Source organism: Brachycentrus maculatus, unplaced genomic scaffold, assembly GCF_059751285.1.
Source record: "Brachycentrus maculatus isolate JH-2025_06_01 unplaced genomic scaffold, ASM5975128v1 h1tg000201l, whole genome shotgun sequence".
NCBI lineage: Eukaryota > Metazoa > Arthropoda > Insecta > Trichoptera > Brachycentridae > Brachycentrus > Brachycentrus maculatus.
Window position 1 is genome coordinate 1,073,729 of NW_028280952.1, and position 72,089 is coordinate 1,145,817.

The 72,089-nt window shown below is 30.3% G+C and overlaps 2 protein-coding genes across 2 annotated transcripts in view; both read left to right on the forward strand.

Annotated features, from left to right (window-relative positions):
- The first annotated feature begins 794 nt into the window (after positions 1–794).
- On the forward strand, positions 795–43,231 carry LOC148307368 (atrial natriuretic peptide receptor 3-like). The gene is made up of 5 exons (XM_088263597.1): positions 795–944; positions 2,818–3,007; positions 33,686–33,869; positions 42,412–42,612; positions 42,970–43,231. The coding sequence occupies exons 1-5, from the start codon at positions 795–797 to the stop codon at positions 43,229–43,231; spliced, it is 987 nt and encodes a 328-aa protein (XP_088119723.1).
- A 28,585-nt stretch (positions 43,232–71,816) lies between these two features.
- Positions 71,817–72,089, forward strand: part of LOC148307369 (uncharacterized) — a 130,656-nt gene continuing 130,383 nt past the window's right edge. Inside the window, exon 1 of the mRNA XM_088263589.1 lies at positions 71,817–72,089. This exon is cut by the window's right edge and continues 51 nt beyond it. The gene's annotated coding sequence lies outside the window, so the exon portion shown is untranslated.

Genomic DNA, 72,089 nt, shown 5'->3' on the forward strand with positions numbered 1-72,089 from the left:
AAATCATTTTTAAATATCCGTTTATGTTGACTTGAGATTAGTATAACAATTCAGAATATTTTTGTCTTAAAAAAAAACAAATGTTTTATTTTCTTTGACGTTTTATAAAATTATGAAGCTACCTTCTTATTGACGAGATAAAATTTACTAAGTAAACTAAAATTCATTGATAATACATAAATAATACATAATACATTGATAAAACAAAAATCAATTTGAAATGAAGAAAAAGAGTAATGCCCATTTTTTAGCCGGTGTGGTGTTAATGTAAGTAAAAGTGTATTGATCAAATGATAAAACATGTCTACACTGCAATGAATAAACGGTAACAAAATGTAAACAACTTTCTTTAAACAGTAACACTGATTAATTAATCGTTGTGTGTATTCAAATTATAACTAAATTAAAAAAGTAAAGTTTTTAATACTTTAACAGCATTAGTGCAAGCAATGAAATGACATTTGACAATTAAAATACAAACAAACATTGTTAGTATGAATAAAGAAAACAGTAAAATAAGTGAAAAAATCAAAAAGTTCTTAAAAAATCGTCTGGTAAAAATCACAATAAAATACAAAAAAATACAAAAATCTTTATTTCATATTCATGATAAAAGTGACAATGAAATTTTATCATATGAAAGTGATTTAGATTGCATTAGACGCCCAAAAGATTTGACAAAGAAAAAAATAATACCACGAGCTGAAAAAATGCGTGTTACACGAAGTGCAGCGGTTGGGAACACTACGCTCAGTGTGCCGATTTTGTGTTGTGTGTTTTTATGCGTTCTGACTATGAACTGCCTGGAGGCGTCTGCAGGTTACTGCAGGGACCAAAACGAGGACAGGACATGTGAGGCTTTGTGCAATGCGACAGGATATTGTGAGATCAGAGCGGCGGTCATCCTGTCTAAAAACACCACCACGGAGGCGTCACTGAGCACAGTAAGTAAAAACAAAGTGATATTGATTTATTTTCTATCCACATTAACAAAACCGTTATCCGCACCTCAATGGTGCGTAAGGTACTGCTTTATATAAACGCAGTGTTATCTTGATCGTTTACACATGAAAGAAGGGTGATCAGCCCTCCGCTTCAGGTACCAGTCCAAGGTAATATTGAATAAATATTACAGTGAAAAAATCACTTATATTTATTTGACCCCCTGGGAATCGAACCCAGGAACGAACCTCCAGAACGGTAGCCGAGCGTGCTGACCATTACACTACGGAGGGGGACAAAATCATCGACTTATCAACATTACAATGTGAAAAATCCTCATTTTGAGATGTGTTATATGGAAGTGTTTCACGATTTGATACAGATATACAATATTCGGAAACGCTCAAAATATTGTACATCTGTATCAAATCGTGACACACTTCCATATAACACATCTCACCTTGTAATGTCGATAAGTCGATGATTTTATACTATGATTAATATACTTACTCAACTCAACTTAAGATGCTGTCGAGAACTCGCATATGAAACACACACATTCATTCATTTGCTAGATCTACACTAAATATTTTGTACTAATCTTTAAGTTTCTGTGGTTAACTATAATTGGCTTGTTTAATGTATATCTTTTAATTGTTTTGTTTTACATGTAATATGTTGCCGTTATTAACCCAAATAAAAAAATAAATAAATAAAGAAATTAGGTGTAAATTAAAGAATTTGTGTTTGAAAAACATCCGAAATTTGAGTATTATGGTTGCCTTATTATTTGAATCGTACATGTTACTAGTAGTCTTAAATAAATCTGTAGTTTCTCTGTAGAATACTATACATAACTACAACGTTACTTACTCCTCTTTAGAATTCAAACAAGTTTCCACTTATTTACCTTTGATTGTTATCCCGAGAACCTTTTTATTCGAACATTTCAAAAGACTCCTTTTAAGATAATCTTCTTTACATTTTCTTAACATTTTTTTTGTCCATTAACTTGTTTTGAGAAGAAAATTAACAATTTAATCAAACATCTTAACTTGAATTACATTTCGAACGCAAATTTCTGAGAGCTTTTTATGTATTCCCAAAGCTTAATTATTTAAATGGACGATATTCACGTCGAAAAAAAAGAACAATTCAATTAAACGAAATAAAGACTTAAACAAGGGTAATATTATGTTTTTACTGCTATACCGGAAATATATTTGTATATTTTATGAATAAAGGGGTATGATTGGATTACTTTTATTTTGTTACTTATATTTGTTACTTAAATATAATAATAAAACCCTTATCCGCACCCCAATGGTGCATAGGACACTGCGTCATATAAACGCAGTGTTATCTTGATCGTTTACACATGAAGGAAAGGTGATCAGCCCTCCGCTTCAGGTACCAGTCCAGGGTAATGTTAAATAAATATGACAGTGAAAACATCACTTATATTTATTTTACCCCCCTTGGGAATCGAACCCGGGACCTCCAGAACGGTAGCCGAGCGTGCTGACCATTACACTGCGGAGGCGGACGAAGGACGGTACTTAAATATTGATACCTTATATTATACATAAATAACAAATGTTTTATAATTGAAAAGTCCATATAAATATATTTTCTAATCATGGGTATATGATCATTATTACGCTAGCCAACAAAATGAAAAAATTGACAAAATAGAAATTAAACAAATGATTTTAATGTTTTTAATGTGCTAATTTTAAAAACGCCACCAGATCATTTGTATCAGCTCTTGTTTTTGAGATACAGGTTAATTGATGTTTTTTTCTGATACAGTCATAAGATGAATAAGACCAAATTACTTGAAACGAAACAAGAATTACATGTTTTGGTTTTCAGGTTATGCCCACCCTCTTATTGGCCGAAGAAGAAATCCGGAAGTTGAAATTGGTACCGGATAACTTGCACTTCAAATGGGTGCCCCAAGATGACAAGTGTGATGCATCGTACGCCCTCATTTCCGCTATAGACAGCTATGCGTATGACTGCGTTCACATCATACTCGGTCCGGTCTGCGAATATGCATTAGGTAAGATTTCTAACATCACATTTAGTCGCGCACATAAAATGTCGCCTATAATATTTATTGATAAGACATTAATTTCGTAAAATATCAATTAAAGGTCATATGTAAACTAATGGTAGTATTAATATATGACAGGCGTAGTTAGGTAGACGCTCAACCCCAAAACTGGCAACGCGGCTTGGATTTTCGTCATTCACAAAATTGATCAAATTATTTTTTTCAATTGGTCTGAATATCTGTAATGTATTTAACCATTAACCACCTTTATTTACCCTCAGATAATTCAGTAGTATATCGATTTTGGGGTTGTTGCTTCAAAAAAGATTAGTCCCACAGATATTCACAATATCTTAACAATTTTTTTCTATTTTGTAATAAAACGAAATGTTATGAACGTTTCAATAATTAAAGAAAACACTTGTTTTTTACCACTTGAGTTTTATTATAAACTACATGTTTCAGAAGTTAAACTTCCATCATTCAGGTCTGTATAATAACTAAAAAATTAAATATAAAATTGTTCTATAAATAAGGAGAGGGGAAAGTAAGAGGAAGGGGTTAGTCATGAACGTTTTGAAAATTAAAATGTTTATTACTTAAAAAAATATCGGATACTGGATTGTTTACCCTACGAATAACCTGGTCAAAATTATATTTGACCAGGTTTGAGAATGCCCTAACAAGGCGAAACAATTGTTACAATATTAATTTGCATTTTTACAAAAAAAAGTGTTTTTTTAACAATAAAATATAACTTCATTCTGACATCAAAAAAATATTTTTTAACATTATAGTATAATACATCGGTTGCAACGTTTGTGAGGTGGTTGATATTAAAATTAACGATTTATTTACCTTTTCCATTATATTTTTCAGTCTTAATATTTGCTTTGAAATAAATAAACGATAAAATAATTCTTGACAATAGATTATTATTCCAAATAACAACTTATTTTTATGTAATCTCCAAAAATCAAAACATGACTTTTTATTGAGATACGGGAATACTTAATACTACACCATTAAACAAATTTTGTTACATAATAAATAAGTAAGAAAGGCGGAAGCAAAAATTTAAATCGCTTTCTGAATGTTATTTTCTTAGTAAAAAATAAAAATGATGTTGAATAGGTTTCACATTTTCTGAAATTTAATTTGTGTACGGGAAAAATATTCGGTTTATATTCTTGAGACGCCACCGAACGAATATTATCATACGACACAGATTTCATTACCGTGCGCTTGAGTGATAAGGTTATGCGGTATTAAAAAAAAAAAAAAAACATTGTCTAAATTACAATTTTGGATTAAAAAAAATACGTTCCAAAAATAATTGTTTGAAAAAATTTAGTGGGACAAGTTCACAATTTATTTTAAGGAGATTTATTATTGATATAGAATGGTATGAATTATGTAGAGTCATATTTCCATATGCGAAGAAAATATATGAATTTTATGATAATATGTGTTAAGTATGTGTTACCGATATTGCTTCTAACTTCAGTGGAAAAATAAAGTTTCTAAGAAAATATATCAAAAGCTCGTTTTCTTGAAATTTATTGAATTTATGTATTTTTGATGCAAAGTATAATACGTCACACAACATTCTCTAACAGATTTTATGTTATAACGTCGAAAAATATATCTGGGGTTTATATATTGAAAATGTACATCCATAAGGATAAAATAATAAAAAAAATATCCAGCAACAAGCAATTTCAACAAAGCTACAAATATTTGTGAACCAAATATTTAATAACCCTTATAGATGTGTAAAAAATGAAAGATATAAAAAAAACAATTCTGATTATCTAAGTCAATTGAAAAAAAAACAAAAATCATTATTAAGTACAATAAATAAATATTTATGTTTCTCTTCAAGCACAACAGCTAAGAGTTTTGTCTCTTTTTTGGATAGGCACAGCGAAACAAGTATAAGATAAAAGTAAAAATGTTTAGTAAATGAATTAATTTATATATATATTTATAGAAATGAATTAAGTCCTAAGAATTTGTGATGGCCAGACTAACATATTCAACTTCATCTATGTTGAGATGTCAAATAATTGAAATTGTTCAGTGAATTAGCTACTGAAATATTTGTAATACCCTTCAATAATGCTGCAGAACTACGTTTTTCAAAATTATATAAAATAAACCAACATAATCTTTTTTTTTCTATGAACTTTTCGCAAAAATGTCAAATATTAATTAATTGCTTTAATTCAAATACCTAAGAGACTAATAAAATATCGCATTTATCGATGGTACAATTTTTTTAATTAAAACAAATAATTATTGAAGACCTTTATGGAGTAAAAAACGATTTTATTATGGTCAAGATAAACGGACACGTAAGGTTTTCTGCACCTTTGACAAGTCAATTCCGTTCAATGAGCTTTCGAATCTAGAGAATTTAGTTACAGAATGCCCCGGAAATGAGGTTGTATTCTGGCTTCCTGTTTTTCTACGGGGGCTGTTAGAAAGCTTTCCCTCAGATATCTCGCCTCCCTCAATCAGCAAAAATCTTGTACCTTTTCATCCCCATAATGAAAGTAATTTAAAAACTTGATAATTATCCTACAAAGTTTAATTTATTCCTCGTTTTTTCCGCAATTTTAGATTTTGATTAATTTTATAAAGGAATCGTTTTTATCTGAATAGAAGTACTTTAGTAATTCAACGAATGAAATTTATTCTATAGTATTAATTCTCAGTTGGGCGCTATACTTAATGCGATACCAATGCTCTTAATGGATAGTCATAATAATAATTTTTATAAAATTTATATAGCGCCATCTTCGTAAAATACCCTCAAGGGCACTTTATACTTTTTTCCGTGCTTTTGTTATACCTTCAGACAAATATTCAATATAAAAACAATTTATATTTACTTGTATCTACGTAAAAGGGATGAATAAATATTAAGTATGTTTTATAGGGATGGAAAGATTAATAAATATATTGAAAGGAGTGAATGCTGAAAACGTAGTGAACGATACACTGAACTCAGTAATAGGAAAACCTATCAGCGAAGCTAATCTGTCAGTGCACAACGGAGTCCTGGTTCCAACCCTTATGTATGAAAGTTAAGCATTGAGTTTGGCAAAAAAAGGACAAAAACAGACTGAATACAGTTGAAATGCGATCTTTTAGACAAGTGTGATAAAAAACTATTTATGATAGATGTTCAAATCGTGAAATAAGGAAAGAATGCAAGAGTGAGATAAGCATTATCAATAAAATTAGTGAAGGTATGTTTAGATGGTTTGGACATACGGAACGAATGAGTGAGTTAAGAACTATAAAATGAAATTATGAGGCGAATGTAATTGGAAATAGGAGAAGAAGAAAATCGAGGAAACTTCGTCATGATCAAGTATTTCGAATACATGAATGTGGTCAGGTCAGGTAATGGAATAACAGGCTGACATGTGTGAGGAGATACATCAATGTGGAAAAAGCGAAGATTGTTTGCAAAGACACGTTGGTGTGGAGCTCTATTCTCTCTGCCTACCCTTGTAGAGAAGCGGCATAAGTAAGTTGGAACGTTTTTTATACAGATAATCGGCGATTAGCGGTAGTGTATTGAGGTGTGATGGTTATTGTAATACGATTGTATTCTAAACAAATTCAGCAAATTCATAAATCACCGATTTCAAGCCCAGCGTAATGTATGTATATGTGTGCGCATAGAATGTTCAGAGAGATGTAAAAATAATATTTATTCAAGGTAACAAGGAATGGGAATTATATTTTTGGATGCATATACATGGTGGGTAGAAAATACTTCCTTAATTGAAATTAACATATCATGCATTTGATAAAAACTCTCATATAACACAAGAAACCAAAGCAAAGCATACAAATAACAATGAACACTCTCGGTGAGTGGTTATATACTAATATTATGAACATTTTTGTAAAAAATAAATATGTGAAAATGACCAACCACAAAGTAAATGCTTTAAATATGAATAATATTCAGAATACAATGGACACACTTTATGGAAACGTTCATAGAACTTGAAGATTCAAAACACAGAAATATATCAAACAAAATCTAAAACACATACCTTTTTAGGTCAAAAGAGCTTTTAATATTATCCAATACAGTTGTACAACCTGCTTCCATTACCCATAACTACGACTTTATTGTAACTATAACATTACATCTAGACTTTCAATTAAAATGACTTTGACTTAATAATACCAACATAGAAATAGATGAATATTCGCTTTTACTGAATTAAATAAAAAAAATTAAGTCATCTACACTACACACAGTTAAGTCGTTACCTATACGTATAGAATTTGACTAAAATGTTATAAAATTGTACAACCTGTTTCCATTATCCATAAATTCATTGAAAAGAAACTAAATATTAAAGAGCTATTCATAAATATATAATGGAGATGGGTAGATCTAAAAAATATCATTTCATTTGGCCATGTCGTCTTTAATTGCATATCATAAACAATTTACATTCATATAGTTTTTTTCTCAAGTATTGTGAAATGTGCCCTCGGCACGGGAAAAACTAACTAAGAGCAAATTATTTTTATTTATGAATATGATTCATATCTATATTAGTTAAACCACATTATAGGCGTATAAAATAAAATAAATAAATTATCAAATTTATAAATTGCAAATTTTGTATTTTTGTACTTTTTGTAGCAGGCAGTGAATAATCATTTTTAATTACTGAAATAAAAAATCGAATTAGCTTTTGTAAATAAGAATTCAGTTTTATATTTCTTTTTTATAATATTAGTGTAATACAAAGAACAGATATTTCTATTAACTGCTTTAAACGCAGCTAAAGCTTTGATAACTTTGCCAGCGAAAAAATAAAATCTTTTGTATACGAATCGGGGAAGCTCATGGCATTCAATCTTTCAGTATTGGCGTCAGAACTCAGGTAATGACGAAAAAAGATATTAAAAACTCGTACTTCTATATTTTGTAAGAAATAAATATATATATATGTATATATATGTATATATATATATATATATATATATATATATATATATATATATATATATATATATATATATATATATATATATATATATATATATATATATATATATATATATATATATATATATATATATATATATATATATATATATATATATATATATATATATATATATATACATATATAAATAGAAAAATAAGGTATATATAACAAATATGTACATCACAAATACGCAGACTACTTAAAAAAACATATTTCTTTATTCTATTGTATAGTAAGCGGGAAAGCGCGCCAGATTCCCAGTCGAGCAAAAGTATAATAGCATAGAATAAAACGTCACACCAACATATACTTTCACACAATCTTAGCCTCTTTCACATTCATGCATATCCTCATAATTACCCACCGATTATTTTGACTTCTGACCAAATTTAAATACTTGAAATACTTGATTATGACAATTTTTCCTTGGTCTTACTCTGCTTCTGTTACCATCAACATTCGCCTTTTAAATTTGTTTTACTTACTTCACTCTTCAACCATCTTAACAAAAATTATATACTTTATATACATTTACCAAAAATTTGATTTGAATAAAAAAGTTTTAATAAGTCTTTAATATTGTTCATATTTTCGTTTTTAAAAATCTTGATAACAGTTCCTTGTAGGATTTAATTGAAGTACTCTTATGTATTTAAGTACTTAGATGAGCACCCTTAATTTTATTTTGTGAATTTTCTTTTGTGTGTTTAGGGAAATTATTTTTATCGACTCTTTTTAATGTCCTATAACTTTGTAAGATCACGTGTACAAAATCCTTGATTGATAGAAAGTCGATGACTTGCCAAACCTAATTATATCCAAATCGCTGGTTCGAAAACCTCTCATGACCATTTTTATTTAAAGTAAGAATTTATATATTTATAAAATTAAAAAATGGTATTTGTTTACGGAATCACAGTAACTTAAAAACGTTTTGAATATGTCCAAATACTTGTTCAAAATCTCTGTTCAAGAGAGGCCATGAGCCCTGTTATAATACCCGGACTTATATTCTTCTTCATCTATGTGGAGATGTCAAAATCACACAAGCTGTTGCAAAATACTCAAAAAACCAAACCAAACAATGTGTGTTTTAAATAATTTGTATTTTTTATATGCGTGTGAAAGGATTGTTTTAACGTATACAAGTTGCATAGCTATGAGTTGATTATTTCATTGAAGTAAGTCTTTATCGGGACATTAAGTATGACTTTTATTTCATTAATAATTTGGCAGCTGATTTGTGGTATTATCCATTAATTTAAATTGTTTTTGTCCATTATTTAATATTTTGTTGTTATTATCCATTAATTTAAATTTAATTTTCACTTGGTAAATACCTCTCTATCTTAAAATGTATTGTGACATTTCGGTGCATTTTGCATCATTTTCTACACCGTATTTGAAAATTACGCAGAATGCATCAAAACACGTTTCAAACTAGATTTTAGATAAACGGTATTTACTATGTGAAATTAACATAAAATAAAGAAATTTTACAGCATGAATTTTTGTAAAAAAGTGGTTTTATAAAGTGAAATTTTAAATAAAAAAAATCAAAATCGAATTGTTGTACAATATTTGATAGTGCGTCACTCGCACCACTCCATCTGATAATTTCATATTTCATAAGTTTATCAGGATCGGGCGTCTTTATTGAAAAGGCTAATATAATATCACTATGCCTCAAAATGAAAAACCTTTAAAGCCCGAAATGTGTACATCAGTATTTCCAAGTAACTGAAATATATATGATAATTGAGGGTTTAAGAAGCTCCACGCCGTCCTACACATATGTTTGTATTGTGAATATACCCGGAAATTTATTGATTTAAATCTGCCTTTACTACCTATAATAATATTCAATATTAATTAAGGTACCTCGACCCTTGAAGGATCGTTTTACTAATTGGTTTCAATTAGGAATTTCTTTAAGATTCACTATAGTGGAATAGTACTAATAGCATTTACTTTATTAGTACAACATCAAATGTAGTTTACCCACATATTCACAAATACATACTTAGGTAAACTGCCTCCATATGTAGGTACAATTGTAATAAATATGTAATTGTACTTGTTTGATTATGTAATGTAATAGTTAGAACATACAGCTATCTAAGCTAGATAAATATTTATGTATTAATTTTAAATCAAACACAGATTTTTTGAGTCTACTAAGTTGTATTTTATTAACAAAAAACACATAAAAAAAAATTAAATTGTGACAATTGTTTCGCCTTGTTAGGGCATTATCCTTCCCAGAAAACAAATATAAGGGTACATACCTACATCCCCCATTAGCGACTGTTGTCTCCCATAAATTATTACTGCACATGTTAAAACTGTCACATAGAATTGTATAGCTACATAAGGACCGTAGTCCATTTGATCTTCACATTCGTTTGATAATGCCCTAACAAGGCGAAACAATTGTCACAATATAATTTTTTTTATGTGTTTTTTGTTAATAAAATACAACTTAGTAGACTCAAAAAATCTGTGTTTGATTTAAAATTAATACATAAATTAAAATGGAGTTCTACAAATTAAACGCCAAGTCAATAAATAAATAGATAAATATTAGTGATTTTTCACCGTAATAATAATTTTGCACCTTTATTATTTCTGTAAGCTTTTTGTGTTCTCATCTCATTGAGGAAAAACATTCAAACAAATTGTATTGCACTGTATTTCATTTATTGTTATATGTTTTTCATTGTTTGTGAACCATAAAAAAATAAAATAAAATAAAATATTTATTTCATATCATCCTGGCCTGGTACCTGAAGCCGCAGGATAAAAAACCATGTCTGTAAGTCTTCTTCCTGCTCTACAATTTTTGTGATGACTGTTTTGCTTCTTTCATGGTCAGTCTTCATCCGTCTCTATCTTTCTCTAGTCTGTTCAACTAGGCGTACCCGCCACAACGCATGTAGGAGATAATTTGGTCCTTATGAGTTAAGCGGGGTCGTCCTCTGAAGTCTGTGCCTTCGCACATGCCTTTATATTATGGCCTATTCATTTGGAACCCTGTTATGTTTCTTTATTTTTTCTTCTAACCCTTATCCACACCCAATGGTGCAAAGAGCACTTCATCGTTTTGACGCAGTGTTATCTCGATTGTTACTTACATAAATAGGCAAAATAATCAGTCCAGCGCTTCAGAGACCAGTCCAGGTTAATATTAAATAAACATTAGATTGTAAAATACTTTACCCCCCCTGGGAATCCAACCCGAGACCTCCAGCGCGGTAGCTAAACGCGGTTATATGATTTTGACTTCTTCTTCCGTGCGTGTCATGTCAGGTCCTTCTGACGTCGACTATCACTTGAGAGTAATTGTCGTTGTCATGGGCAGCTCTAAACAGCGCCTCGACGGTCCTAATCCCCGTCCAATCTCGTATATTTCGGAGCCTGGAGATCTGTCTCCTGCCTACACTTCATCGACCTTCTATTCCGCCTTTTATTTTCTCCTCTTAGCACATGCCTCCGATAGGACACGATTTTGACTGAATAAATAAAATACAATTTTTTATGATTTGTTGACTGTAGCATTCGGGAAAATTTATGTTTGCACAAATATCACAGTTTTTATGCTGTTTTCTCAATTCTATAATGTTGTGTTTAAAGCTTTGATGTTTAGATAAAATAAATATTAGTATCTTATGATAAACGAGTCGTAAACACATCGCTATAAATTTCCTTCAAAACATATTCGTGTATCTGCAGTACATATTTGAAGAAAAAACATTGGAAACGCGTTTTTTATATTAATTTAATAATATATAGAAATATTAAGATGTAGAAAGAAAAGTGAATGCTGGGAACAGAGTGAATGGTGCACTTAAATCAGTTTGAGCAAATAAAAACCTATCAGCGAAAGCTAAACCTGCAGCACACAACGGAGTCCTGGTTCATAATCTAATGCATGGAAGCGAAGCATGGAGTTGGCAAAAAAAGGATGTAAAAAAACTGAATGCAGATGAAATGCGATCCCTCAGACGAATGTGCGTCAAAACGATTTACGATAAAAGTTCGAATTGTGAAATAAGAAAATAGTGCAAGGGTAAGATAAAATTAAGAAAGGAGTGTTGAGATGGTTTAGACATGTAGAACAAATAACTGAGATAAGAGTGGTACAAAAAGTTGAGTATATGTAGTTTGAAATAATAGCAGAGGAAGACCGAGGAAAACTTGGCCAAAGACAAGGTGACATAATTTATTTTATTTTATTATTATTGAGCAAACGTGTTTCAAATTTTATCGTGCATAATTTTATCTTGTTGGATTTTCAGGATGATTTATTAAAAATGTAAACATCGAATATTTCTGGGTAGAAACGTCAATTAATAATGCATAATAGAGGTTTCTTTCATTCAGTGATGTGTGTACATATGAGTGGGATGAATGAATTCAAGCACTGTTTGAATTGTTGAACTTTGAACAACACATTCTGAAATTTTCGATACTTATATAATAAATAGATTACATTTACTTCGGACAATCATAGTTGAGAGTCTGTATCACGTAATTATATCAACTTACAAAAAAGTAGGGAAAAAGACTGCGTCACATGAGTTCAATGCAGTGCCCTTCGCACCATCGGGAATGAATCGAATATTTATTTACATTTTGACATCTTATCACAGATGAAGAAGAACATGAAATTCTGGGTATTTACGGGGGTTGTGACCTGTCATCGGCTGGTTAAGTGATTACTTTACATAGTGTAGCATTCACCATTCTACCCTCGATTGACAAACACACTTCTAATTTTTTTAGGACTTCTACATTATTATATATATCTCATTTCTTTCGTGTTTGAGTTCGAGGCAGCATCTATGGTTGGTTTCAGAAAGCATTTAATTAGCAGAGATTCTTTTATTCACATGTATGCAAGATCTTAACCTTATTATTTTACTATATTATTAGATTAAAACCAATATTTTTAGCTTTTCCTCTTTATTTTTATTTGACCAGCGACCGGGTTTCATCGCTACCGACATCATCAGACTGGTCTGATGATACCAGTGATACTAGTCTGATGATGTCGATAACGACTAAACCCGGTCGCTGGTCAAATAAAAATAAAGTGGAAAAGCTAAAAATATCGGTTTTAATCTAATAATATATTAAAAATGCAATTTCATAAGTGTCAGTGGATAATATAAATTTATTATTTTACATAATGGGAGACGCCTGAAAACATCATTTGCAATTTTTATGCAGTTTATAATTTGACTAGTTATTTCATTCACAACATTTTGGGTGTATTCAAGTTTTGACATCACAACTATGTTGAGATGTCGAAATGTATTTTTTTCCATTGTAGGGAAACCCAGAGTTTTTAACAAGAACTTGAACACACCCAAAATATTGTGAATTGTGAACAAATGTTCATTATTTTTTTGTGAAGGTTAGGTTAGGTTAGGTTAGGTTTTTTTCCATTGTAGTGAAACCCAGATTTTTTAACAAGAATTTGGACACACTTAAAATATTGTGAATTGTGAACAAATGTTCATTTTTTTTGTGAAGGTTAGGTTAGGTTAGGTTAGGTTTTTTTTCCATTGTAGGGAAACCCAGATTTTTTAACGAGAATTTGGACACACTTAAAATATTGTATATTGTGAACAAATGTTCATTATTTTTTTGTGAAGGTTACCCATCAATTTGAAGCTTGCAGGTAATTGGTATTTTGTTTATTAGTATCGAACGTGCCGATCAACTTGTATATTTTTTAAATACAAAGTTTTATAAATTTTTCAGGTGGTTTAAATTTCTAGAAATATTTATAAAGGAATAATAATTTTATGTAACCACTCACACCTTCCATATATAAAATTAATTAAACGATCTGCTTATCCAAAATAATCTATTTACTTTTCATTATCTATAAGAAGGGTCACGGTTGAACCCTTATTTTTTGTGAAATCTTATTTTCATTATTTGTGAAAAAGGGTATGTTTTTATTCAATGCAAAATTTAATATTTTTATAAATTAAATATTTAACAAAAAATCATAAAAGCTCAATGAAAATATTTTCATGATTTCAGAAAATAGCGTTATTTAATCCTGCACCCTTTAAGAGGAATTTGTCATGATTCACACGTACTAGAAAATTGTTAATTAATCTGTTGAAATAACGTGTATTTTTTTTACAGTAACAGATTTCATACAGTAAGAATAGTTAAAAACCAAATTAATCGCGATTTTTTTTTCTGAAATTTAATTACTTTCTTTAAAAATTAATCATATTTTTTTTTAACAACATTTTGAGTGTGTCCAAATACTTGTTCACAAAATCTGGATTATGTCCAATTACAGGAGCTATTTTCATATTATTTTTTGACATGTCGTCAAAGATGAAGAAGAATATGGAAGCCTATGACGGTCGTCAGCCCCGTAAATGCCCAGACTTCCATATTCTTCTTCATCTTTGATGAGATGTCAAAAAATAATATATATATTTTTAACTTTTTTTAAATTTTTATTTGACTATGGAAAACTTGGTATGATCCGATATGTTAACTATCAGGTATGTTAAACGGTCAAGTCAGATAAGAAATGAGCTGGTATGTTTATATGAAGAGATGTAGTATAAAGTAAATATGGTAAATGTGAATGAGAGAATAGAAGAAGGTCGGCCAAAAAATACTTGGTACGTTTAAATAACCTAACCTCAAAACCGGAAAGCATGTAAGACTAAATGTATGGATGTGAAAGAAACAAGCAGTGCATGTACTGACAAATCTAGACTGATAAGTGAGGCGTTTCATTCTCTCTACCTTTCCTGGCAGGGAAACGGCGTGATAGTAGTAGTAGTAAAAAAGGTTTAATTAAGGTGGAAAAATTAGACGTTTGTTGGATCGTAAACATATTTTTTTAAATAATAAGCTGTATATAAATATTTATTCTTACAAGGTAAACATAATATAATGTTAAATAAAACATGTTTTTTATAATCAAAATAGAATTCAAGTTATTGAAATTTGAAACATACTGTAGAAGTGAAATGTATGATATCAGAACCAATATTACCTGGAAGGCTAAGCCTACTTTGTAACATATAAACGGGGTATAGTGAACCAATTTCCATAAAATTTTCTTTGCAAAAATGGTGTCAAGATACTTACTTTATCGAATCATATTTGAAACACTCAAATTTACTTTGTGTAATACTTTAACAACTACCCCCAGGACAAAGTATCAAACTGTGTCACTTGTTTCAATTTGATTTGAATAACAGATTCGGATTTTATAAATTTGGATTAACAAAATTGCTACAAGGTAAAAGATAATAAATTTGATATTCTAGGATCAATACATAAAACTGAACAAATATTTACTATTTAATTTTATAAGGTGTATTTTTAAAATTATTTTCATGTAAGGGTTGGGGAAGATGTTTGATAGAACATAAAAATTTTGTTACATATTTCGAGAATTAATTATTAGACGTTCATTATTGAAGGATTGTAATTCTGACTAGTTAACCAAGTTGGGATGACTACCCGAGCATACGAAAATCTCCCAATCGGAAGTGTGCATACTGGTTCATTCGCATCACATCGCAGGTTTACTGAAAAAGTGAACGATCTCACAACAAATAAAGACTTTTCTGTTGGTTTTTGACATCTTAACATGAATGAAAGAAAGTATGTATGACTGGGGCTTACGACCTGTGATAAAAATCTATTTTTTTTGCAGCTTTTTTGCGTGTATTAATTTATTTATGTGTACATTGGCGGGTTTATGTTAGGAAGAGATGTATTCTCGATTATTTTTTCTGAATCGTATCCGCACAAAATGGTGCACAAGGCACTGCATCGTATTCGAGGAGTGTTTTCTTGATCGTTGATTTCATGTAGGCAAGTGATCAGTCCTGCGATTTGTGCCAGTCCTGAGTAATATTAAAAAAATATGAGAGTAAAAATTATTTATATTTATTTGGACTCACCCGGGAATCGAAATCGAGACTTTATTATTAGTATTACAAAAACATCATTGTAATACTGATAATAAATTTCAATAATACAAAAAGAGATTGGTAATACTAGTCGAAATTTGAAACTTATACATAAATTAGAAGGCAAATAGAGTTAGCAAAGAATTAAAAAAATAATAATTGTAGTATGAATGAATATTTTTTTCAACATTATATATTTAAAATTGTAAATTGATAAAACAAAGTAAATTGATAAAATCAAGTAAGGAGGTGAGAGGGTAATTACAACTTTTGTATGAAGTTTTGTTCAAGTGAAAAAGCATGAGGAGCAGTAGAAGTAATATTTTTTGATATTGCCTGAAGAACTATTGTAGAATATGTATATGTTTAAAAAGAACGATATTATATCTCAAGTTTGATACTGGTTATATCTAGAAAATATATAAAACTATTACCTTATCTGAACCAATTAATTTTGCCAAGAGCGTAAAATATAACTTTATGACGTTACAAATATCCAATCAAAAGGGAATCTTATCTTTTCATTCGCAGTAAAAATCCTTCCAATTTATATAGAAATCTTTCGTTAATCAGTTGAAAACATTGTCCATTCTGACGTCACTTTGAAGTAATCTTAATTGAGGTTAAATTTAGATAAATAGCTTCTTAGTTTAATATTTGATTCCATTTCAGATTATTACAATTGTATTAATATTCAACGAGTATTAAATTCAAAACATTTGTGAAAATACCAAAACAAAAGGATGTATTGAATTAAATACGATCCTTGACTGGTATTGTTGAAATACATTTTGTATAATTTCATGTTTCCTTTTCGTTTCCTTATCGATTTTTCAAGATAAAAAATACATAGCAGATTAAGGGTAACCTAAAAATTGTTTATTTAATTGTTTCGGCAATCACTTGGTGTATACCATTATTCATAAATATCTAAATTGGCATTGATCAGAAAAAATAGTCTCTTCCTTCTCCGAATTCAACCGACAGTTGAAAGAAAAGATTGGGAGAACCGTTTCTACTCTCTCCGTCGCATACGTCATAAATAGTTTACGCGCATGCATCGGGTGTACTGTGTTAATACGTAGCAAAGGAAACCAGTAGACGCTTGCATATTATACTGTACTCTAACTGAATAAGTCTTTGTTTTCAATAGTTTACAATTTCTACTCTTGAAGTTGAGAAAAGGACTAGACTAAATGCGTTGTTTTCAACTGATTGTGAGTTGTGATTTCATCATCAACTTCAACTCAGACGGATCCCAACCCTTGATAAGATTTTTTGATGAAATTGAAAAACAACAAAGACGAAATGAAATACTTAAAAAGGCCAGTCTATGGTATTCACTTAGGTAAACAACTAGGACACTATTATTTCGGCAGAGTGTAACTTGTGTACTTTTGAAGGTTAATGTCCATAGAAAAATATGACAAAGAAGCCAAATCACAGAAATGTATACATATCTCTAGTGACATTTATGAGTAAAACCGGCAAACTTCAACTAACACCCCTGGTATAGTCTGATCAGGCAATTCAATCGATGCAGTTTTCTCTCATTATTTAGAAAAAATGCTGTTTGAAAATATTTGTATCCTTTTAATATTATGTAAATTCTTTTTATATACATATACGTAAATAAACCTATTAATATTTTATATATTTCAGTATATAGAATAGGAATAAACATATACATATATCACTGACTTTCAAGCTTCGATGGAACAAAAATATAAATCTTTCTTAATTTGTACACTCTGAAAAATATTTTCATGAACTTAAATTTTCATCCTTCCGAATTGGTTGTTTTGATGAATATTGTAACTTTTCTAGTTAAATTTTAATCCAAATCAAAAGTTTGGAGCGAATTGATTTAGTTTGTATTAATTAGGAACCTCAAATGTAAATACGAAATTTTGAGTGATTTTATCTTTAAGTTTGAAACAGTTTTGATAAATACACCAGCTGTTTGATAGAGCTAGTCTGGCATTTATATTAGTTTATTTAATTTGTTTTTATTTTCTCAAATACTGTCCGCCTCTGTAGTGTAATGGTTAGCACACTAGGCTACCATGCTGGAGGTCCCCGGTTCAATTCCCAAGAGGGTCAAAATAAATATTAGTGATTTTTCAGTCTAATATTTATTGAATATGACCCTGGACTGGTACCTGAAGCGGAAGGCTGATCACCTTTCCTTCGTGTATTTAACGATCAAAATAACACTGCTTCCATACGTTGCAGTGCCCTATGCACCATTGGGGTGCGGATAAGGGTTATATTATTATTTATTATTATTCGATTTGTTTATATTTTCTCAAATATAGCCAAGGATAATATTTAATTTAATTTATTGAAATGAGATATTATAATGTAAGGTAGGTGAATATAATTTTATATGCAGAGTCCTGATTTTTTAATGGCATTTCTTCCAATAGAACGAAAGGTTTGTGAAGTAAATATAAATAATAAAAAGGGGGTATTTGAAACTAACTGCGCAGTATTTTCCTCAATATTTGTAGAAGCGAAACAAATGAGTTTTGTACGCATTTATATTATCTTTATAATTTGTCTACTGTACAAAAATATATTGGAACTGTACAACTGTATATAACTCAATCAGTTTTAATAATAAAGCTGAAGGATAATAAATTCAGTGTAACGATAGGTTTTCATTGATTTCTCGAATCGGGGGCTGAGGGTTTGTGTAGCTTAGGGGATAAAATACTGTGGTGGAGTGGGTTTGAATCCAGATATTTTGACTTAGAATCATAGTTTAATTTTTTTAGGACTACGTTTAATATTTTGTGAAAGATGTTTTTAGTTATTTAAATTATTCATGTGTTTTTTTTGTACTTTAAACTACTTATGTATATGCACTATGAATATTCAGAATCGTTGATTAAAAAAACTGATTGATTTTAATTTAAAGCATTGTATCCTAGTTCCAATCTCACGATTTTGTTATAACTTGCTTATTTATTGAAAAAATAAAATATCGTTACGAAAATAACACAAAAATGAAAACAAAGAAAAACAACATAAGGTCCAATTGAAGAATTCCTTTTGACTAATATTTTAAATAATAAAACAACAATTTAATAGTTTTTTCCACATTTATTTTATTTAAAAATTGACCCGATTTCTTTGTTTCCGAAATTATCAGACTAGTGACTGATCATCGGTCTGATGATGTAGGTAACTACGAAATACGGTGACTGGTCGAATAAAATTAAAAATGGAAGAAACTATATAGTTGTTTTGTTATACAAAATTTAGTTCCACTAAGAAATGTCAGTACAAAACATATATCTAATACAACATTTTGAGTGTGTCCAGATACTTGAGAACTCAATCATCGTGAGATTTATGATAAATTTATAAGTTCCAAAAAATATAGTACTGTGGTTAGTAGTTGGTTAATAATGGGTAGAATGGTGAATGTTACACGTGTGTAAAGTGATCACTTAACCAGCATATGACAGGTCATAAGTCTTGTAAATAAACGGACCTTTATATTATTTTTCATCTATGTTGAGATGCCAGAATGTTTATCTAACATTTTAACGTGCATATCTCTCACTCCTTTTAAGAACGTCAAAAATAAAATAAAATCGTCAGTTTTTAGTTGTGCATGTTTTCGGAATGTCCAGAGAATTTACTATATTCCAGCAAAAGCGGAATATTTTAAACTTAATATTTACCCGCTACAGGGCAGAAAGTGTTGATTTTGCATTTTGAAGAAAATGTATTGTTTAATAATTTTTTAAAATATACTTAATATTTTTCAAATGGAAAAAAATCAGGTTTTACCAAAAAAGATCTGTTGCATAATAAAAAGTTCAATAAGTGGCTTGATATTTTTAATACATTGTATTATATTTTTAAACTTTAAAAACGTTCTGAAAAATATTTTTATTTTATTTATGACGTTCTTGAAAGGAGTGAGCGATATGTGTATACAAAAAGGGATATAAATAATAGTGATATGGTAGAATTTAGAACACTATCATAGATAAAGTGTCCACTTGATACGTACCTAATCTTTAAAAATGTGTGATGGGAAAGTCTTGATTAAAGCTATTTACACAGAAAACAATTGTTTCCTGCAAATTTCGTATCCTTTGAATAAAATATTTCTGAACACGGGACCTGTTTACCTTTCAATCAGTTTATTTCCAGATAACATTCTATAAATAGTTAAAACGTTATCTATCTCAGCCATAATCAATACGGTTTGATAAAGCAATTTCAAAATTAACGCTCTAAAACAATTATGGCTCTACAATTATATCTACACTAGAATCTAATCATTTATTATTAATTCATTACAAACACTGTCAAAAACTATTTCCATCGAGATTTCGTTAATATCACAACATAGAAGAAGAAGTAGGTATGTTTACGAGGATATGGAAGTCTGGGTTTTTACAGGATGTGCGACTAAATGGTTCATTTAGGCGATGACATTGTGTAACATTCACCATTTTAAACATGATTGACAGCCCCATTTCCTATATTCTGAGACCTTCAATAATGAATGCGAGATTCTTTTTAGAACACTTACTAGGAAACGCCTGAAAACATAATCTGAACAAAAGTGGCGCTTTTATAAATTATTACTATTATGGGTGCGATTTTCATAGTGTTAAAATAATATTTAAAATTATAGAATTTTCATTCAAGGTTAATTAAATATTATCCTGGACTGGAACTTGAAGTGCACGATTGATCTTCTTGCCTTCATGCAAGTAAGAATCAAGATTACATTGCGTCAATGCAATGAAGTACCCTATGCACCATTGGCAAGTTGTAAGTCCTAAAGTAAAGGGTACAACTCTGAATTTTAAACAAAGATAATATTTTCATGGTAAAAATCTTAATTAAATTGAATCAGTTTGATCAAATAATGAAGTTTAATTTATTACGGGGTTTATAAACAATATTTAAATTTGGTTCACATTCTTTATACAGATATTGAAATTGTTCCACTTCCGATTTTTAAAACAAAAAACAAAGCGTTGTTTACTTCATTAATTACTTTTGAATCGATCGAAAAATTAATTAGATAAAAAGAAGATGATCTGTATTCGTTAGATTCGATATTTGGTATATTTTGATTAGTAAAAATATCCTCCATTAGTAAAAATATCCTCCGTTATTTCCTCTAATAACAAAGTTAAAGAGGATGATAAATTTATTACAAAAAAGGTTTTTATTGATTTTTAAAATGCATGTAATTTAATTTAATTTTAATTTTTTTTCCTGTAGCGTTAATTCATAAATATTTAATTCCTTAGGAAAGGAAAAATCGGTATTTATTTTTTTTACAGTTTTTAAAAAACTGTTTCTGCATACGTTTGACAAATTTAATATTCGTCAGGCCCTCTGGAACAGATTAAGGACGAATATAGATATTCTACCGTATAGAGCTTTAAGGAAATATAACGTTTGAGGAAAATTGAATACAAACAATGATGATTTGGCGATTTCAGCCGCAGGTGCTGATGTAAAAAGGGTTTATTTTATTTTTGTGTTTTTTTTTATTATTTCTTATTTTTTTATGATCTATCCTGACCTTATCTAATATTATACAAAAATATATCGTATCCCTTGCTTAACTTATTTAAAAAAAAAACATATCGAAATAATATTCAGACTATAGAAAATGGAGGTGGGTTGATCTGAAATGGATTTCGTCGTGCGGCCATGTCGTATTTTATTGCATGTCATAAACAATTTCCTTTCACGTCATTTTGAGTGTCCAAATTCTTGTTCACTCGGATCTTGCATAGAAGGGTCTCTGCTTTGTGAATTTTGTTTGATTCAATCTAAGATGGCTGTTGTGAACTGAATCATGCAACATCGTGAGATTGATCACATCATAATCATACATGAGAAAGTGACATTGTTTTACAAAAACGTGATCATTGACCGTTTGATGTCTTACTAGCTTAATATTGCCCTGGAAAAAATCCCAAAGGATTTTAAACTTGGAAGTATAATACATTGACTTGTCGAAAATGACTAACTGCATTGATGTTATTTTCTTGCCAGCAATAGTGACTTAAATGGCCCTCCTAAACATTTTACGTTTTGTTAGTTGGTCACTTTCTCGTGTACGATTACGATAAACGAGTATTTATGACTTCCAAATTTTGAGTAATATGGTTGTTGATTATGGGTAGAATGCTAATATTAGATGCTTGTTTATGTTCACTTAACCAACCTATGACAGATCGTAAGCCCTGTTAATACTTGGTATCTAAGCTTCATATGCTTTTTATCTTTTATAGAGCACTGAATCAGAGCGACGCGTGATGTAGTATAAACATGGTTTCTTCGACTTTTTTTCCATATAGCAACACTATCCTTCACCCGTGGCTTCTTTTCTTACTTCTTCAGTAACACATTAAATATGTGTAATTCCTATACTATTTTCATGAATATGAAGCGTAAACTGTTATTCGTTTAATTATGATCATGGCACTTTGTCAAATGGATAAAGTACCCTATGTATCAGTTGACTGTGGATAAGGGATAAAATAAAAAATGGGCATAGCGAACAGTAAATGTAGGTAATTCATTTAATAAAGCAAGTATTAATTTCACTTATTGGTTCTGAAATAACTTTGTGGTTATGTTTATCTATGCATTTTTAAACGTAAAGAAATAAAAAAAAAATACAACTTTATAATAACATTCAAAATTGGTACTTTTTTTCAACCTGTTTCAACAACACTTTGTCATTTTCAGGGAAAAATACGTACAATCTATGAAGTTGACAAAAAATTTAAATAATTGAAAACAATGTGTGACATTTGTTTATTTTATAAAGTTCACAAAGTGTCGGTAAAAAACGATACTAAAAATATCCATTCTTTGTTAAAATTTTACTTGGTAAATACTTCTATTTCTTGAGATCTTTTGTAACACACGTTTTGATGCATTTCATATCATCATAAAGTGTTTGAAAATGATACAGAATACATCTAAATACGTGTCTCAATAGATTTTAAGAAAAAGTGGCATTAACCAAGTATTTTTTCGTAAATGTGTCCGCCATTTGTCGAAGACTGCTGGGAAATGAGCCTTTAGTCTTGGCGTAAAAGGAATAACGTAACAAAATAGGTTAGTCCGTTGACGGCCATTTCTGTTTCATTTCCTTTAGGGCCGGTTTTATGCGCAGTGTCCCAGTACTCTTAATTCAGGTAAATGGGTTCAGTAAAAAGGACATAAAATAGATGCTGAAAGGTATAGCCTTAATGATGTTACATGAACGGATGAACTTTCTTTAATTAATCTGGTATACTAAATAGAGGACCGATATAACAACGCATAACACAATAACGATATGACAATGTATTTAATGCAAAATATGTTTTTAATCTTTAATTTGAGTTTTACTTAGTAAATACCACTATTTCTTAAAATCTACCATGACAGTGTTTCGATGCATTGCACATCATTTTCAAAAATCGTATGTGAAGATAATTCTACATTTTAAATTTGGGTCCTTGGGACGTTGAAGGTTGAAGAGGGGGTAGAAGTTGTTTTTTTTTTAAATTTTCATTTATATATTTAATTTTTATAATTATTTTTTATTTCTATTTTCTTATATCGTATTCATACAGTTGAAAGTGACCAAATGCATTTTTTACAAAAACGTCATCATTGACTATTTGATATATTTTTAGCTTAATATTGCCTTCAATAAAATCCCAAAGGATTTTAAACTTTAAAAGTATTACATATTGACGTGTTAAAAATGCCTTACTGCATTGATGTTTATTTTCTTGCCAAGCAAAAGTGACTTAAATGGCTCTCCTGAACATTTTACGTTTTGTTAGTTGGTCACATTCTCCTGTACGACTACGATATCTTTTTATCCCTTGCACAAAGTGCCCTTTGCACCATTGCTTACGTATGATGCCAGAAACAAAGAAAATACAATACATTACAATTATATTTATTGTTACGGTGGAATTTAATTTGTAGTAGTGAAGTGATTAAATTAAATTAAATGAAAATTCTTTTTTTACAAACAACATACCATGTTTTTTAAGTTTATGGCATATTTTATTTGGATACAAATTGAGAAACCTTATTGATATATCGTCCGTAGGGTGATGAATCCAGTGTTTGATATAATTGATAGTAATAAATTAGATATGTGCTGGTTTGTATTTATATTGATTTGTAAAATGTGAATGAGAGAACATTATGAGGACACCTAAAAAAGACTTGACCAAATCAATCAGAACCTAAAATCTGGTGGTATCAATAGTCTACGTAATCGGAGAACAAGTATGCCTAGATGTTTGAATGTGAAGGATATGAGTGTACGTCGAGACAGACGAGTGTAGCATTCCATCCTCTCTGCCTACCCCCACAGTAAAACGGCTTAGTAGTAAATATCTTTGTTAAGACTGAGAATTTCAAAGATATCTCAATTCTGATATTTTATAACTTGTGACGCGACCCTATTTGATAAACCAAACAGTCAAAGTTTTCGTGAATGTAATCACCTGAAAACACCCTCATCCTCACTTAAACCCACTCTCATCAACCCTTTCAGGCTAAATTATTCTATCTAGCCAATAAATTCCTTTTCGAAATTCACCGAGATAATGAACAATTAACTGTGCAAATATACCTAGATTCACTCTAGTATCTTCACTCCGTCCACTTTGCAGGACCATTATCGCACATAAGGGTATTAAATTAAATTACACCCTTATATCGGTTGAGTTCATCCCGCAAAATTGAGAACCTTTCATTACGAGTAATATCACGTCAATTCAGTAACCATTAGATCTTTAACTATCGGGTTGGCAGTGGAATACGTTCCATATAGGCATTTATTTCTTCCTCTTCTTCAGCTTTTATCACTCACTCGTGGGATAGAATATTTTTAAGACAGTTTAGCTAGTTATATTTATAAACCAAATATTGGCTCGACCAAAACTTATTCCATTACAATTACATTAAATTAAAAAACAGTATTTTCCAAAACACCCGTTTTAAAGGTAACAAGATTTTTACATCCATGAAAGTGATTTTGATAAAATAATAAAATACAATATGTATGAATCATAGGTACGAAAATAAAATTATCGCATTCATTTGTTATCGAAAGATTATATATTTATAGACGCTTCTATCAGCTTTTATTTGATTCAGACGAAACAAACCTCTATAATTGTTACACAATTTGATAATTACACACGTACGTATGTTAAAAATCAAAATTTGGTATCGCCATGTATCTTTTAAGATTGACATAAAATGATAAAATTTCTGTAATGAATTTATTATTACTCAAAGTTATCCTGCCATAATAATGGATTCAAGAGAAACGTAAATTAAGATATTTATTTATAACATGTGTCCAAATCCTTATTCATAAATCTGTGTTTCTCCACTCAGGAGTTTTTTCTACATATTGACATCTCAATATAAGAAGAAAAATATGGACGACTGGGTATTGAATTGAAATGTCAATTACATATCGCTCACTCCTTTCAAGAACGTCATAAATCAAAAAACTTGATTTTTCAGGAGAACGTTTTTAAAGTTTAAAAATATAACACAATGTATTAAAAATAAATATGAAGCCACTTACTAAACTTTTTACTATTCAACAGATCTTTTCAGATAAAACCTGAAGGTTTTTTCTCCATTTGAAAAATATTTATTGTATTTTTAAAAAATAATTCAACAATACCTTTTCATCAAAATGTAAAAACAACATTTTCTGCCCTGTAGCGGGTAAATATTAAGTTTAAAATGTGCTTCTTTTGCTGGGATATAATACATTTTCTGGGCATTCCGAAAACATGCCCAACTCAAAATTCACGATTTTTTATTTATGACGTTCTTGAAAGGAGTGAGCGATATCTAAAAATAGAACGTACATATTTCATGGTTCATGAGACATTGAGCATGTTAAAATCATTATTCACTAATTATGGGCTGCCTCATTTAGTAGTGTCAAATATGTATTTTCAATTATTTTTTTTTTATATGTGCATTAATATTTCTGCCAACTTATTTTTAAAAACCCGCATCCTTACAAAATGATGCATTGGCATAGCATCACATATAAGTAGTGTTATTTTAATATATACATGAGAGAAAGGTGATCAGATCCGCCCTTCAGACACCAGTCCAGGGTTATTTTAAATATTTTAAATATTTACACTATTTTTTTTATTTAATTTTATTTACGTAAATAACACAGGGAACAAAGGCCAACCAAAACAACCCACTCCACTTTTTTCAGCAAAGTGATTTTTTTAAATAATTTTAAATTAAGTTTTCCCTCAGATTTATTCCCCATTTATGTGTTTGTGATATTTTTAACACAATATTTAGAGTGGAAAACAAAGTCCTCATTACTTTTTAAATTACAAAGATGATCGTTGTTGACGTTTATGCCTCGATTCACCCAGATTTACGAAAATAGCCAACAAGGGTTTAAATTGAAAACAAATAATGACACCTTGACGTTATTTTTCGGCTTCAGTTTTTCGATTTTCAGTTTTACGAAATTTCAGTGGAAATATAAAGGTGAATAAATATTTATTATATTTTTTATGGGACTCGTGCAAATATATTATATTAATCAGTATTCACGATGGATTCATATCACCAAGTGATGTTATGTTTGATCATTTATATAGTTATTTTTTTTACTTTTCCTTGTATCCCATCCATAATAAGATTAAATAATAAAAACAATTTGAATTTTTTGTCCATTTGACATTAACTTTATGGAACAATGTGACTTTCAAAACAAAAAAATAAAACACTTGGATAATACAATTTTTAATTTTTTTTATTATTTTGAAATATAACAAAATTTTCTATAATACCAGAAAATTTTGTTATTCAACCTGTTGACGAAAACATATACAGTTCTCGGGATATTTATTTTAATAAACTTATAAAGTAGTCTTAAATAAGTTTTAAAATCACCTAAAATTTTGATAGTGATTTTAAAACAAAGTTACATTTTAATTGTAAAATGGAAAATCACAACGTGCTTCAAATATAAATTTTACTTGTACAAGAGTTTTATTTTAATATTTATTATATATTTTATACACTTTGCTTTCATGAGCTTAAAAAAGATTGATGGAAAAAATTAGATTTACGTATATATAATGAATTTCAGGCTCTTATTCTAATAAGAGATGCCTGAAATAGCCCAAGCTTTCTTCAAAGTTTATCTTTGAACTTTTTCTACTGATATTCATGATGTGTTTATATTTTTGGTAACATAAAAGGTCCGACAATGTATTCCGAAAAGCTGATCGAATGAACATATTTATAAACACGAGTATAAACATCTCAGGAAAATAAAACCACCCTTACTTTTCTAAAAGAGGTACCATTATACCGAAGCAAAGTGTAGGGAAAAGTGTGGAAGAAAATAGATAGAAATGAATATATGTATGTATGTAGATAAAACACATACAATTTTATTCGGCATAATAACTGAGAAGCCTTCTAACTCAAAAGAATAATAAATCAGTTTATTATTGATACCTCGATACCAAGAAATATTTTTTCGAGAAAACTATATGAATGTCAATGTATTTAGAGTTTGGTTTGGTTGGTTTGGGTAATAAAATTAAACATCAAGTCTTTTCTCTGCAGGGGTAGGTAAAACGGATAGAATGACATGAATTTGACTTTGTAAACATTTTCACCACTTCCACAATTATGCATGTCTTTATGCGTACCCGCCTTTTAGTCCTACTACTGGTGTGTTTTCATCCGAGCATTAGAAATTTTAATTTATTCATCTGATAAATCCCATTTCGACTGCACTAATTATACTTTCATCCTTCTTTTGCAACTATTTGAGTTGGTACCAGAACTGATGTGTACTGATAGTTATGTAAGATTACACTAATTAACGATGTTTATCGTTCCTTCTTCACTTATTTGTTCCACATATCCGAACCATCTCAAAACATCCTATTTAAATTTTAATCGACAGAGCTTATCTCAGCATTCTCAGAGCTTATCTCTGCATTTTTTCCTTATTTCACCATTAAAAAAATTGTCATCGATCGTGTAGCTGCATATTCATTTGAGTGATCGTATTTTAAATGCGATACACCGTATAAGTATAAAAAAGCTTTCAGCTCTTTAGCGTTACATAATTTTCAACTGATTATGGCAATAAGTCGTATGTATTTTGTCAAAGTGAATAATAATAAAAAAATGGTTAAGAAGCTAGGCACAATATCAGGAGGATGTAATTCAAATTTTTTAATGTCATTTCGGTAGAGCAACTATGTGACTTTGAATTGACTTTACAGAGATCATTATGAAGCCCTGGACTCCAGGGCTTCATAACGAACTATTGTATTTAGAGTCAATTCAAAATTATTTCCCAAACTATGGGTCGCGAGCCAATATTGAGTGGGCCCTGGCCACAGTATACACGAATTAATTTTGTTGTTGATAAATTTGTTCTTTCATTCAGCTATTTATGCCCCATTTTCTCTAAGACAGCTAAGGGGTGGGTTTCAAGATTGGAAATTTTTCTTATAAGGGTTGGAGCCCAGTAAAATTTCGGAACCTATGCCTTGGAATATATGTCATATTCTATACTTATAGTACCATGGCTAGCACTAGGACTAATGGAATAATGTTTCACATACCATATTCACATTCTACGTGTGTTTGGTATAACATTTTCATGTTGGTAAGCAATTTGTGTTGCAGTGAACCACAAATTGGTGGTATTTGAATGCAGAATGTAACAATTTCATGCTGTGTTGAGACAATAGAGTGCTAGAACGCAAAACAGAATTTCCGCTTCTGGTTTCAGTGAAATCACTCTTAAATTTTCACAGTAATATTCAGTTATAACATTTTATATGATTTTTTGTGATGATTAAAAGTTTATTATTACTTACTAGCGCTATTCTAGCTGACGGTTTTTATTGTCTCCTTAAAAAATAAACTAAAATATATAAATAATGACTAAACTAAACATACATTTATTTTACGACAGTTTTTCGTCTTGTATTATAGGTACTCAGTGAATTTGAAATTAGTGGTAAATATTTCACTTTATGTAAATATCTATCCATTTTTAATTTGGCTTCTCTAAGAAATATGCCACTATTCATAAAAATCTATTGTGACACGCGTTTCGATGCATTTTGCATCCTTTTAATTGTTTGAAAATTAAGCGGAAACCATCGAAATACGTGTCACAATTGATTTTAATGGATAGGGTACTTACCATGTGAAATTTCAATTAATAAAAACATATTTAACGTCATGAATTGACTCAGCAATCACTTAAACATAAAATACGGTAAAATATGTGAAAAAACAATAGTGTATCGCTGGAGATAATAACTTTGAAATATATATATTATCAAATGAAAAGGTAACTGTGGTATTTCTTATGTTATATTGGTAAAACTTCTCGAAAATTTATATCACGATTCGGGAATTATGAATTTAAGCTTGAAAAATCAAACAAACTCAGAGTTAAAGAGACAACAATCATACGAAGTAGGAAGTACAAGACAACAAAGTAAAAATCGTAAAAATTATTATTGCTTTCAGTCTTTAACTTCAGTACTTTGAAATATTAGAAATCCATAAAAATATAAATAATACCACTCGTAAATCTATAAGTACTTCAAAAACTTAGGAGAGGACGTTCAGCAGTCTGCATAAAAGGCTGATATGTTTGAGGAGATGCATCTTCTTCTTCTATGCGTGTCATGTCATCTGTGATTGATTGTACTTGTCTTGGCCAGCTCTAAATAGCATCTCAACGGTTCTGATCCCCTTGTAGTCATGTATATTCTGGAGCCAGGAGATCTGGTTTCTCTGCCCACACCGACCTTCTATTTTACCTTTTTTGATTAGGTACATAAGCTCGTATCTCTCCTCTAAGCACATATCCTAGATATGATACCTTCCGTACTTTGATATCAGTCAGCAACTGTCTTGCTACTCTTGCTCTTTGGAGCTTATTTTTTGACATCTCATCAAAGATGAAGAAGAATATGCAAGTCTGGGCTGACGACCGTCATGGGCTGGTTTAAGTGATCACTTTACACACGTGTAACATTCACCAATTCTACCCATTATTTACAACCACGCTACTCAAATTCTCGGAAGTTCTATATGTACGAACCAATTTTTGAAACATTATTCTTGAATCACTAGAACTTCACTAGAGACATCTATCGGTGAGATGAAAAGAAACTTATTCACGCTGTGCATAAATTTGGAAAAGGAAAATAATTCTTGCAAAGACAGAGTGGTGTGGCTTTCTAAACTCTCTGTCTACCCTTGTGGGGAAGCAGCTTGGTGATAAGCAAGTTTATCAATTTATTACGAAGTAATGAGTACTTGAAAATATTTGTCAGTCAATAAAAGTTATGACGATTGAATGGATTCAAGGATGGGAAATGATAACAGCAGCATGAAAAACGATCCGATCGAATAAACATGACTTGTTGAATGAGGGTGTATGGTTTCGGGGTAGGTCCGGGTATAGGGTTTCAATTAGATTGGGGAAAAGCGTTGTTTTTTCTGAAGGGTAAACACTGTCACCACCTTCATAGAATTGATGTATGAGCTTTAAGCACTTAGGATATGTGTGTATAATGTTACCCGATTACAATTCATATCAAATAAATCAAGATTTATATTATCCACTGACACTTCGTGATGGAATTGCATTATTAAAATATTATTAGATTAAAACCAATATTTTTAGCTTTTCTACTTTATTTTTACTTGACCAGCGACCGGGTTTCGTCGTTACCGACATCATCAGACTGGTGGGAGGCTATACCAATTGTTATCTTATATATAAAAGAAGGCAGGAGTTGATAACCATGATTTGATATAATTTTATTGAGAAATTAATTTAATTTGAGTGAATTTAAGTATTGTATGATATTAAAAAAAATTGTAAAGGTTTTTTATTGTATTGAGAGCAAGATTTTTTATAAAGTTATAATAGATTTGCAAATTTACAAAAAATGCAAATCTTTTATAACTTTATATAAAATCGTGCTCTCTATACATAAAAAAACTATAAAAAAATATTTTTGATTGACGACTCACGCTTTGATCAGCTACAAAAGCTGTTATGTATTTTTTTTTAATTAAAATTTTAATTTCTTTATTAAGTTTAAATTATAATTCACACACATTATTTTTTGATATTTCATAAAAGATGAAGAAGAATATGGAAGTCTGTGCATTAACGGGGCTGACGATCGTCAAAGTGATCACTTAACACACGTGTGACATTCACCAATTTACCCATTATTGAAAACCACACTACTCAAATTCTTGGAAGTTCTATGTATATATATGAACCAATTTCGAAACTTTGTTCTTGAATTACTAGAACTTCACTAGAGACATCTGTTGGTGAGATGAAAATAAGCTTTTTATTGAACAGAAACAAATAAACTAATGAGAGTGCGATGATCTTTAGAAAAAATAAATAAAAACGCGTTGGTTTACTAAATCATTTCCTCAATCTCCCTTTCCCTAATTAAATCACAAGGAAGCACCCTAGATGCAGTATATTGTGGAAATGACGCTGCATAAATTTTGCAAAATTATAAAATTATTATTCACATACAGCTTTTGAGAATTTAGGCAATATAGATAGATAACCAACGATGCGCAGATAAGCCAAGATTTTACAGTGTTCATAATACAGTACATTTCACAGTTTACATTAAGTGATCGCTTAACCCAGCATTGAGAGGTTATAAGCGCAGTAAATGCCCAGATTTCCATATAAGTCTTCTTTAATGAGCCATATAAAATATCTTGCTTAAGACCCAATATACGATAAATCGCAACTGAATTTTCGTTGAACCCAGCTTTTTTTAATTTTTTTTAAGGGAATAAATAACCTGCTAAGTCTCTATTTAAGGGGCTTGTCTGCAAGTAGGATAGTAAGGATGAGAAAGGATTAACCAGCCCAATTACAAATAAATCTTTCTTGAATTTATTTTGCAATTGGCGGGAATCGAACCTGCGACGCCAGCTTTGCAGTCGAGCGTCTATCCAACTACAACACTACTCCTGCCATTAACATTGTAATTGAAGTTTTAGATTAAAATGCCGATTTCGTATTAAAAAAAGTTTTTCTTTGAAACAAAGATAAGATTTTGAAAAAAAAAGAATTATTGAACGGATAAGACTAGAAAATATATGATTCGGTTTCGATACATTCTAAAAAAAGTGTAATTGCAAATACATTTTTATTAAAATATAAAAATTGTGCGTAAAGATACGTCCGGCGTTTAGCACAGCTGATCGCATACTGATTGCGAGTTCCCTCTTAATGAAAAAAAAATGTGGGGATATCAGGAAGGGTGAATTATGAAGTGCTCAGAGAATGTTTCTTCGACTGTAAGAGCTTCAAAATATTCTAGACACGTGTGCTGGGGACTCAGCGTGAAAATTTTCTCTACAAATATGTATTGCTAACTTTATCATAACGACACGTAAAATATATCAATAATTTGAAATTTAAAATCAATATATTGCACGTTGCTGTATCATGAATCGGAAAATTCAAAAATCGTAAATTTTCTGAAAGATAACTACATAAGTGCGCAATGGAGTCCTGGTTCCAACCTTAATGTATGGAAGTGAAGCATGAAATTGAAATTGGCCAATTGGCAAAGATTGTTTGCAAATACAGATTGGTAGGGCATCTCACTGCCCACCCCCGAGAGAAGCGGCGTGATGGTTATACGTAATTAGTTATTTTTTTTAAAAAACATTTTATATTTGAATTTTACTTGGTTAATCACTTTACACACGTGTAACATTCACAAATTCTTCCCATGATTGACAACCACACTACTCAAATTCTGAGATATTATATATATATATATATGATCCAATTTCGAAACATTGTACTTGAATCACCAGAATTTCACTAGAAACATCTATTGATGAGATGAAAGAAGCTTTTTATTCAGCAGAAACTCTTTCGTTTGTCTGTGGGCCCGAATCCTGTATTATAATCACATACTTGTCCACAAATCTGGATTATCTCCAATTATAGGAGTTATTTTTCCTATTATATTTTGACATCTCAACAAATAATCTATGAAACAAGTGATCACTTTAACAAGCCTATGACGGTCGCAAGCCCCGTAAATGACTTCCACTGACTTCCATATTCTTCTTATCTTTGTTGAGATGTCAAAAAATAATATGAAAAATAACTCCTATACTTCGAGAAAATCCAGATTTGCGAACAAGTATTATCATTCAAAATGTTGTAAATAATAATACGTACCACTTTTCTAAAATCTATTGACAGGTGTATCAATGCATTCCGAATCATTTTCGAATACCGTATTTTAAAATGATTCGGAATATACCGAAATGCCACAGTACATTTTAAGATAGAGTGGTATTTACCATATGAAATTAAAATTAAAAATTGATAGAAATTACCACAAATCGACTGCCAAATAAATAATAACATGCAAATAATATACTTATTATAATCTGATACAAACTTCTTTAAAGAAATATTTAACTTATGGCTATCGATAATCCAGATTTGTGAACAAGTGTTTGGAAAAACTAAAAATGTTGTTGATATGAAGGATTTTTTCGTAACATTTTTTATCTTTTCTTTGCAGCTTCCATCGCCCGAATCGTGAAATTCCTCGGAAACAGTGGCACACCTCTGTTGACCGTCGGAGGACTATCCTTCGACTTCGTCAAGCCAAAAACAAACTGCACCGACGAATATCACATGTTGACAAGGACGGGAAGCGTCGGTTTCCGGGACATTGCGCACTTCATTATCGACCTTATGTACAAGTGAGTAGAGACCACTATCTAAAAGCTCTTTTTGCTCAAGCTTTTTGTTCCTTTTCACTCATGCATTATTTGCTTTGATTGCTTAAAATACAAATATAAATTTTGAATAGTTTGAAATATCACCCGTTTACATATCGTAATCGTAAATGAGAAAGTGACCAATTAACAAAACGTAAAATGTTCTGGAGGGCCATTCAAGTCACTTTTGCTTGGCAAGAAAATAAACATCAATGCAGTTAGTTATTTTTAACAAGTCTATATATTATACTTCCAATTTATTATTAGATTAAAACCAATATTTTTAGCTTTTCCACTTTTTTATTTGACCAGCGACCGGGTTTCGTCGTTACCGACATCATCAGACTGGTAAATCAGACATAAAAAAGTGGAAAAGCTAAAAATATTGGTTTTAATCTAATAATAAATTAAAAATGCAATTCCATCACGAAGTGTCAGTGGATAATATAAATCTATTAAAAAATTATACTTCCAAGTTTAAAATCGCTTTGGGATTTTTCAGGGCAATATAAGCTTGTAAGATATCAAATAGTAAATAATCACGTTTTTGTAAAATATGCAATTGGTCACTTTCTCCTACGATATGTAAATATAATATCAAAATGTTATTTCTCGTATAAATTTGAACTTACAACATTTTGAGAGCGTCCAAATACTTGTTCACAAATCTGGATTATCTTTAATTATAGAAAGTATTTTTTATTTTGTTTTTTGACAACTCAACATAGATTCAACTCAACTCAACTCAACTCAACAAGAAGAATATGGTGACATCTTTTGGTGAGATGAAAGAAGCTTTTTATTGAGATTTTTCTATGACGGTTGTAAGCCCCGTAAATGTCCAGACCTCCATATTCTTCTTCATCTATGTTGAGGTGTAAAAAAAATTCATACATTTGAAACTAATCATAAGTTAAAATTTATATGAGAGCATACTAGTTATTATTACATATGTAATTAGTAACTAATATATTGTATATTGCTTTCATATTGTAAGATATTTTATTTACACGCTATTAAAGAGTTATTTTGTAATATATCGTGGGTATAGGCTAAAAAATGGCTAGAATCCCTGTTTGTATAATCCCTTTTATTTAAAGCTTTAAGTCTGAATATAATACCCGCAATTAAACTTAATTTTGCATTTACTTTTAAAACCACTTACATATGTATATGACATTTCAAAGTACTTTTTTATTAAAAAGACAAATATTTCTGTTTTTATTATTTACAAAAATACTCCATACTATTTCATACAATTTTTATTTTTAACCAAACAGTATTGGTCGATGCAAGTTACGAGTATTAAATTAGAGGCGGACATTGATTTTTTTACCAAATATTGAATTTGCCAAATATGAAGGTTCTACCGTGCTTAAATTTCGATTAAAATTTTGATCTACCTTACAATTTTGATTTATCTACGACTTAGGTAAACATTGTTACAAAATTCCAAAAAAAGTTATTAATACCTTTAAAAGTCAAGTTTTTCAAGTAATTTGAGATGTTTTTCCAACATTATCAGAAATGAACGCGCACCATATTTCAAAAGTTCTAAAACGAATTTTGTGAATATTTTATGAAGTGTTTATTTGAAGTTGTTAAACTAAAATAAAGTTATATTTCGGTATCAGGTATGTTTCTGACATTTTGAATAAAATTTTTCATGAGTTTTACTGTTTGAATAAATGTTGACATTATGTAACTTTCGCGAGAAAAAAAGTTATCAAAAAATATGCGTGCGTTTGATCACCTTTATGCACTTAACGACCCATTATATACTGCCTCATGTAATGAAGTGCCCTATGCATTATTTGTTGCGGTTAAGGGTTAGCAGAAAACTAAGAAGAAAAAAATGCGGTGTCAATTGTCAAATTTACCAAATTCAAATCTTCGAAAAAGGTTATCGGGTTGTGGTCCCGTGGTTAGTGTCGCTGATTTTTTAGTCAGAGTTTCTCGGTTCGAACCCACTCTAGTACAATTTGATACATATTTCTAATAATGAGCCGCTTAGGCTCACATAAGTAGTATGATATTAAAGTATTTTTGTTAGTAATAAATTTTTTTTTTCAAACAAATATTTTTATTAAGAAATTAAAACATTTTTCTTGTTTTAAACTTATACTCGTATAACAGTATTGTTTTATACATGTACATGTCTCATTTTAAATCTATTTGAGTGATTTAGCAGTCATTTTGTGGTAATATCCAAATCCATTTTCAATTTGAGTTTTACATGGTAAATACCACTCTTTCTTAAAACCTGTCTGACACGTATTTCATCTTCATCCTTCAACGACTCAAGAACGCAACGCTAAAATGAAGACTTTTCCACAAATGGTGGTTAAACTTCATACAGAATGCATCGAAATACGTATCGAAGTAGTGGTATTTACCAAGTAAAACTTTAATTAAAAATTACTTACTTTTTAAGTACATAACCTGTACATCGGATTTCATTTTCTTAATTTGTCTATTTAAGTAATAGGTTAAAATGATAAATAAACAAACCAATAAATTTTAAAGGTTTATAAAGGTTCAGCAAATGAAAAAGGGTACAGATCAAAGAGTTGATCAATTTAAAACAAAAGGCTTAACCCTTACGGAAAAGGTTGAGAGAAATAAAATCTTTGACGTTATTTAAAGGGTCAATAATTGATTTTGTTTGGGTTCAATACAAAAATAGATCACACAATTTCAGAATCTCACAACTGTTTCATGATTTTGTCTTGAATCCGTTATTATGAATCTATTTGATTTAAATAAAGGTGAAATAGGAACTGAATGCAAAAAAAGCATTTACCGATATAATCCTTAATCGGATTTGCTGATTTTCGCAAATGTATTCAAATATTAATTTGAATTGGGATACTGGTACCGCAAAGAGAAGGAGATGAATTATCGATGAAAAACAGATAACTCGCATCTATTTGAAAGAAAAATAAAAAGGGTTGTATTGGTTCAAAAATTAATTGAAGTTGTATAAGAGAGTTATTTTACAATTATTTTTATTTTATTTAAATAAAAAAATCAAAGTAGTGATTACTAAAAACAAAAATCTTAAATAGCGTTTTCTTATCGTTTATACAGAGGTGAGAGAAACAAACTTAGAATTATTAACAAAAATTTTTAAAAGTCAGTTGTAGATTTTGAAAATAAAGTTCACAAAGTCAGTCTCAAATAACAAATTTAATTTTTGTTTCAAATCATCTCTATTTTTTTTTTGAAATGTCGTTAATATATAAATAACGTTAATAAAAGCAGGTATGAGTTGTATAAATATCGTCAGTTTTTCGTAACATTCACCATCTACCAATGACAACCATACTACTCAATTTTTTATTGAAACATCAGTTGCAAATATGTTTCGAGTGCTATATCTTTATCATTTCCAGCTTTCTCTTTTGTTTTTGTAGATGAAATTAAACGCTGGCTTTGGGAACCCTACACATTTACTATTCCTATCTACTTTAAGGCAATTCCCAGTCAAAATTAGATAAATAAAATATCATATCTGAAATTGTCAAACACACACAATACCTAAACGAAAATTTGCTGAATTGATGGCGCGATGACAGATAAAAGACTCATGACATAAAAGAAAAACGTGTATTGTTTTTAGATCAAATTGATTTTCGTTCAGTTCTAGAATTTACCTCTCCTTTTGAATAGTTCCACAAATGTGTTTGTAACGAAAATAAGTGTGATATTCACGCGGTCTAGGATGTGGGTGGAATGAAAATTATTTCTGAACCTCTTTCAGAGAGCCCCGGAAAAAGGCATAATAGGATTGGGCATCAATACTTTCCAAATAATACAGTTATAAGGGATACACACATTTTCACTTTATGTTCTTAATTAAGATAGGCGTATATTTTATTACATCGCTCTGGTGATCCTGGTATCTGACATCTGGCAATCTTTGTAACCCACCTAAAATATACGCATATGTGATAGTTTACTTCTAACATCTCTATTTTTTTATTAAAAAAATAGTAAGAGATACATTTACAACATTTTGAGTGTGTCCAAATACTTGTTCACAAAATCTGGATTATCTCCAATTACAGGAGTTATTTTCATATTATTTTTTGACATCTCATCAAAGATGAAGAAGAATATGGAAGTCTGGGCATTTACGGGGCTGACGACCGTCGTAGGCTGGTTTAAGTGATCACTTTACACACGTGTAACATTCACCAATTCTACCCATTATTGACAACCACACTACTCAAATTCTTGGAAGTTCTGTATATATGAATCAATTTAGAAACCTTGTTCTTAAATCACTAGAACTTCACTAGAGAAAAAAATAAAAATAATAATAATAATAATAAGAGATACCTTAATAAAGTAAATTATTCTAACGTTTGCTAATTTATTACTTTCTAACTCAAATTTTCTAAGTATATTTTGGTGATTTGAGCATATTAATTTTCGTCAAATAATTTACAGGTCATTAGAGTAGATTAGGTTAACTCTAATTTTAGTTTTATGTCCAATTTTAATAACAGATAAATTAATAAAATTGAATTAGTAAATATTTGTTAAATTATTGATTTCTTTATAGCAAAGATAATCTGTACAGTGCGAGCTTTTAGAGTACGAGCAAAAGTTATGAACTAAAAAAGCCCAAAAAACTACTTTAGATGAAATAGAGAATTTCGAGCCAGGCATCAAATCAACTGTTCTAGAGCCTAAGAAGATTCACTTTACACGCGTATTTTTGGTCTAAAAATTATGTATTTAAGAATAGTACGAAAAATAAGAAAATACTCATTTGGATACAAAAACAAAACCTTTGTGAAACATAAATTGATTGTTTCGAAAAAATCAAACACGTAAATTGATTCCTCTACAAAACGTAAACAATCTTGCAAACTTTATACTCTTAATATAGAGATCAATTTCAAAATGATTTTCGTTTCAAATTTCCTCAAAATACCGAACTTTTCCGTTATGTAAAAGATCCATTATGGCACCCTTAGAATTTAAGTCGCTTTACCATAATAATTTCGAAACAAAATTTTGATAATGATGCCCCAAAAACGCTGTTTAAAATATATACCTACTCAAAGTGTTTGTTGAGCACTCTATAAAGGGTGAATAGAATGAAGCAGGCATTTAATAATTATAAGTGGAAATTTTTAACAAATTTTAACGTAGATTTAAACTCTATTTTCATAAAAATAAGGTGATATTTATGATTTGACGTGACATTAACTTTGTGGAAAAAAACGTGATAATTTAAATATAAAAAATAAAATTCTTGTTTAAGACCACTTTGAAGTTTATTGATGTAAACGCAAACTTGTTTTGTTTCTTCTTCTTCTTCTTCTAACCCTTATCCGCACCCAATGGTGCATAGGGCACTACATCGTATTGACGCAGTGTTATCTTGATCGTTACTTACATGAAGGCTGGGTGATCACTCCTGCGCTTCAGGGACTAGTCCAGGGTAATATTAAATAAATCACTAGAAATCACTAATATATATTTTCATCCACCCTGGGAATCGAACCCGGGACCTCCAGCACGGTAGCTAACCATTACACCACGGAGGCGGATTAGATTTGTTTTAGTTTGTGTTTTCACCTGTTGATGAAAATAATCGGGTGTGGACCTGATAGGGTATGATCGAGGTTGTAGGGTAGGGTGGTTTTTAGTCCTTATTCGCTTTATCACACAAACACACACACACACACACACACACACACACATGTATTAGTATAAAACTGTAATAGTCTTAACTCTGAGTTCATTCACTTACATCATTTACATACATTGCCAGATTCTACTATAGGGGTTGTTGAAATAGTAAAAGGGCTAGATTTAGTATTTTTCATAAACTGACTGCACGTGTCAAATATTAATATGTATTACCTTACATCACGTCGTTAAACTCACACATGCTCCCATCTTGGTTTGCTTAGATTACCTTACCTTACCACGGCCTTACCACCACATATTATTATTCTACACCAGGTGAATAGTAATGTTGTACTCGAGGATTCCATCCCTCGATCCAAGAATGTAGGTCGTAGGATATTTCGCCTTAATAAAGTTTATGATCAAGTCTAACACTGCGATTCTCCGATGGGCTATGCACCATTTGATAAATAAAATAAATATTTTCTGCAAAAAAACGTGTTTCATGAAAACAAGGTTTTTTAATTATAAAAAAATTATATCTTCTCAACTTTCGAATCATGATACGAGTATTATTGAGGACTGTCGTGAAAATTTAAGGAAATGGGATAGTATAATATGGCCCAGATATTTCATATAAATAAAGGGGGAAGTTTTAAATTTGAATATTAATATCGCGTCCCAATCGCTCAACGGAATATTAAGGAGTAACCCAGCTTCTTCGGAATATAATAATTTATTCTATGTATTATCACCCCCATTTGAAGAATGAACCCTTAGATATACGAAATAGTATTTATATAACATAAGGGATGCTTTATTATATACATGTCTAGTGAGTTAGATATTATTTAACATGAAAAAGTGGAAGTAAAATGTATTTCATAGATATATTTTTGTTTAATTTATAAAGCTCAAAACATTGCTTTTTTAAGACTTTAATATATTTTCATTTTCCAACTTTTTTCGTCAAATACCTTCTCTGCTTCAGGGATGGAGAGTATCTATTCATTCTTTAAGAATATAGTGTAAAATACTATCGAACAGATTAATTGAAATAAAACTTTTTTTTCGTATTTTCAACATCATCTTTAAAAAAATGTTTTGGGGGTGTTCCTCGTATTATGGACCAGGGCTGTTTCTTTCTGTGACTGAGATGATGAATAGCGAGAAGTATCACCCAATTCTACTGGAAAATATACTACCAGAGATACAAAAACGAAGGTCAAATGGTTATGGAATATTTCAGCAGGATTTAGCCCCCTACCAAAAATCCACTAAAAATCCAGTCCAACACAGTCCATTGTTTTAGTATGAAATTCTTCACACTAAAACAATGGACTGTGTTGGACTGGTCATGAATTCGGCCAGACATAAACCTAATAGAAAATCTATCGGCAATTTGTAAGAATCTGCTCTTCAAAATTGATTGCACTACGGTGGAATAGCTCATTTTGTCCATAATTCAGGTATGGTTTTGAGACGAAAAAATGGCATCCACGTGCCAAAACCTAATAGAATAGATGCTAAGAATATTGAAATATTTGATTGTGCCCAAATGAGATCATATTAAATATTAATTTGTGATAAAACTAATGAACAAATATTTTACAGAACTTTTTTTAGTTTTGTTTCAGTTAATCTATTCGATACTGTAGTATGTAGTTTGAGTTATATATGATTTGTACTTTGTAAATAAATAGATTAATATCCAAATGTGCATACCTGCCTGATAATGATTTATTTTGCTTTTTTTGTTGTTGCTTTAATTGCTGATAGCTATTTATTTTTAAGTAAGTTTCAAATACCAAAATTAGAGCATTGTTTTTCATATAAATGTCAATAATAAAACATTTAAATTACTTTTGTAAATATATATATTCTAGTTTCTTGTAATGTATACTAATTATTCATAATATGTGTGTCCAAATCATTGTTCACGAATGATCTTGGTCCACTTAGGAGTTATTGACATGAAGATTTTATTAATATCTATAACAAAGGTGAAGCAGTTAGTTGAGACGCGAATATGGAAATTGAAGTACTTACCTTCTTCCCTAAACTCCCTTTTTTTCCTTTGCTTCCTTATTATCATCTTTTTGTAATTTTTATATTTTTTTAAATGTTCAAGTACTATCTACCCTCTGATTGCAAACATATATGGTAGGTATCAAACGTTTTGATCAATATCACCAGTCTGTTTTTGGTTGGTTAAAAGATATTGCTTTTAAGCAATAAGCCCGCCAACGTACTTCTTTCTTTTCTGTACATGATGTTAATGTTTAAATAAATAAATAATAAATGATGTTTAAATAAATAAATAAATGTTTTGAATATTGAAAGCATTAACTTTGTGGATCATATTGATATATTATTTCGAGAAATAAAAATACTTTGTGTTTTTATCCAATCACATTTTTATTAACCAACAAGTTTCAGCAACAACCTGTTGCCCTCTGCATGGTTTAATTTATGACTCTTATGTTTTAAATTAAACCCTGAAAAGGGCAACAGGTTGTTGCCGAAACTAGTTGGTTAATAAAAATGTGAATGGATCAAAACACAAAGTCTTTTTATTTCTCGAAATAATATAAATAAATAAATACCCAGACTTCCATATTGACATTCATTGACAAACCTATTCTATTAACTTTCCATATTAACAAACTTCTTCGTTTATAATGAGATTTCGAAAAAATTACTGTTCTTTTTAAGCATGTGTTAAATATGTAAATAATAACATTAATATAATAAATAATACGGATTTTAATCCTCAGGTTTTTATAACTTTGTAATTATTTTGTACGTGTTCGATTTCCATCACATTTTCGCTTATGCACTTCACTGGGAATAATAGCACATTACCGCCATCTAGGTACAAGTGGCGGAAGATCCTCATCGTCAACGAGCCGATGGGGCAGTACTCTACGGCGGGAACCAACACCTGCCATCTCATGATGAAGACCATGGCGCAGTACATCAAGAAAGATCCAAACCTGATGTACTCTTCGTGGGACACCACCCAGAACATTAAAAAAAACTTCACCGATAATTTACGACTGGAATTAGCGATGTCGTATACAAGTAAGTTTTCATAGTTTTTATTTACTACTTCAGGTTGCGGGCAACAGATGGCACTTTACATAATCCGGTCTATTTATAAAGTGAAGTTTTTTCACTAGGAAAATATCAACCAAACGTTTTTTTATTTTAATTTCACCAAAGAAAACAAACATTTTCCTATTTGAAAAATAATCACTTTGTATTCGCGTGAAAATATGTACATTTTGTCGGATTTGTGTGATTTTATTTTTGTGCGAACGTCGTGTTACAGTTTTTGGGTTCTGGTCTCCGCTATAGGTGCGAGCTTTCCCCGGCAGATGTCTCGATCGTAGGCGCATTTTCGATCCCTCGAATTATTTTACTATTTCAGATACAAATGGCTTCGGGTTGTGCTCGTTTACGAAAGACATGCTCGCTACAACGTCGCAGGGCTCGATACTTGCTACCTGCAGGTGAACACCCTCGCCCAGATGCTGAAGGCAGACAGTCTCCTCATGAACTCGTATCGGGCGTGGGAGTTTATTGATGACGGGCGGAAAATTGAGGATAAACTTGTCGAACAGATAGGCAACAACTACGGGAGTGAGTTGATTTTGATTCTCACATTTGCCGCTCTCGCTAGATGGCGGTAATGTAAATAACACGGTTTGAATCTTTGATAAAAATAACCATTCCTATATTTTGTCCACATTTCGAAAAATCGGTAAATGCGCTTCGTAAACAAGTAAACATTTACTTGTTTATACATATTTTTGTAATCGTGTGGTGTTACAACACTTATGAATGAAGAAGATAATAAGGTAAGTAAATGTTTCATTTTTTCTTATGCTTAAGATAAATAATTGTCAGGACTAAACATGAGCACATAATAAAATACATGTGGGGCCGATACGTACAACTTACATTACAAGTAAGGAGTTGGATATTTGAATTATGTTGCTTAGACGCAATGATGAAAATAATCCTGTGATAAATGCAAAAAAAAATAACCATAACAAATATGTCAATCTCTATGTTATATTTTTATTTTATTTTTTACTATGCCTTAAACTTTTAACTTCTGTGCTATATATCTTTCTTTAACCATACTTTTGTCTTAGTTCAAAATTTATAATTCACTTTTTTAATCTTGTTTATTTTACGCGATTGTTATGTTTATACGTTTTATTTAATTTCCACGAATACCTCTAGTTATATATTTTATATATTATAAAGGTGTCAGCCGTCGGGTACACCCTTTTAAAACATGTCATCGCTCAAATTATTTTTCACTTACCATATTTTCTTTCTTTGAAATTTTATTCTTACTTTATTAAATTTTCATTTATAAACATTGCTTCAATTGCACCTTTTACCTCATTCTTACATCATATACCATTTTACTTTATTTTTCCCTATACAGTTTGTAACTTGGAGTTTTATTTATATTTTCAAATTTCACTCTTCCAATATGAGCAATTCAACAAGTTTCTTAAATGTTTTTTGCAGATGCCTTGTGCCTTGTGGCATATTTTATTAAATAAAACTACTACTATGTGTATAACCACTTTTCTTTTCAAGTACTTCGAGGTACTTTTCTCTGACCGGTTTCGACAAGCACCTTGTCATCTCCAGGGATTGGCATGTACTAAACTTATTTACAACAAGAGTTCCCTATTCCTAGAAATCATAGCAACCAAAACTAATCGCCTCCATCCCCCCTCACTTCCAACGTCCTTTTATAACTCACTCATTTATCTCGCCTACTCACCTAACTGTGAATATTTCAAAGTTTTAAGTTTAAAACATATCCATCCCTGAAGATAACAAGGTGCTTGTAGAAACCGGTCGGAGAAAAGTATAAAAAATAAAAGTGGTTAAAAACAAAGTTGTAGTTTTATTTTATAAAGTTTTAATTCAATAACTCATCGGGAATACTCGTATTACGTATGAATATAATTGGTTTCAAAATAAAACAATGTTATCGGTATAATATGTAAATTTTGCAGTATTCTACGGCCGTGAGTAGATGTAATCTAATACACAAGTGCATGCCACTCCATTCCTGACATTCTTGTGCATTTTAAAACGTTTGTCCAATGCAGGAATATGAATCAAAGGATGAAATGAATTATTTATGATGCTGGTCAGACAAAATTATCTCTAAAGTACTTTTCTAATTAAGATTTATGTTATGTATCGTCACAGCTTGTTTCCGCGGTGTATATCAACGGGTGAATAAATTAACAGCAATAAGTATTTGTGTATATACGCAGGAGGACTATAGCCATCATGGACAAAATATTAAAATTCGTAAGATAAATAAAAAAAAATAAAAATGGAAATTATCACTCTTAATACTTTATTGGAAAGCAATCTGTTAATCCACGCTTAAGATACGTAACATGTATTTTTGATAAAGCACCTTATCGGCCTTATATTTTTCTGGATATAATCCGCTAACATAATATATTTGAAAATCAGTTTATTGCACTTATAAACTAATATTCAAACCACGTAAACGATTTTTTTGATATATTTTTTATTTATTGTATTGTATAACCTTGTTTTTTTAAACGGATATACTTGACATTAACATTCGTGATTTATTATTTATTAATTAACCATTTACTTTGTAAAATGACACAATGATTCAAATATAAAAATGAAACAGATGTATAATACCAATTTTTTTCTTTATTAATGTGATTAAAAGTTTCAAAATCTACAGATGTTCTCAACAGGAGAAAAAATATACTAATGTATTTACTTATAATAAAGCGTGATTACGCTTTTTTTAAAAGTTAAATAAACACAAAAAAATAATGTGGTTTATTTTTATAGAAGATTTTGTTTCCTACATTATCACTTATTTACGTGAATGTTAGTTGACATCGCTGCTGAATAGAAGCCTCCTTATATATAATATATGTATATATATATATATATATATATTTATATATATATATATATATATATATATATATATATATATATATATATATATATATATATATATATATATATATATATATATATATATATATATATATATATATATATATATATATATATATATATATATATATATATATATATATATATATATATATATATATATATATATATATATATATATATATATATATATATATATATATATATATATATATATTATATATATATATATATATATATATATATACATTTATACATTTATACATTTGTGAACAAAAAAGGTGTTTCTCTCCTGTTTTATTTCTTTGTACTTGAAATTGCTTATATTCTTGAAATAATAACAGCTAAAGCTGCAGAGCTGTCGTTATTCGAATTAAAAAACTAACTCTTATTAAACCTGTAACAAGAAATAGTAAATCAAGTTAATTTTTGGTTACAAAGCTGCATAGAGACGCATTAAACATTTTGTAAAAGGGTGGAATACTATAATTTATATTTGAATCACTAACTTTGTGATTTTCCATTTTATAATTAATATGTCACTTTGTTTTAAATCACTTCATATGTATTATTTATTATTAATTTAGTATTAATTTTGTAGTGGTTTAAAACAAAGAAACATTTTAATTGTAGGGTGGAATACTGTTTAGGCACAACTTGCAAACTACCCTGTTTCAATATCTACCTGTTACAGATACAGTCGTTTGGAGGGGTCTGGTCCGTGGGTTTACACGGTCCAGCCACTGTGAAATGTCGTGGAAGGGTTCCCGAGCTGGTGACAACCTATTATCCCCCTCGCTCCGGCGTTCAACCACTAGTCATCTTCAGAATTAAGTTCCGAACTTTGGAGAACTACTTACGTACTTAACAACGGCAAAGTTTTGAACTTCAGACTGAAAATGACCCCTGAGAAGGGGCTAATTGTTTTTCGTTACAAGCTTTTTTCAAATGTCATTTGAAAGTCGTGTTATCCGTCTTAAGTATTATCGATCAAAATATTTTATAAGACGTAATTAATCCATCTTTGGTTTATTCTCATAATAAAGAAACTTGATCTAAGTAACTAATTGATTTACAACATTTTGAGTGTGTCCAAATATTTGTTCACAACATCTGGATTATCTCCAATTACATACTTATTAATTGATTCCAGGATTCGGACCATTACATACTAATAAAAGAGTTTCCGCTCAAAAAAAACTTCTTTTCATCTCACCAATAGCTATCTCTAGTGAAGTTTTAGTGATTCAAGAAAAAAAATTCAAAATTGGTTCATATGTATAGAACATCAAGAATTTGAGTAGTGTGGTTGTCAATAATGGGTAGAATTGGTGAATGTTACATGTTACGTGTAAAGTGATCACTTGAAATTTTGACGCCAGATTACATTTAAAAATGCTTCTTCTTTTTCTTCTTCTTGGTGTAGGACTTTTAGCCTAGTAGTATTAAAGAGGAATAAGCCTCCTGCGATGTCAATTCCCAGCTGTATTTGTCCAATCCTGTGGTTTGCCCGGGAGTCATATACCTTGGGGTTGGCCGTGCAATGCAATGTGGGAGAGTACACAACACAACCTTAATTATAACTTTAAAATGCGCGCGTGTTTTAATATGTGACATGTAAATATAGTATTTTATTTTTATTATTTTTATTCTAAATAATGACCATAAAAGACAGCGTTCTCTTAACAGATGTTGTCACTTGACATTTTCAACGTTTACGATAGATTCACGAGCATCCTGAAATTGCACATATTGTAAAAATATGCTTTCTTTTTTATTTCCATCACATTTAATCAACGCATGGCTGGGTAAAGCTAGTACAAAAATAAAGCGTTTAATATATATTTCGATTTCCCCATATTTTTTTATCGAATTCAGAACTGGTCATATCTGTCAAATTGTTCATTTTCTATGTTTGTTCCACAAAATGTATAAAATAGTGTATTCCATAATCTGGCAAAAGGATACAGCTGTAGTTGCAATACTTATTTAGTTTTATTAATATATGTACATATAAAAATACAATAAAGAAATGAGTTATTTCACAAGTTTGTTTTTGCTCTCCTGTTAAATTTGGTCTGAGACAGATATACCCCTTCGCCTGTATAAATATACATATTTATATATTTTTATACATATATATATATATATATATATATATATATATATATATATATATATATATATATATATATATATATATATAAATATATATAAATATATTTATATATATATATATATATATATATATATATATATATATATATATATATATATATATATATATATATATATATATATGTATATAAACATAAGAAAAAAAAGAAGGTCGGTCGTTAAAGGGAATTAAAGAAACCAATCACATGTAAGTAGAAATTAACACTATGTATTTTATTTTCAATGCTTTTACGGATGTCTTTCACATACTTTAAACACGTGTTTAAATTATCATTCTTTTTTGTGTTTTTCATTTAATGAGTTATGTCAAATTCATGATAATTTTGGATGGATAATTTTTGAGAGTGCTTGTATGATTTTAAAATTATGTAAATGAGATTTTCAGCTGAGCTAAACGGAGAGATAATATCGATTACGTAACAAGTGTATTGTTAGAATGAGTAACCAAAAATTGAACATCATTTTTTATAAGCGACAGTGTCAAGGTAACATGTTTTTACCTCGGCCATTGACGTGGCGGTTGCGCAAAAAACAAAAGTGTTTCTGCAGAGATATTAATAGAATATATTAACCATAAACTAAATAACTATTGCGCCACTATTTTGCAGGGGTTGGCAGAGAGTATTACACCAAACCAATCTGTCTTTTCAAATATTCTTCGCCTCTTTCAAATATTCATGCATCTTCTCATAAATACCCGTCGTTTATTCCAACTTCTGACTACTTTTAAGTATTCAGACTTCCATGTTCTTCTTCATCTTTCATGAGATGTCAAGAAATAATATGAAAATAACTCCTGTAATTAAAGATTATCCAGATTTTGTGAACAAGTATTTAGACAAACTCAAAACGTTGTAGATACCAGACAGTTTTTAATCAGGGTAAGCAGTAGGAAAAACAGCGTTTTATTGTTTTTTTTAAACTTTTCTGTTCAACTCTAATAACGCGTGTTTTGTCGCGGAGAAATAACTGAGAAAACTTATAGTTTCAAAAAAATATACTTAAAAGTCACACTCACAATTTTTTCTTAATCACAGTTATCCATATTTTTCCATTTAACTAGGGTAGGCCCTGCTTATGTGCCTATATGAAATGCACGCCACTGCCTTTTACAATACATTCCCATCTCATAAATTTGTTTTACCTTTCTTTTTTCACTCGTTCAGGCGTCAAGTCATATAAAAACATAATTCTTAATTTTATCATCACTGATTATCTCAGCCGTGCATTAATCCTTATACATATTACCATTCGATCATATATCATACATTACATTTTTTTGGCACACATTCGTTTGCATTTCAATTGCATTCAGACTACTGTAAGTTAAGCATTTGCTGTTAGTTTTTATATGGTATAATTGATTTTTATCCGCCTCCGTAGTGTAATGGTCAGCGAACTCGCCTACCGTACCGGAGGTCCCGGGTTCAATTCCCAGGGGGGGGTCTAATAAGTATGAAGTGATTTTTTCACTTTAATATTTGTTCAATATTACCCTGGACTGGTACCTGAAGCGGAGGGCTGATCACCTTTCCTTCATGTGTTAACGATCAAGATAACACTGCATTTATATGATGCAGTGCCCTATGCACCATTGAGGTGCGGATAAGGGTTTGAAGAATGAATAATTGATTTTAGATTTTACAAGATTTTATGCAAGAATATGGAACAGGCAAAGATTATTTACAAAAAGAGAGTGGTGTGGCGTTCTATTCTCTCTGCCTTCTCCTGTAGTGAAGCGGTGGGATTGTTAGTTAGTTTTAAATTCCGATGTTGATAATGTAAAATATTCATTTATTATTTTTGGTTTAATTTTTCGATCACATAGATCAAAATTTTGATCCAAGCGATCAATTTCAAAGTTTGCGTTTAAAAAATAAAGGTTAAAAATATGACTTAGATACTCATATATCGTCATTAGTACAACGCTGTGCATCATTCTGTTAGCATAAAAATGTGCCTTCGTGAAAACCGGTTTAAGTCATAAATCAAAAATAAAAGTATTAATTTATGCTAAAAAAACTCGAATTATGATCATGAAATTTTATTATAATATAACTTCATAGATATTACATAAATATTTAATGCTAAGGTTGGCATAACAATGGGAAGATAACTTTAATTTTTATATTTGATTTAAAAAAATATTCATATTATTTTGTAAACTTTAACTCCCTTATAACATCATAATTAACGTTTTATAATAAGTATTGAGATAAATTTCAAATAGTTATTTTATTCACAACATTTTTATTTTTTCCCAATACTTGTTCATAAATCTGAGTTTCTCGACATAGGTGCCTCCCGATTATAAAAATCTATTGTGAATTCAATCACGGAACGTCATGAGATTGATCGTAAATGTATAAATTCCAAAATTTGACTAGTGTGGTTGTCAATCGTGGGTAGAATGGTGAACGTTAGTAAAGTGATCACTTAACCAGCCCATAGGTCAACCCAACCGTATAGGTAGTAAGCCCTGTGAATGTCGTGACTTCCATATTCTTCTTCATCTTTGTTGAGATATAAACAAAGTTATTTTATGTTTATACATTAACTTAACAGTAATTTGACAGACTGATGACGGATTTAATTATCGAAGTTCAATAATTCAAATACGCTACTCAATAAATAACTATGTTATTCACGATAATTTTCAAACTAAGCGAATTGTAGTATCAACCTGTTATTTAACATGGCTAATTTAACGCCAAAAAATGAAAGAATTTTCAATTTTTGTTATAACCTCGTTTTCTTTATGGATAAACAAGTATGAGCGAGATGAATGTATATCAATGTCGTTCAATGTCAATCGTGATTCTTTTAGTGAAACGGAGTTAAGTAACATTAGTTGAATGGATTATGTGCAAGTACCTTACTATGTATGTTCTAAGGCACGCTGCAGCCTAGATTCTAGCATATTGACCTCATTATCTGCCCTTAAGACTTAACGATCATATGAAATATCGTCGAATGCGGTTAAAAATTTCGAAATAGAACCGATAATAAATATTAATGGTTGAATATAACTCTTTTTAATAATTGTAAAGGGAATCTATAATGAATTTAAATTGTATTTTATAAAAAAAAACTTGTCCACTAACAGAATTTCGTAGCAGAAAAAAGTTTAAATAGTTTATTTTATTTTATTAGCATTTTTAATTGAAATTTACGATTATACGTTATTTAAATATATTAATAACGTTCGAAACATACACACATAACTGTCGTGAAAGTTAAACAGTTGGTTAATATTGTAAATAAAACGTTTGGACGTATTTTATATTCCAAGGTTTAATTATGTTTAAAAAAAATTATTAATCAACTATTACATATGTTTTCCTTAAAGTAATGAATTCGTTAAATAATGCCACAAGATGGACCCCAATTTTTTAAGACCTTGGGTGAATAAAAGAGGCGTCGGAAGACCCCAAAAGAGATAGTCCGACGACATAGCCGCTTGGGAGGGTAGAAAATATCTGAGAATATAGAAGTCTGAGTATTTACAGGCCTTATGACATGTCAAAAGCTGGTTAAGTGATCACTTTACACACATGCAACATTTATTACCATTGATTGACAACCGCATTACTAAAATTACTAAAAACTCCTACATATGTCATTAATCTCGTGACACTACGTGTGAGTTCACGAGAGCGTATTTGGACACACTCAAAATGTTGTGATATTTCGATGTAAGTTGAAATTTTATATTAAAATCTGTGATAATGTAGAAAAAGAAAAGAAAAATTGAGTATCAGATACTATTTTCTAGTTTGGAAAGAAACAGTAAACGGGATTTAGACAATACCACATAATCCGACAAAGCCTTCACTGCAAGGGCAGACAATATTGCAAAAAGCAATAATTCAAAGCATTTAGGTTAGATAACGACTGCTATCGGCATTACTCGGAAACAAATAACTCTGCAAAATTATTCAGATAATGTGCTATCCAAATACCGGAGTATCACAACGTAACACAAGGAAACGAATTTCAATTTGTTTTTTGCACCGCCGCATGCTGGTGTGGTGTAGAAAAAGTGGTTTCATATTCCAGATGAATAATCTACGTTCAGAACAGGTATTCATGGATTTGGCATCGACTTTGTGGAATAACGCGATGATTTAAATATGAAAATAAAACATAATTACTTTTTTTGGGTTTTTTAATATAGACAGACACCTTATGTTATACTCGAAGAAGTGATCTTACACAAATCGCTCACTCCTTTCAAGAACGTCATAAATAAAAAAAAACTAGATTTTTCAGGAGAACGTTTTAAATGTTTAAAAATATAATACGATGTTTTAAAAATAAATATCAAGCCACTTATGGAACTTTTTATTGTGCAATAGATCTTTTTAGGTAAAAACTGAAGGTTTTTTCTCAATTTGAAAAATATTTAGTATATTTAAAAAAATATATTAAACAATACATTTTCATCAAAATGCAAAAACAACACATTCTGCTCTGTAGCGGATAAATAATAAGTTAAAATTTGCCGCTTTTGCTGGGATATAGTACATTTTCTGGGCATTTCGAAAACATGCAGAACTGAAAATTGACGATTTTTGATTTATGACGTTCTTGAAAGGAGTGAGTGAAATGTTTTTATTTTATTTATTTAACCCTAGATAACTAAACTTTATTTGTAGATACATTGTAACTAAACATTCGTCAGGCGGACTACGCAGTAAAAAACGTGAAAATTGTCAAAAGTATCTATTAAAAATAGTAACTGGTTACATCACACAAGTTTGGTTTATCAGGAATAAATCATCATTCCGTAAACAAAGCATGGTACGTACTCTTGACTTTTTTGGAGAAGAGTGTCGTTGCGTGGACGAATGTTTAGTTATCTGAGGGTAATAATGTATTCGTGCTACATATCAATAAAAAAAATTAAATCATTGTTTGGCAGTCACTTCGTGGTAAAATCTATCTATTTTTAATTAAAGTTTTATTTAGTAGATACCACTATTTTTTTTAAATCTATTGGGATACGTATTTAAATGTATTCCGCATCATCGACGGTGTTGAAAATGATGCAAAATGCATCGAAACACGTGTCACTCATTCCACTCTTAAATTAAAATTATTACACCTTGTACCACATAAAGGCCAAATTATAAATTATTTAGAAAATATGAAATCCAAAAAAACCTAAATTCTAATAATAGTTTATTAAATAATATCTTTTTTTTTTAATTCTTCACCTTGGCTTTCCATTTTTCCTTTGTTTTCAAACTCCGCCCCTTGACTAACCCCCTCCCCTTAAATTACCCCTATTCCTATTTATAGAACAGTTTTTTAATTTATATTTTAGTTATTATTCAGACCTGACGGTGGAAGTTAAGCTTCCGAAACAAGTAGTCATTAATAAACTCAAGTGTTTGTTGTAAAAACAAGTGTTTTCTTAATCATTTGTAAGTTCATATTAATAAAAAAAAACTTACCAATTGGTAAAACTTCCCGTTGATGAAAGCTTAAATATAACTTTCGGAAATTTTAGTAATGTTATTGTAAATCATGAGTAGAATAGTGAATGATACTTACTAACCAATGTCAGGTCGTAAGTCCTGTAAACGTCCAGAATTCCATGTTCTTTTTCATCTTTATTGAAGTATGCACAAACAACTTGAGTAATAAGCTACTTAACGTAATTATTAGTATTATTATAATTTTGCTTCTGCATGAAAACAATTGAATTAAATGGATCTTTCTTACATCATCTGGGAGATAATACACGATAATTGTTATTCCGCGTCCGAAGCCCTTTGACTTGAACTGAGACATGTTTTATCTTAAAGATTCATCATTAATTGTTACCGCGAATACTGCATTAAGGACAACACAAATCTGCTCTAAACTCATTAATACTTTGGTTTGGCGAACGCGCCTAGCGCGTACTTCTGTCATTCCCCTCGGTGAGAAATACGCGCTAAGTACGTATGGCTTGAAAGTGATGACAATGAGTCAAATGGATTAAAATTATCAATGCGTTATTGCCAGCGAACCCTTAGAGAATTCATAGAAATTTTATGTCATAAAATACAGAAAAGATAATTCATTTTTATACATGATTATCAGTGTAAAATATCTAGCTTTAGTACCCTCAACGATTCACGTTTATACTCGCTTATCTCGAAGCGAGTATAAACATGAAAAGTCATGAAACTTCGAGCAGCTTACGAGTATTTACTAATTTATGAAGACAGTGTTTAATTTGTTAAACTCTTTATTGAATTATTAAAATTAAAACATAATTTAAAAATATCAATTGCTGATGTCAACTCTTTGTATTTATGTATCCATGAAAAATTGCCCCGTTTTCTGATTTTTTTGGCATTTCCAAAGGATTTTTTTTAACATTTTGAATACATCCTTAGAAGACGATACTATTGTCACTTCAATAAAACAAAATTGATTTGTCCGCCTCCGTGGTGTTATGGTCAGCGCGTTTAGCTACCGTACTGTAGGTCCGAGTTCGATTCCCAGGGGGGATCAAATAAATATAAATGATTTTTTCACTATTATATTTTAATAATTAAAGAAAACACTTTGTTTTTTACCACTTGAGTTAACTCAAGTGGTAAAAAACAAAGTGTTTTCTTTAATTATTATAACATGTCTTACCACAAAGTTAATGCCGAAACAATAAATACTATTATATTTATTCAATATTACCCTGCACTGGTACCTGAAGCGGAGGGCTGATCATCTTTCCTTCATACCCGGTGAAAATTTTTTTAAAGTTCAAAGTTCTATATGCTCGCAAGTGATACATAGGGTACCGCAATAAATATCAGTGTTTAGAAAAATGATAAAAAAAAGTTGGAGGAAAATAATTTTCTATTAGTTTCATTACATATTTATTACAAAAATTACGATAGCAACTAACATAATAAAAATGAGGTTCTGAAATCCGAATGAATCAAGACTCTCTCTTACGAATTCAAAAGAAAGTGAACTCACATGTACAGTGTCATGAGATTAATGATATATGCAGGAGTTACAATTTTTTTATAGTGTGGTTGTCAATCATGATGCAATTTTAAATGATTCACGCTTGTAAAGTTATCACTTAACCAGCCTAGGACAGGTCATAAGCGCTTTAAATGACCAGGCTATATATATATATAAATATATAAATATATATATATATATATATATATATATATAAATATATAAATATATATATATATATATATATATATATATATATATATATATATATATATATATATATATATATATATATATATATATATATATATATATATATATATATATATATATATATATATATATATATATATATATATATATATATATATATATATATATATATATATATATATATATATATATATATATATATATATATATATATATATATATATATATATATATATATATATAAAATATATTGTTTTAACATTTTGCCATGTATTAGTTTTGGTTATTTAAAATAAAACTTTTCTGTATTTTACTTTACTTTACCTTAATCCCATGTCCCAAAATGAGAAATAGAAACTACTCTTCGGGAATATTATATATATGACTTATGTATGTAATATGTTTTGTAAAATAAATAAATAAATTTAATTTAAGATTTGTTTATTAGTAGTTTGTAAAATGGTAAACGGAAGTGTTTATAAATAAATACGTAAGTATCTACGTGCGATAATATTGATCGTTAAAAAAACATGTAAATAAAATTTATTACTCTCGTATTCATATACAGAGTCATAGTACCTACGTAATCTGTAGATAGCAGATTGTTAGTCCGCCGTAATACGAAGCATTAGCGCTTAGTTTGGTCTTGTGATATGGTTAGTTCAAGGTTACTTCACGATTGGCTGAGGTTACATTTTCGTACTATAAGTTATATTTAGGAACGATAAGTTATTCAACCTGTAAAATGCAGATAGGAGTAGAAGTGACAAAACTTTCTCGTAACAAGCGGACAAATACATGTTTTAAATCAAAGAAGTATAATACTCATATTGAGGTTCTTTTTATAATGCTTCAATAATAACCCGTAATTAATGCTTCGTCTCTGTTAAGTTGAACGAATAAAGAAATTTAGACCTGTCAATGATAGGTCAATGTCAATGTCCGCCTCCGTAGTGTAATGGTCAGCACGCTCGGCTACCGTTCTGGAGGTCCCGGGTTCGATTCCCAAGGGGGGTAAAATAAATATAAGTGATTTTTTCACTGTAATATTTATTCTGGCTGGCTTTATTAGACTGGTACCTGAAGCGGAAGGCTGATCACCTTTCATTCATGTGTAAACGATCAAGTTAAAACTGAGTTTATATGACGCAGTGCCCTATGCACCATTGGGTGCGGATAAGGGTTTTTTTTTCAATGATAGGTCGTAGACCTTTATATGTGTTAAGATATAAAAAAAAATATTTTGAAAATATATTGAATAATAATTTTGACTCCTTTATAAAAACATACATCGCGCACTCCTTTCAAGAACGTCATAAATCAAAATACTTGATTTTTCAGGAGAACGTTTTTAAAGTTTAAAAATATAATACTATGTATTAAAAATAAATATCAAGCCACTTTTTGAACTTTTTACTGTGCAACAGATCTTTTTAGATAAAATCTGAAGGTTTTTTCTCCATTTGAAAAATATTTAGTATATTTTAAAAAAATAACTAAACAATACATTTTATTCAAAATGCAAAAACAACACATTCTGCCCTGTAGCGGGTAAATATTAAGTTAAAAATATGCCTCTTTTGCTGGGATATAGTACATTTTCTGGGCATTCCGAAAACACGCACAACTGAAAATTGACGATTTTCGATTTATGACGTTCTTGAAAGGAGTGAGCGACATATGAAATGTATGTGCGGTATTATGTTTATGGTATGTATGTTTATAAATCTTTGATTTAACTTTTTTTGTTGTTAGTATGTTGTTATTTAGATTTCATGCATCCAAATGAAAGGGTTTCTGCTAACTAAAAGCTTTCTCCATCCAATTATAGATGGTTCCATTGAACTTTAATGTACAGTCTCATGAGATTAATGATAAATGTAGGAACTTTATAAAAATAAACAACGTAAAAAAGCCTAAATGTTTTACGGAGTGTGTAGAAGTTTTTGGTAGGGGAATGTAATTGATTATGAGAATTTTAATGTTTTGAATGTTTTAGAATTTGATAAACCCTGATGATGACAAGGTTATTGTCGAAACCGGTAGGTTAAAGTGTACTTATAATAAAAATGTGGTTAAAACAAAGTTGTTTAATTTTACAAAGTTTATAAAATGTGCCACAAATTAATTGCGAAAAACATTCGAGAAATAAATGTAGGAGTTCCAAAAATAATCAAAGTGTGGTTGTCAATCATGGGTAGAATGGTAAATGTTGCAAGTGTGTAAAATGATCACTTAACCATCCTATGTTAGGTCATAAGCCTTGATAATGTCCGGATTTCCATATTCTTCTTTATCTAATGTTGAGAAGTTATACATGTATTGTTTTTTATTTTAACTAACTAACTAACCATCACGCCGCTTCCCCGCAGAGGTAGGCAGAGAGAAAAGAACGCCACACCACTCTGTCTTTGCAAACATTCTTCGCCTCTTCCACGTTCATGCATCTCCTCATACATACCCGACGATTATTAAGACTCCTGACCCGACCACTTTCAAGTATTTGGCATACCTAATCTTGCCATGTTTTACTCGGTCTTCCTCTGCTCCTTTTTCATTCACAACATTCGCCTCTTACATTTGTTTTACCATTCTTTCCTCAATTATTCGTTCTACATGTCCACACCTTTCTTCATTTTATCGATAATGCTTATCTCAGCTTTGCATTCCTTCCTTATTTCACTATTCGAACAATATCATTCATCATTTTGTCGCACATTCTTCTGAGAGATCGCATTTCGACTGCATTCAGTCTACTTTCATCCTTCTTTTGCCAACTCCATGTTTCACTTTCATACATTAGAGTTGGAACCAGGACTCCGTTGTGTACTGCCAGTTTAGCTTGCGCTGATAGGTTTTTATTAGCTACAACTGATTTCGGTATACCATTCACTCTGTTCCCAGCATTCTCTCTCCTTTCTATGTCTTTGTCAATCATTTCATCCCTAGGATACATACTACCCAAATATACGAAATCATCTACCTGTTCCAAAATTTTTTAATTTTTTTTCACGTTATGTTATAAATTTTCATTTTTTCATTGTATTTTGTTACGTCATATGAACCTTAGAAGCATGCAAACTTCACCTCCTCACTTCATGTTTATAATTAAGATAAATAAATAATGTGCCATTATACGCCCAAGCAGAATAGAAGGTCTGTTGACGTCCGTAAACAGTCTCCTTTCCTTTGATGGGTTTTCTGTGGTTTTCTCACGACAACACCAAGTGTCGGAAGAAGGAAATTATTAAAATAGGTTAGGGAAGCTATTTTCTTACTATCCGACCAAGGCCAATAAATTGACCCCCTAGCTAGAGATTGTTAGGGGAAAATAACTAATTACCTACGATTATTGTGCATTGGGGTAAAGGGTGACTCAGCTCATTATTTCGGATAATGTCTACTTCTGTCGCAGATACCATGTAATATTTTTTATACCTCATTTGGCAAAGTGTGAATCTGGAGCCACATGCGGATCTTTGACCTTTTAAGTGGGGCTCCGGGACAAATATCCGCTGGAAGGCTCTTCGACTCTACGTATTACTCATCGGGAATATTATATGTACATATATATGACTTATGTATGTAATATGTTTTGAAATAAATGAAATATCCATGAGAAAAATCTTTTTAAAGCATGAACCTCATTAAAAACAAACTAAGAAATCGTCTTATTGGCGAGAACCTGAAAACGTGCTGAAAATAACGATATGCAATCTTGACTTGATCAGACTTTCAATGGAGATGCATCAAAGGACATTATTCGCAATAAGTAGTGTTCTTATGGATGCCTTACTTTCCAAATATTTTTTTTTATCAATTAATAAAATCATTAAGGGTGAAATCTATTGGGTGTACCCGTAATTTAATAAATGTTACACACTTTTCTGTACTGAGATATACTTCTCGCCTCCTTCACATCTAAACATCTAGTCATACATCCCCTCCTATTACGCAGACTTTGGACACCACCAGATTTAAGGTTCTGATTGATCTGATCGTGCCAAGTCTTTTTTATTCAACTATGTACGTTGATATTTCATAAAAATTTTCTTCCAGTTATTTCCTCTTCTCAATTTTATTTTATATTTCACCTGTTATCCAGATTTCACTGTAGATGTTTTGTGAATAATAAATTATGATATGTTTTCGTCTTATGAATGAAATTGAATATTCTGATATTTTGTCAGTGAACCTTTTTAAAGGTGGGCGTTTGAGAGGTATAATGATGTAAAAATAGATTATAAAAATGGCAAAATTATGAATAAAATAGCAGGTGAAAGGGAAAGATTGATTCTACAAATAAAATCCCACAAGTCGTTTAACTTTAACGTTTCATTTCTGAGAGATCATTAGTCTAAAAATATACCCCTTCAAAATTACGCAAGCTTTTCGAATATTAAAAAGCTTTTTAACTGAATGATTAAAATTCTTGTTTGAAAAGCGAAAAATTAAATTTGTCAAACATATACAGGTTTTTAATTTCAAATTTGACGTTTCACTAACCAAATTAAACGTCTCATAAATCAAATTGGACGTCAAATAAATCAAATCGGATGTAGTATTGTATTTAAAAAAAAATTAATTTAAAAAAATGTCATCATATTTGTATTACATACTCGTATACCGTTAGTCTGAATACCTGCAAACGTATTTTTTAGACTAGTAAGTGCATTAGTCGTCAAGTTGGCAAACCTGCGCGGTGCGCTGTCATAGTTAACAAGATTTTCAATACTGCTTTGAATTATGAGTCTTCTCATCCTTATCCGCACCCAATAGTGCATAGGGTACATCATCGTACTGATACAGTGTTATCTTGATCATATAAAATCACTAATATTTATTTTCATCTCCCCCTCAGAATCAAACCTGGGATCTCCAGCACAGTAGGTTAAAACGATAACCATTAGGTACTCTGTAAAAGCGGAATCAAAAGTAGGTACTTTGTAGTAAAACATTAAATATATTTTTTAAAATTCTAGCTTTTTTTTATAAAATACAATATAACCTCTAATTTGTTTTATAAAACGTCCAATTTGATTTGTTAAATGTCCAATTTGATGTATTGGGCATCTAATTTTGTTTGTGAAACGTCTAATTTGAAATTAAAAACCTGTTTAGGGGTTGGTAATTTATTGATAAGAAGAGGAATTGGTTTAATAGGGATTCTTAACTTGTTTACTGTTATGATTGGTGATAGTCTTTTACATGTTTTATTGTGGTGTGTGAACTCCACAATAACTTAGCATAATTCAAGACTTGAATAGGCGCCATAAGGCTTCAGGCTATATTTCCATTTGCTGAAAAGATGACGAACTTAATAATAATATAATAAAAAGTACACGTGCAAGTATTTTATTTATTGTTTCGGCTTTCACTTTGTGGTAAGACTTGATGATATTTAAAATAAATACTTATTTTTTACCACTTGACTTATATTTTTATTTAATTTTAACAACTTGTTTATATTTGGATCAAAAAATTAAAGCATTGCTTTCGAAAGTGGTCATTAAAATAAAATAAATATAACTGAAGTGGTAAAAAACAAGTATTTTCTTTTAAATTTCACGTATATTTAAACAAAAATTTCGTCCATTGGTTCAGAATCTATAATAAAAAATTACTAAATAGGGGTAGGCAAGAAGAAACAGGGTCTGAAAACTATGATTTTAAGTAACTTTTCTGGCCAAATGAATTAAAATTGATGAATTTAATTAGTGATGAATGATGAACATAAAATAAACCACAATAAAATATGTTTGAAACTGGAGGGAAAATATTTGTTAATTTTGAATTTTAACCTAACCTAACCTAACCTAACCTAACAATCACGCTTCAACCCCGCAGGAGTGGGCATAGAGAATAAAACGCTAAATCAATCTGTCTGCGTAAACAATCTTCGCCTCTTCCACGTTCATGCATCTTCTCGTACATACACTCCAATTATTGCATTGAATGAGATCCTTGATTCATCCATTCTGTCTCCAAAATTTTCTTCTTTATCTGCTTCATCAGCTACATATTTGGTCTCGCAGGTCCGTCTTATATCTTTATTTCATGTACGCATGTCTTGTATACTCTAACTTTACTATCTGTTCTCATATGCTTGTTGGTCCAGACGATATTTCTAAGGCAAACAGATGTGGCAACTGCTTTGTTGTTCTGCTCTCTAACTTCTGAATATAGATCACTATGGCTAGAGATTTCATCACTTAAATATCTGAATGTTTATTCACCCTTCGAAAAAAACGATAGCGCTTATTCCAAAAATATACAGTTCATTCATCATATTCATTCATCTTCATCTTCTGTTCATTCATCTTCTGTTTGTGCCTCCGCTTGTCGCTCTTGGGATGTTGACTCCCAGCTGTTTTTCCGCCATTTTAAAGGTCTGCCTGGGGGTCTGCGTCCTTCAGGGTTTCCTTGAAGGGCGATACGTGGAAGTCTGTCTTCTGACATTCTATTTACATGATAATTCCAGTATCGCCTTCGTTGTCTTCCCCACGTCTCGCGGTCTCGCAATGTGTTTTCGGTTATGGATTGGAGAGTCTTCATCTCGTAGGTTCAAAGTCGAGATTAAGTAAGTATCTGCTCTTGCCTCAATCCCATAAGTGGCTATAAGTCGAACACATGTTTTGTATATTTTCATTTTACTTTCTATTCATTCCTCATGTACAATATTTATGAATTTTTTTGAAGTATTAAAAAAATATTCATAAATGAAAGTATGGGAATCACGTCATCACCAAATAATTTCGTTGAATCGAAGTGCCGTAAATAGAGGTAACATAAATCGAGGTTTTACTGTACTTGTACTAAAACAGCGCAACTCTGATTAGAATAAAGTCCACTTAGTCGTAAATCGTTAACCAAGTGACTAGACCCAGACACTTTAATATCCAGCAAAGTTTGTAACTCAATATAAATTCTAGCATTACGTTTCAAAATAAGCCACATCATCAAACAACGAGTAGGAGAAAAACACATTTTTGTTTGTGCTCGCATGGTTACAAAAGTGGAAAAAAATTAAACTTGACAGTGATATAAAGTATTTGTTATATAATCGAGTTTCAGTAATTAGGAAAATATATTATAGATGTCTCAACTTCAGACGATGATGGAAGTCTGAGCATTTCAGGGCTTACGACCTGGCAATTAATACACTAGTGTAATATTTACCATTCTGACCATTCATCCATTTTGCATTAATTTTTTAATGATGAATGTATGAACGCACACATATTGGATTATTTTCATGTGTTATTTGGTTTTAAGCTAAATTTAAAATTTTGACCGACAGTGCTGCCCTCGACAAAAAATGCTCTATTTCAATTAAAAAGCCTTTTAACGTATTGATATTTCATCCAAAGAATAAATAATCCATGGTCAATTTTTTATTATTAATAAGTGATAAATAAAATCATGAAAAACGAGCTTGAATACAAATGTTCAAAGTAAATGACAAAATTAGTATATTTTGCCCAAAAAAACGTTTAACATTCTGCCCATTATTGAACATCTATATGTTAAACGTCTATATGTTATGTCCGCCTCCGTAGTGTAATGGTCAGCACGCTCGGCTACCGTTCTGGATGTCCCGGGTTCGATTCCAGGGGGGGGTCAAATAAATATAAGTGATATTTTCACTGTAATAAAAGGTATTTTCAATATTACCCTGGACTGGTACCTGAAGCGGAGGGTTGATCACCTTTCCTTCATGTGTAAAACGATCAAGATAACATTGCGTTTATATGACGCAGTGCCTTATGCTCCATTGGGGTGCGGATAAGGGTTTTACTTACTATATGTTATAGGTTATTTTTAGTATTCATATTTAAAAGATACCACGAACGTATGCACTTTTCTTGGACTCTTTTCGTATGTTAGTTGTTATTTTAAAATATTTATAAATATCTCATGAATTTTCGTTCAGATGCGAAGTATGAAGTATATTTTCATTCGTATAAAAACGAGATTGATATGATTCATCTTAACTTGATACATCTATAATATATGATATTCGTAGTGTTAATACAATGCCTGCATTGCTCCTGTTCTCTTATACGGCTGTGAAACATGGCACCTTACAAGGGCCAGAGCAGCCGTGTACTAAGCTTTGAGAATAGGTGTCTGCGGAGAATTTTAGGCGTGCGGTGGTTTGACTTTGTGAGGAATGAAGAGATAAGGCGTAGGACGCAGCAAATCTTGGTCACAACTGTCGTCAAGAAAAGGCGATTCAGTTGGCTTGGCCATGTACTCCGCATACCTTCTGAGAGCCTTAATTAAGCTTGCCTCTTTTACAAAGCATCAGGTTCACGCCGCCCAGGACGACCACTGCTGACAATTCGTCGGCAGTTCTCGTGCGAACTTCGGGACGCGGATCTGACTTGGAAGGATGCAGTGGAGCTGTCAGCTGACAGAAAAGCAAAACAGTTTGTGGACTCTATATGCTCCACCTAGGGAGCGGATATGATTTATTTAACAGTGTTAATAATCTTGTGTCTGATAATAAAAAAACGGTAAACGTTAAAAAAATATAGTTTTACAGAAATTGGCGGTAGAAAATATCTACTTAAATTGTGAATGTGGCTGCTTTTGTGACGTAAGGTGACTCTAGTATCTCTTTTGGCTGAGCCGGGAACTAAATTTAGAATGGATCCTCTCAATGGAGGCCTACTCAATGAAAATAAGGGTCGCTGATTGATGGAATATTGACAATTTGTTCCACCAATAAACAGCGAGACGCGAGGTCGGACAAGCGAGACGATAACTTCGTGATTGAATTAGTATTTTATTTATTTCACCATTTTATTTTGGGAGGATTTTTTTTCCTGATTACTCGGGTAATTCCACGCTTGACAGACACCACAGGTGACATACTAATATATTGTATATTTTTTAACGTAAAAAAAGTTGGTGAAAATTTTAAATATTGGATGCTGTGTTTTTTGCCGATAATAGAGAAGATCTGTAGGAGTAGGTGTCAAAGGTGTGCAAGAAAAGTGATTTGTTGTTGAATGTTGATAAATCCAAAGTCATGTTTTTTTAAAGAAATAAATGTAGATCTGGACGTAATATAGCAGTAAATGGGGAAATTAAATTAAATTAAAGTAAACAGGTAGATTTCGTATATTTGGGAATTATGTTTTCTAGGTCTAGGTTGACGTCTGCCTCTCTAGTGTAATGGTCAGCACGCTCGGATACCGTTCTGGAGGTCCCGGGTTCGATTCCAAGGGGGATCAAATAAATATAAGTGATTTTTTCACTCTTATGTTTATTCAATATTACCCTGGTTTGATACCTGAAGCGGAGGGCTGATCACCTTTCCTTCGTGTGTTAACGATCAAGATAACACTGTGTTTATATAATGCAGTGCCCTATGCACTATTGGGGTGCGGAAAAGGGTTTGAATTGAAAATAAAAAGTTTTCTAGGGATGGAGAGATTGATAATGATATAGTGAATGCTGAGAACAGAGTGAATGGTGACAAATAAAACCCTATCAGAGAAACTGGCAGTACACAACGGAGTCCTGGTTCAAACCGTAATGTATAGAAGCGGAGAACGAAGTTGACAAAAGAAGGATAAACGTAGACTGAATACAGTAGAAATGCGATCTCTCAAACGAATGTGTGGAAAAAAATATATGATAGAAGTTCGAATGATGATATAAGGAAGGATTGCACGATAAGATTATGAATACAATTAATAAAGGTATGTTGAGATGGTTTAGACGTGTGAATAAGGAACAGTAAAATAAATTTATGAAGCGAAAGTAGTTGGTAATAGAAGAAAAGGCTGACCAAAGAAAATTTCCTTTCAGATATTTTAATATTTTTATTTATTAAAAATCAATAGAATATTAAACAAAAATACCATAATATAATAAAATTTAAAGAATACCATTCCAATTAGAGGTTTTTACTTAGGTAATTAAAAAAAATGTCATGTACATAAAAGTATGACTATAAAATAAACTTATATTACATGTTTTTATCAAATAAAATCTTTTCCAAAAATAACTTTATTGGGGATATTGATAGATACTTTTCAAATATATTGAGACATTGGTTTACTTTAAATGTACTCCTTTGTCCATCACTGTATGTAGTAAGTGGTTAGTGTGTTTGGATTTGTATTATGTAAGTGTTATTTTTATAAACAGTAATGTAAATAAATCGTTATGTCAGGGATATCGAAGATAGGGATTCTAGAGGAGTTAGGATAATAAACTAAACATCGTAAAAATATAAATAATCTAAAATTTACGCATTTTGTTTACAATATAAATATTTTTTTTTAATAGATTTATATTATCCACTGACACTTCGTGATGGAATTGCATTTTTAATATATTATTAGATTAAAACCAATATTTTTAGCTTTTCCACTTTTTTTATTTGACCAGCGACCGAGTTTCGTCGTTACCGACATCATCAGACTGGTGATGTCGGTAACGACGAAACCCGGTCGCTGGTCAAATAAAAAAAGTGGAAAAGCTAAAAATATTGGTTTTAATCTAATAATATATGAATTTTTTTTTAATGAACATTTTTATCCAAATTCATATTTTTTGATCATTTGCAAACAACCTCTTAAAAAAAAACAACATAAATAAGTGCATAAGAATTTAATTTGTTTTCGTTTTAATTAATATTTAATTAACGACGTTTCATTATTTGTATAATCGAAAAACCCAAGTATATTTAAAACCAATGACGCAAGCTGTAAAACCAAAATTCAGTGACGATTTGGAATGATAATGTCATCAATGATTAGTTTGCTATTCATATTAAGCAAAAATTATCGATTTTTTATTATCAGACACTGGTCTATTCACCCTAAAAAATTTAAAGTAAAATTGTTAATAACCGAATGGTCAACAAAATAATAATTATTTGAGGCTCTGTCTCCTAGAGTATATATATATGTTGAGTCGGAATAAATCTCACCTCTGTTTTCACCTTCCTAGAATGAGATTTTCTGGGGGTTCAAGAGACCCTAGAAGACAGAATGGAAGGGAATTTTTTTTCTCCACCCTCTCTTTAAGAAGACATTCTGGAATTTGGTTTCTAAAACTTGTGAAATATTTTGTGGGAGGTGATGGCCCTAGATGTTACAGTTTACTTGGACGGCAACCGAAACACCCTGTTGAAATGTGGAAATATGTTCTGCTCTCATAATTAGCCAGATAGAATGACAAGTCTCAAGGAACAAGATAGTAACAGGGACAGATGAGTGTTTTCGAGCGAAACAACTGTCTTACATAAGACGGTCTGATCAAATAACAGAATTGACGGGATCCTCGTTTAACGCTGTCTTTAACCTGGCCCATTACACAGAAGGGAATGGAAGTAAATTCTGTACCAAATGCCTGGTATCTCAGGGGATTACGATGCTCAGCGTAGAGTAGAGCGATGAAGAAAAAATAATAATTGAAAAAACCTTTCCTGTCAATGTTGGAAAAAATGAGGCTTATTCGAAATAAATAAAAGTCAATTTATGAAATATTGTGAAAGAAATATCTTCACCCTAGAGAATTAAATTGTTGTTGCAAATGAAGAAATATTTTGTTTAAAATCTTAGTACATTTTTTCATTTAATTTTGATGGATGTAATGGAAAAGGTAGAAATAAATGCCAAAAAGAAATTCTTTTTAGAATATTACGACAAAATTATTTCCGTTTGATCTAAACGCTTTCAATGTTAAAAATAAATTGTTTTTATTTTTATTTTTTGATAATAAAATTTTTCATTTCGCATCATTTTCAAACACCAAAAGGTCAATACGGTGTTTGAAAATGATGCGGAATGCATCGAAACACGTGTCACAGTAGATTTTAAGAAATATAAATATTTACCAAGTAAAACATTGATTAAAAATGGATAGATTTTACCACAAAGTGACTGCCGAATCAATTAATACTTTACAATTGTAAATAATGTACTTTTGGGTTTTCACAATAACACTTTTGGATATTAAAATGAATGTGTGTATCTTAATATACACCTTTTGTAATAGATAAGTTACAATTTCATTAATATAAATGAGTATTGTATAAAAAAATCTAGCATCAATCTTTCTCATTAAAATTCCATTATCCTGGCACACTGTATGACTTAATACACTCTGCTAGTCTACCTTGCACTACTTGATTTTTTTGCAAACTATAAACAAAATTTAACATAGTCAATATTAGTTAAATTATCTTTTTTAATTTGATTATTTAATACCATTGATTCTGAACTATTCTAGAAAAAAATCTTCTACTATGATATATTACTATACAATAATTATATAATTATTTATATAGTATAACAGATTCCGAAAGCATAAGAGCTATGTTCTACTCCAGTGAGGGAATTACGAAGAGTAGGCGTAAATTAAAAAGTGTTTGGCATAAAAGAAGCAGAGTAGGAAGAAAAGATTAAATGTGAAAAAAATCCTCATTTACGAAAAAATTATTTTACTGAAAATCTTTCTTTCTAAGAAGGAATTACGAGACAAAGCCTTCAAAGTTCTTAAAAAATGCTAAAGTCATTGAATTGAATGGTTATCTGACAATTTTAAGGATTGTCCCTTCAAAAGTTTTTTTTTACGTTCTAGAAAATTAATTTCCCCCAAGTTTCTTAGGATTTTTTTGTAATTTCTAGGAAAAAATCAAATATGAAATTAACGCTTTTCCAAGTAATATTCATTACATCCTTGTTAAGCTTTATACATTATTTAAACTTTTGAAGAAAAGCAACAGGGCAGTTTAAAAAGTTCTGATCGAGTTTAGAAACTTTCAGAATGCTAATTGAATTACAAAAAAACGAGAAAATCTTTTAATTTTACATGAGGGAAATGGCGTTAATATCTGTTTATTTTAAGAACTCTGTATATTATTTTCGTCCACTTCCGTAGTCTTGAGGTAAACGCGTTTGTCTACCGTGTGGGGGTCTCGGGTTCGATTCTCTGGGGGATCAAAAGAAAGGTAATATTTTTACTCTAATATTTATTTTACCCTGGACTGGTACTTGAAGCACAAGACTGATTATCTTGCCTTCAAGTTATTAACGCCAAATGTAACACTGTATAAATGCAATGCAGTGCCTTTTGCACCATTTAGTATGGGTAAAGGTTATATGAAGTATTTTTATCAGATCGAGAAGCATGATCGTTATCATCATCATATCCATCCATCCATGTTTTTATAAACGCCCTTAAGGTAATATTGTATGAAAATGGTGATTTATAAATTATCCAAAATATTTATTATTATCATGCTAGACACTTACTGTAACTTGGTTACTGTAACTTTTTTGATTGACCGATTGTAATGAGGTTCGTTAATTTGAAAAAGTATATCTAAAATTTTCGAATACATATATAAGAACTAGAAATACGCAATAAGCAATTAAATTTGTACACTGATTAGCGTGATTAGTTCTAATGATCGATTCTAAAACCTTTTTTCTAAAAAACTCGACGACTTTATTTCAAAAAGTGACGACTTTATTTAAATTGATCACCAATCCTCCCAACGTATACAAAAAGTAAATTAATACTTCACATTACTTATCGGTTTTTCTTTATATTTTTCGTCGTAAAATTTTACAATAATTCCCAAATTATTCCCTTTTCTCTTCAATGCCATTAATTAAGATTTACGACGTTATTTTCTAAAGAAAAATTATCTGAATCCAGGTGTATTTTTAGATTTATTTCCTCTGTTCATCATTTGCATGAGAAGCAGAGTATTATGTATTTTTTGTAGATAAATATTCAATTATTAACCATTATTAACTGAGAGTGACGTCACTGAAAGACTTCTTTTATGTTAGGGTGAACTATAAGCATAAAAAGTATTGTATTTATACACATATATGAATGATGCATAAATATTCCCTGTTTATTGTAATATTATGATGGTGATGAGGTGATATGTTTTCCACTTCAAATGTTAGTTCAAAAAAGCATAAAAATAATTGAAATATGATACTTGTGTTATTTGAATAACAAATGAACTTTACCAAATAAAACAAGTAAAGTTATAATTTTCAATTCAAACCCTTATCCGCACCCCAATGGTGCATAGGGCACTGCATTATATAATCACAGTGTTATCTTGATCGTTAACACGAAGGAAAGGTGATCAGCCCTTCGCTTCAGGTACCAGTCCAGGGTAATATTTAATAAATATTAGAGTGAAAAAATCACTTATATTTATTTGACCCCCCTGGGAATCGAACCCGGGACCTCCAGAACGGTAGCCGAGCGTTCTGACCATAACACTACGGAGGCAGACTTTATAATTATTATAAGGCAGAAAGTTATAATTACCAAAAAAAAATAAGAATCACTTTTTTTAAAAATCATAGTAATTAACTAACCATCACGTTGGTTTACGCAGGGGTAGGCTGAGAGAATAGAATGCCACACCAATTTTCTTTGCAAACAATCTTCGCCTCATTCTTCAACTCCTGACTTGACCACTTTGTGTGTATTGTATAACTAATAAAATGTAGTTATATGATCAATAAAAAAATGTCATTTCTTTTAATTAGACTTGATTTTAACGTATTCTTACTGTCTGGAAAAACGTTCTAAAATATTTCATTTTTATTAAGTTAAATATTTCTTTCTTCTTTATCTTTGTAATGTTGTCATTATAGTTAAATAAATAAAAAAAGGCACTTTTAATTTATTTAATAGTATTTTTTTGACATCTCAAACAAAGATGATGAATAATATGCAGTCTGGGTATTTACAATATTTATTATTTTTTTTAAAAGAAAAAGAGAAATATTTGTGTTTTTATTATTTACACAAATATTTCAATTTTATACTATTTCTGTGAGCCTAAGCGTATCATTATTAGAAATAGGTAACATATTGTGGTAGAGTGGGTTCGAACCAAGAAACTTTGACTTCGACAAGTCAAGGACTTTTGAGTCCGTGACACTAACCACGGGACCACAACCCGACACTATTATGACCTGTCATAGGCTGGTTAAGTGATCACTTAACACATATAACATTTACCATTCTACCCATGTTTGACAACCACACTACTCAAACTCTAAGTAAACTTAATCTTATAATACTGTACATATCGCTCACTCCTTTCAAGAACGTCATATATCAAAAATCGTCAATTTTCAGTTGTGCATGTTTTCGGAATGCCCAGAAAATGTACTATATCTAAGCAAAAGAGGCATATTGTAAAGTTAATATTTACCCGCTACAGGGCAGAAAATGTTGTTTTTGCATTTTGAGGAAAAGGTATAGTTTAATTATTTTTTTAAATATACTTAATATTATTCAAATGGAGAAAAAATACTCAGGTTTTACTTAAAAATATATGTTGCAAAGTAAAAAGTTCAATAAATGGCTTGATATTTATTTTTAATACATTGTGCTATATTTTTAAACATTAAAAACGTTCTCCTGAAAAATCAAGTTTTTTTTATTTATGACGTTCTTGAAAGGAGTGAGCGATATGAGTTCACAACAACTATCTAAGAGTATGTTGGATTAAGCAGGGATTTTTTTACGCACTAAAAATGCCTGAAAACATGGCCTTAATTTTTATGTAGCTTTTAATTTGACCAGTTATTTTAAATCGCAATATTTTGCGAGTATCCAAATACTTTGATTTGTGGAGAAGTAGTATTTGGACACAGGCATGTATTTAATTTTACGAGTTTTTTTAGGAAAATAAAATATTTAAATGTATCGTAAACTTGCAATAATCGTGTTATAGAAATATAAACAGGTTTTATAAAATAAAAGTATTTTCAGTCTTGAGGATAATTTTATTAAAATTTAAGAATTACGCAGGTACATACTGGGAAAAATTTAAATGAATAATTAAAGGAACAACAACAAAAATACGAAATTACTAGTATCCATATTATAATTAAAATGTAACTTTGTAATGTAAGTTATATTTTAAGTATAAAATGGAAAATCAAGTTGGTGCATTAATTATAATTGACATACTAGTTAGTTTTTGACATCTCAAATATTTTTTTTATTATAAAAAAACATGACTTATTTATTTCGCATGTAATATTCAAACATAAATCAAGTACTTTTCAAAGTGATAATTGGGAATGTTGTAAAACCCTTTACTGATTTTTTAATGACATTATTATGTATTTTAGTGATAGTTGTAAGATAATTTACTATTCAAACATGTTAATGCATTGCAAAACAGCTGTTTCAAAAACACAATATATCTTCGAAATATTTAAATATATTTTAATTATGTATATTTGACGTAATAGATTTACATGGAAGCCTTCAACATCTACGAAATTATTGTTGATTTGAATATTTACATAAAAATATAATATAAACATAGTACAATATTTTTGTACACAGATATTTTGTACACAGTATATACACAAAATATTGTACACAGAAAGTACAATATTTTTTTCTAAACACGTGTAAATTGTAATGATTCATACAGCGTATTGCCAAAGTCTAAATATTACAAATAAATAACATCATTGCATTAAAAAAACTTCTTGTTGATATTGGTAGTTGAATTTTTTATCATCATCCGTAATTTAATATTTCAGGAAAATTTATTACAAAAATCGTTAGAAGATACTTTTATAACGGCAGAAAAAAACAAGTATTCAAATTCCAATGGCAATGAACCTTGTACTTGTGCATAATTCTAATATTGTTGCACGCTATTAACGTTTGAATACGTATTTAAATTCTCGATACTGAACAAAAAGTTCTTTCAAAAAAACTTTGTTTAGTCAAACACCGAATTAATTTCGCGAAACAACGAAATAAGAACGAAATATTCCAAAAATAAGTAGGCGTTGTGACTATTGTTCAATTTTCCAAACGTTTCTATGCAACGTTCCAAGTTTGAAAAAGAGAATCTTTAGGTGTCTACATAGTACGTCAGTTCAGTTTTCGTGCGTCTGCCGATCCGGTCGGTCGCGTGTCGCGAAATCAGTTTTCCGAGCGAATTTCATTCGAAAAGTATCAAAGTGCGTACTAATTTTCCAAGTATTAATGGGATTAAAGCTGTAAAAATGGCGTGAAATTTTGTGATTGTGGTGTTATTAATTGTTCCGAATGAATTGGAGAATTAGTTTACGTGAAAAAAGTGAATAAAGATATTCTAATAGAATATTTCAGTTTAAAAGTTTTTTTTGTGATCTTACTGGCATTGGGAAT

Bases quoted from the DNA above. Each gene is read 5' to 3' on its own strand.
- LOC148307368 (XM_088263597.1), top strand. From the start codon at position 795: ATGAACTGCCTGGAGGCGTCTGCAGGTTACTGCAGGGACCAAAACGAG. The intron at 945-2,817 runs GTAAGTAAAAAC...TTTGGTTTTCAG, and splicing joins CGGAGGCGTCACTGAGCACA to GTTATGCCCACCCTCTTATT. The intron at 42,613-42,969 runs GTATACAAGTAA...TTACTATTTCAG, and splicing joins CGACTGGAATTAGCGATGTC to ATACAAATGGCTTCGGGTTG.